Source organism: Euleptes europaea, chromosome 5 (genome assembly GCF_029931775.1).
Source record: "Euleptes europaea isolate rEulEur1 chromosome 5, rEulEur1.hap1, whole genome shotgun sequence".
Lineage (NCBI taxonomy): Eukaryota > Metazoa > Chordata > Lepidosauria > Squamata > Sphaerodactylidae > Euleptes > Euleptes europaea.
Window position 1 is genome coordinate 23159262 of NC_079316.1, and position 72089 is coordinate 23231350.

The window sequence follows — 72089 nt, forward strand, 5'->3', positions numbered from 1 at the left end:
ACACTTGTGATTGAATTTCCCAACTTAATATTGTGATCCCCCTCACACATCTGCCATTTTGATTTCACTTCTCTCTTGTTCAAATCAAACCCATTTCCAGTTTGGGATTATGAAATCTGCCCTTTTAATTCAGTCAGGAGACAGAGAAAACTATATATTTTTTAATCTGGAGTAGGAAGGGATGTTACTAACATGCTCAGGGCGCTCTTTGAAGAAACTCACTAAGTTTTTCTGTTAACTGCACACAATTTGTAATGTATAAATGGCACACAATGATGAAAGAGAAACAAAGGATGCAGGAATTCTAATGAAAAAGTTCAGAACAACAAAATGGGGAAAGAAAGCTAAGGGTATATCCATACAGTCTAAACAAGACATGTATCCCTCTTCCAGTGTGTGAAAGACTGGAGAATATGAGTTTTAAAATTGTCTACTTTCATTTAAAAAACAATAGTCAACCAATTCATACTTTATTCCTTCTGTCTTCCTTCAGAAGTATGGCAAATGTGACTTTTGTCCTTAATATTTTCTAGGCTTACATTATATATTGAGGTGTTTTATGAGAACAAATATTTTACAGGGTATATGATAGATTTACGTATTGATTATTTTTTAAAGCTGGCTTAGGAGGTCAGAGACATTTTCATTAGGAAGTCATCTCAGGGCTCAAGGTTCTCTCCGTGCATTAGTAAGCATAAAAGCCAGAAACCGGCCACTTAAAAGGATACTGATATGCCCCGCTGAAGCAATAAAATGTTGCATGCTTAATTGCTGTTTAATTTCTGAATCTTTAAAGTGGTGATCTTGAAAAGATTTGAAAAGGTGGATGTAATGGTGCCTATACGGCACTATAGAAGAAGATGAAGAAGAAGACGATGAAGAAGAGTTGGTTTTTATACCCCTCTTTTCTCTACCGAAAGGAGTCTCAAAGCGGCTTCCAATCACCTTCCCTCCCTCCCCACACACACAACAGGCACCCTGTGAGGTAGGTGAGGCTGAGAGAGTTCTGAGAGAACTGTGACTAGCCCAAGGTCACCCAGCAGGCTGCATGTGGAGGAGCGGGAAATCTAATCTGGTTGTCCAGATAGAAGTCCGCCGCTTGTGTGAAGAGCAGGGAATCAAACCCGGTTCTCCAGATTAGAGTCCATCACTCTTAACCACTACACCATGCTGGCTCTAAAAAAAATACATCTAAAGAATAGTCAAGAAGGAAAGACGAAACAGATGTATTTCTCAGTATCTTCCAATATGTTTTTTTAAAGATTATCATAACAGACCCCCAAATTTCAAGTAATGAATGATAGCAGAAGTGTCATTCCAAATCGAGTTAAATGGCCTTTTGCTGTCGTTAATGCTGGCAAAACTGACGGGAAGAAAATGAGTCGTCTGGATATATCTGATACATTCTCACTGCCGATGAGTTCGATGCACGAGGAAGTAGAAACTGGTATCATTGTTTAAAAAAAAAGAAAAGTGAACTCAGGTCCTTCCTTGTTGCTAGGCAATACAAATCATATTTGCTACCTGTTAAAAAGAAATGCCATCTAAATCCCAAAGCTTAGGTAGGAGTACCAGCATTTGCTCATATTAAGGTCCCTTGCTATCTCAGGCTCTCAGATTCCTCTCTTTCTTCATCTCTCTTTGATGAGTCCCCCACGGAGTAAGGGCCAAACTACACTTAAATGCAAAATGAATTTCCTGAGCTCTTCATTTCTGGTGTAAAGCCATTGTAGGAAGGAGGCTCTGAATTTGATCAAAGCAGCAGCACTTGGGAAGGGGTTTTTCTATGTGTAAGTGCCCTCGAGTCGCTTCTGACTTATGGCGACACTTTGAATTAATGTCCTCCAAAACATCCTATCTTTAACAGCCTTGCTTAGGTCTTGCAAACTGAGGGCTGTGGCTTCCTTTATTGAGTCAATCCATCTCTTGTTGGGTCTTCCTCTTTTCCTGCTGCCTTCAACATTTCCTAGCATGATTGTCTTTTCCAGTGACTCTTGTCTTCTCATAATGCGAACAAAGTACGATAGCCTCAATTTAGTCTGTTTAGCTTAAAAACATAAGAACTTAAGAAAGGCCGTGCTGGATCAGACCAAGACCCATCAAGTCCAGCAGTCTGTTCACACATTGGCCAACCAGGTGCCTCTAGGAAGCCACTAACAAGACGAGTGCAACAGCACCATCCTGCCTTCTAGGGAGGGGTTTTGAACTTTACCTTTACGTCATTTGTCCTGATCTAAATTGCCCCCAAAGCTGCTGATAGCTTCTCAAGGAAGGGGGTGGTGGTGTAGATTTAGAGCTGGGGAAAGTGACAGGTGTAAAGTTTCAGTTCAAACAAGGCAGTAGCGAGGCACAGCAGACGTGGTCCCCACGTGAACTGAGCATGCACCCCAGAACAAGTCCCAGAATCCTTTGCAACGCTTTGGAATGTTGTGAGAGATATGCACAGAGTCCTCCATGGACCGGTGGGTGTAGAAAAGATTCCTTAAGGGTTGAATGTTTGAAAACTATTTCCCTGTACAGTCCAACCCTGTGTGTATGTAAAGTCCCCTCAAGTCCAGGTGACTTATGGTGACCCCAGCAAGGGGCTTTCAAGGCAAGTGAGAAGCAGAGGTGGTTTGCCATTGCCTTCCTCTGCAGAGTCTTCCTTGGTCCTTCCTTCCCTTCTAAGTACCAACCCTGCTTAGCTTCCAAGATCAAATGAGATCGGGCTATACTAGGGTCGCCAAGTGCCCGGAGGTGGTGGGTAAAATCTCGCCAATCCACCACAGAGCTTTGACCGAAATCATTAGAGCATCCACATCGCTTCCGGGTAAACCCAGACGTGACGTGGGTGTGTCACGCAGGGTGTGTGTGCATGTTGTGCCACACACGTGCACACATTGCGCACTACAGCCACGGCCCCAGAAGACCCGCCAGTGGAGCTACAGGTCCTGGCAAGCCTAGGCTATACCATGCCACCTTCTTTTGCACAATTCAGTCCTGGCATACTCCAAATATCACAAAACCTTGCCTTGAGTTTATCAAAGTAGAGGTTGTCTGCAAGCTACTTTGTGATGTCTGAAAGACATTGCTCTATGAAGCCCAAAGGAAATCACTCTGAACAGGTTAATTCTGGAAGGAAGAGAGGTAAACTCTGGTGTTGGGCAACTGTGTGAGTTTTCTTCTCATCTTTCAAAGCGAACTCCATAACCTGTAATATTATACTGCTGCCTACTGTCTATCCCTACTATCCCTAAACAACTGTTTTACAGACTGCAGGGTTAGAATCAATCCGTGATAGGCTGTAAGGATGTGAAGTGTCCAGAGGGACCAGGGGATAATGGCTGTTTACCCTGGTTTTGCCAGAGAAAGGGACACTTGCAATAACATAGTGTCCTGTGAAATAAACCAAGTCGTTTCACACAGAATCTTCCTTTATAATGCTGCATATTAAAAGTGACAGCTACTTTCAGCTGATTTAGAACATGCCTAGTACCCATCTGCTGTTAGGATCACACCTGCTAGCGAGGTAATTTTTAGAGTTAAGCAGAAAGAAGGCTCCTGAGAGAGACGTAGCAGGGTCTGTTAAACTAGAGAATGGTTCCTTCAGCAGGAAACACCACAATCGCAATCCCTCTCTCTCAGCCCCCTTCTCTCCCTGCAAAAGTGAAACAAGGTAAATGAAAGCATATTGTGCCAATTTATTTCAAATAAACAGCTAACAGTACCTTATCTACATCTAGTTCTCTTGTCTCTATGTCTGTGCCCACCTCTGGCTACCTTCTATTTATTCATTTTATTCAATTTGTACCCCGCCCCTTCCCAACCCAAGCTTTCAACAACATACATATAAAATAATGAAAACATAGATTAAAACACAGAATTAAAAACACAGAATTAAAATACATACAATTTAAGAAGTCCATCTAGTATCATTTGCTGCAATAAATAGGGTGGGAGGTTTTGGGGGCATAGTCTGAAGAGGATGAGGTTTGGGGAGGGGAGGGACTTCAGTGCCATAGAGTCCAATTGCCAAAACAGCCATTTTCTCCAGGTGAACTGATCTCTGTCGGCTGGAGATCGGTTGTAACAGAAGAAGAAGAAGAAGAAGAGGAGGAGGAGGAGGGGGAGGAGTAGTAGTTGGTTTTTATATGCTAACTTTCTCTACCACTTAAGGCAGAATCAAACCGGCTTACAATCACCTTGCTTTTCCCTCCCCACAGCAGACACTCCGTGAGGTAGGTGGGGCTGAGAGAGCTCTATCAGAGCTATAACTTGGCCAAGGTGACCCAGCTGGCTTCGTGTGTAGGAGTGGGCAATCAAATCCAGTTCACCAGATTAGCCTCCGCCACTCATGTGGAGGAGAGGGGAATCAAACCCGGTTCTTCAGATTAGAGTCCACCGCTCCAAACCACTGCTCTTAACCACCACACCACCACTACACTAGCAGTAGGTTTCCAGCTAGTACCTGGAGGTTGGCAACCCTAGCAATAAAAGGTGTTCCTCAGATGAGGAGAACCCATCAGAGTCATAGCAGAGGACCAGCAATCTAATCTAATGTCAGTCTTCAAGGGAGTGAAGATAGGGGTAGGGGGATAAGGGAGGCCATTTGGTCTATTAACTATTGCTCCCCCAACCATATGCCTGGTGGAACATCTCTTTTTTACAGGTCCCGTGGAATTGAGCTAAGTCCTGCAGGGCATGGGTCTCATTTGACAGAGAGTTCCACCAGGTTGGGGGCAGGGCCAAAAAGGCCTGGCCCGGGCTCAGGACAGCTGGATAGTCCGGGGGCCGGGGACCGATAAGTTGTGAAATAAAACATAACGAAATACCATAAGAAATGATCAACTATTAAAAACGCAGCTAGAGTATTTTTGGCCAGTCACACAGCCTCTCAGCCTAATCTCGCTGGGTTGTTGCAAGGATACAAAAAGGATGAGAAGAACTCTGTATACTACACTGAGCTCTTTGGAAGACCAGTGGGGGGCGGGCGGGGGGGGGGAGAACCACAGTTTCAGGTGTATTTCTTTTCAATGTATGTATGTGTTTTCTAGAGTAAAAGCTTTAAGTAATAGGGTTGGGGTCTCATGTCTGGGGTATCTTTCTCTCGATTTATTTATTTTAGATTTAGATTTAGATCTAAGTCTCTGTGGTCTTTAATTATTACTATTCTGTGGACTGTGTGTTGAGATTTGAATGTAGTTCCTCACTAGTGCAGTGTACACTACAGCACCTAGCTGAGCTCTGCAAACGGAGCTGCTGTGTTGCGATAAGGAAGGGCTCAGCGCACCGTGATCATTCCGTGCATCCCTTTCAATGAAAGAATCTTTAGGGAGGAACTAATTTCTAAGAAATGACAACTCTAATAATCTGCTCAAAAGGCTTCTCTCCGCAGGCCAGGAGAGATCACTGTTAACATGCCTGAAAAAGAGTCCACACATAGATATGCTGTGGACTTCTGCATAATACATAATCCTAAAACATAACTATGCCACAAGCTCTTGCTGAACAATGCAATTGACAATGCAGTCCTAAAAAGAGTTACACCCTTCCGAGCCCATTGAAATTAACAGGCTTACAAGGGGGCTACTCTGCTTAAGACTGCACTGCTAATTATTTGGGAATTGTATTGTCTGCAGACCACATCTTGAAAAAAGCTGACTGGGGTATATAATGTCCAATCTTTAATAGAGGGCCTTTGGTTTGACTTCTAAGTTATCCTTCCTTCTAATGACCAGCCTAGGGTTACCAAGCCCACAGTCCTTTTGAGCAGCCGAAGGTGTGACATTACTTCTGGGGGAAACCCAGAAGTGACGACAGACCTCTCTTGGATTCGCTGGGAACCTCGATGGTTTTACCATAGAGTTCCCAGCAATTCCCAGCATCTCTCTTATTCCCTCCGTTATATGGAAAAATAAAACCCTCACATGAAAACTGGCCAGAAGGGGGAAGGCAACCAATCTTGCCAGCTACAAACTGACTAGTTAGCAACAAGGTTTGCAACCGCCAGGTGGAGTCTGGAGTTTTCCTGGAATTACAACTGATCTCCAGACTATAAAGATCAGTTCCTCTGGGACAAATGGCAGCTTCAGAGGGCAGGCTGTGACATCACATCTCTGATGAGCTCCCCAACTCCATCTTCCCAAGGTTCTGATCCAAAACTCCAGGAATGTTGACAACTATAGCTAAGTGTGATAAAGAACACAGGGCAGCTGCCCCAAATGGCAAGTGCCGAGTTCTTTTTTCCTGGGTTATCGTCATTGTGAGCTTCTGCAACCAATAATATGGAGCAAGAACAGAGAAATACATGACATTTGGCTACCATTTTGGGTGGCAAAATTTGGGTGCCCTATCATGTTTAATTCTGACTGCAGTAGTGATAGTTAGGGTTGATATATGCTCAATTTTTCACCAGCCAGACAATTATTTCCACTCCGGAAACCCTCTCTTACCGTACCTAAGATTCCTCTGTTTTTGCTTTATGAGTGTTATGTTCTCCTTTTCTAGGGTTGCCAGGTCCCTCTTCGCCACCGGTGGGAGGTTTTTGGGACGGAGCCTGAGGAGGGAGGAGTTTAGGAAGAGTTCAGTTGCCAAAGCGGCCATTTTCTCCAGGTGATCTCTATTGCCTGGAGATCAGTTGTAATAGCAGGAGATCTCCAGCTAGTTCCTGGAGGTTTTTCAGTACAAACCAGCAAGAAAGGTTTCCAAAGGTACCTTCAATTAAACATGGCTTTAAGCATTGAATGCTTTGAGACTTTGGCTCCACAGGAAAGTGTTTGATAGGAGCTCATGTCCATTTCATCCGCATCATCGTGACTGAAAAAGAACGGTTCAAAAAGGATCTTTTGAAGCTGGCCACTCCTTTTTGCGCTCACTTCACCAGTTGGACTTTGAATTCATATAGCACAGTGGATGGATTATTGTTTATTTATTGTGTAGCTTTTCCATTACCACAATGTGTGCTAAATAGGGTTTTCTACCATGGAGCATGTTATAAAGTATATTGTATGTTCGACTTGTTTGGCTTTATAGCACTCCATGCAATTTGTGGATTCACAGTCTGCTACACTTCTTTCTTATAGATTTTGCAAATTATCCACCTTGTGGATTTTTTTTAAATTTTGTATATTACTTGCATATTATGAGATTTTCATTACATAACTAAGTGCAACTTAGTCACCGTGCTGGTTCTTGTTTAGTTCCTGGAGGTTGGCAACCCTATCCTTTTCCCTGCTCTAAAGGGTTATATAAACTTGCTACAGAAGTCTTGAGAGGAGTGTTTCTTCATATGAACAAATAGGTATATCACTGTTTTCAATAGCTTTATAAGACTAATAAGTTTAGTGTCACTGCTTGTCAGTCCACATTTGAAATGCTCCCTGAGAGCCAAGAACTGAGAAAAAATACTTTGCTTTAATAAGGTCACAGTGCTCATCAATCCATTAACATACCAAAAGTTAAACTCTCCACTCTAGACAGTAATAATTATTTCTATGGTCTTTACAATTATGAAGGGGAAAAATATGGCACGGAGAGCCATTGTAACTGGTAAACAGAAGAAAAATCCTATCATTTAGGTTTTTTATTTTTGACATTTATAATAGTCCACCTGTAATTCATTTTTCAATTTACTCAACAGAAACCAAATGCACGGTTTAAATTTAATTTTATTCATAACTTCTGGTGTGCGACTCAGAGACTTGAACATGATGGAAAATAGTCTGGAATCACCATAGAATTGATTTGTAGCCTTATTTTCTGCCAAACATTCAGAAACCTGGCAATGTGGAAGAAATCAGAGATGGGTGAAATCTAGAGGAGAAATTTGTCACACAATATCTGTGGAAAGGCAACTGGAGTAATCTTTGGGTTTTCCCCTTATTCATGCTTTGTATTGATTTTTTTTACTTGAATATAAAACAAAAGCATTTAAAAGATAAATATAGTCTCGTAAAAAGAGACAAATGCGCATAGAATATTGAAATTATAAATCTGAGGTAATCACCCATGTGCCTGTCATTTAATAAATTTAGGTTCTTCTTCTTTTTCTTCTTCAACTGGGTCATCTCAATTAAGTCCCACACAGAAAGTGGGAGAAAACTAACAATTCTTGCCATGGATCCAAGTACACTGTGGGGTTTCACAGGGGTTGCTGTTGGAACCAGTGCTATTTAATGTATTCATCATTTATTTGGAGTAGGTGATAAGTTTGCAGGTGTTGCCAAGTTATTGAAATGGTGAGGGACAAAGTAGATTGTGAAGTGCTCCAAAACTGGAGATGCCAGGATTGAATCTGGGACCTTCTGCATGCCAAGCAGTTGCTCTACCACTGAGCCACGGGGAGAGGAAGGGAAGGTGATTGTAAGCCGCTCTGAGACTCTTTAAAGGTAGAGAAAATTGGGGTGTAAAAACCAACTTTTCTTCTTCATGTCAAACTCCGGGAACCATACCTTTCTGCTGCACAGTCATTCATCAAGGGGAACCCCCACACACATTTTACAGCCCAAATAAATTTTTGTAAATTCAGTTCACTCAATTTTTATTCCAGTTCTTGTTCCCAAAGAGTCCGGAGCTCTGGGAGTTTAGAATAAAGGAACAGGAGAGCAAGAACAGAAGGGGAAAAGGACCATGTTTGGAGAGCCAAATAGGATGACAATGTTTCCCCCCCCCCACCCATTTTTTTCCCATCAAAGATCTCAGGGTGGCATACAAAGCTTCCCCCTTCACTTTTTCTTCAGAGCAACTCACTAAGGGAGGTGGTGGTTAAACTTGGTTCTCCAGATTAGAGTCCACCGCTCCTAATCGCTACACCCCACTGGCTCAGATCTGAAAGCACCATTCAAATCCTTAGTAGAAATCACCATTTAAAATAATTTAAAATGGGTAGAAGTCATTCAAAGCCATGACTGAGATTTCTGGGGTTCCTGGAACACAGGAACTGTAAAGCAAAATTTACAATAATGTGACATTTGAAGCAAGGTTTCTTGAAAATTTGGGTTGTATCATATTGATGGTGGCACAAGGAGTCCTTCTCCAACACATTGGAAGAACATGATACCATTAGTACATCAGAGTGGCAGGATACATCTCATGATGATTTAGGTGTTGCCTAGCAATGTTCCTCTTACTATGCAGTTCATTGGTGGACACTCTTGGTACTAGATAAGGAGTTAAATTGTGGATTTTCAAAGTGTTTGCCTTCTCCTTGTTATTGTCTAATACATCAAATGAATGCAATTGCTTTAATGATGTATCAGTGTAATTCATCACCACAGCTACACTATCCTCCTGATGATGTATGACTCAATAAGATGGTAGCAGCTGGCAAGATCAGCTCCACAATCTGATGATATCAGTTTCATTATATTTATTTAATTTGCTTGGTTAAGAATGGGAAGGAACTCTTAGAACTGAACAGGCGGGGGGGGGGGGGAATACATACCATTTCCAGTGTTACATATTGCCATGTTGGCAAGTCTTTTGTGTCTGTACTGAATACGGCAACGTTTGAGATAATCGTCAGAATTTTCTGTCATCTTTGCTTCTATTTGAGCTTTAGCCCATTTTAAACTTCTGTAAGAACATCCAGCACGACCAGCATCATCATGGCATTTAATGTAAAGATAAGGAGCCAAAGCAGACATTACACTAAATGTGTAAGTAACGCTGAAAGCAAGCAATTTGCTTGTTTCTCTGTAATATCTAGTTGAACTTACCTCAGTTCAAGACATCATGAATATTCTGGGGTTGGATCCAGAGAGCTGCTCACACAAGAATGATGGCTATTGCTCACTTTCTCCTCATCTATCTGCAGAAAATGCTTAGAATGAGCTGTTTTATAATTATCCAAAGAAGAATGTGTAGCAGGTTTCTTTCACGTGGAACTTCTATCACTCAGTGTCGGTGTTTTTTTTTTAAGTAACTGTTTGCTGCTACAATAGTTATTGTGTGCCAAATGTTATTGCCCTGATTGAAATAAATCAGAAGGGCAAGCTTGTTGTAAATTGACAAATTCAGTTCAGAAGGACTTGGAGTTCATTCAAAGACCAATCTAATCTAATCTTACTGTTCAGAAAAAACAAACATGGAACCAAAAGAACAGGTACATGTTGTGATGTGGAAATCACAAATGAGTTTCTGCACTTGAAGACAATGATTAGAGATAGACCTGAGGAGCTCCTGGTCTTCAACTCTTTTCTAACCTTTTGGAATATTTTATCAGATACACAGAGTATACTTTCCCCTCAATACAGGGTCTAGATATACTATTATGCTATGTAAGCTATGGAGCCTGATGGAGCTCTTGTGATAATTGTTCAAATGTTTATTGTTGCATGATTGTCATGATACCCATCCTGTTTCATCCTCTAGGCACCTTTCAATTCTCCTGCATGTCAGAAACGGGTCATTTTTTCAGCACTAAATAAAGAAGAAATTGCCATATTCGCTAACTAAAAAACAACAACAACGGGGAATACTGGTTGTCTGGATATTACATGGAAAGGGGAAAAAAGGAGAATGGAAAATTACAGATTCCAGGTTTATGGCAATGAAAGGAATTGAACTGATACCATGTTGTTCAGCTTTCTGGTATGGGACACAGTTATCCAATTACTAGGCTCCCCTGGTAGGTCAGAGAAATGCAGAGAAAACAATTGAATAAAATAAACCACATGCTACAGGTTAAGTAGGATTTTTCCTGGTAATTACTGAATGCATTCTAATAAGGCAATTGACGGACTTTAAGCATAAAGACCTGTCTCCCAAATATGTTGATCGAAACACTTTAGGCTAAATATTATTTCAAAGTTAGATGCATTCCAAATCTTGCATGACTATACCTGAAGCTCAGCAACTAGAGCAAACTGTATCCAATCAGTCCCAGTTTCCTAGAATCTCTACACAAGGTCAATGGTCAAGATAATTCCCTGTCATCTTCAGCATAAGGATCTCATATAACATTTCTGGGAAGACCTCTACTGAAGGACAGGACAGATGCTGCCAGAGGAGACAATATTGGTTTGGATACAATCAGCTTTCCAGATGGAAAAAAGGAAGAGGGATCCCCTTCGACCACTTAAAAAGACTGTGATGAGGGTTATGAGATGGGCATAGACCAAAAAAATAATTACCCAGGTGGGTCAGAGATTATTATAACCTGGGGAATTGAGCAGGACTGGGTGAAAAATCTGACTGGATTCAACCCAATGGGTTGGGTTGGATCCTGCCCTTATCCTACCCCTTCAGTGTGCAAAGTTGGAAGCCTTTCTCCAGCCCAAGGAAGTGTCCTCCTTCTTAAGAGGCTCTTCCATTGGAGGAAGTCCCATTGGGCTGGAGGAAGGCTGCTTGGAAGATGGTTGGATCTACCATACTGCTTAATACATAGGTGTATACTTCAAAAACCTTTCAGGCTCTCTTACAAATTTAGATGATTTCTCTCTTCTGCATATTCCCCGATATCCACAGTTAGCTTGATGTAATGATGATCTTTGGGGTGGCAGTGTAAATCCCAAATTAAGAGAGTGAAACTGTAAGTATTGGTTTCAGTTGCTTGTGCCCCTGACAAAAACTGCTTGTAATTTATGGTGGCTACTCCTTGGTTTTGTCTTCAAGCACACCACCCTTAAAGAATAAGAGCTATATCAACTGTACCCATCTTGAGAATGTATAGCAAGCATTATTTGTTCTTCTTTAATGGATATATGAATAATATATTTTATTTGTCAAGTTCTTTTTTTAATTGTTCTAAAAAGCTAATATGTAATAATGTGCATCTGCTTAAAAGTTCCAAAGAACTTTCTCTTTGTTAAGTCATTCAGGTCCTGTGAGACTCAATAGGAGAATATTCTTTTCCAACTCCCAGTAAGAGATGAAGCATCTGTTCACTGAACCTTTTCAAGTGAACCTTTTCAGTACTGTATAGCATTAGCTTGATATAGCATCTTCATTTGATATTGCCCCTGATGCCTCAGGAAAATTCCATAGGTAGTTGATAGTTTCTGGATTCACAATGAGAACTTGACTAGGAACACTTTTGAAATCCTCATTGAATTTCTCTTCAGATGTTAGATGTGTGGGACACCAGGAGTTGGCTACAACCAACTGTTATACTGGTGAAAAAGGAAGGAGGGACCATCAAAGAAGAATAAAAATAAGAAGAGTTGGTTTTCATATGCCAACTTTCTCTACCACTTAAGGAAGAATCAAACCTGCTTACAATCATCTTCCTTTCCCCTCCCCATAATAGACACCCTGTGAGGTAGGTGGAGCTGAGAGAGCTCAGAGAGAGCTGTGACTAGCCCAAGGTCACCCAGCTGGCTTCATGTGTAGGAGTGGGGGGAACAAATCCAGTTCACCAGATTAGCCTCTGCCGCTTAAGAAGAGGAGTGGGGAATCAAACCTGGTTCTCCAGATCAGAGTCCACTGCTCCAATCCATCACTCTTAACCACTACACCTTGCTGGCACTCACCACATGAAGCTATGTTGAGGTCTTGGGACCTACATGGACAAACACCAGGTGACCCTAGGGCAACAGTAAGAAGGATTGGCAAGGTAGAGAAAAGCTGGCTGGATCCAACTCCAGATCTTGTTAACAAAGCAGAACCAGTCCATCAGGAATTCTCAATAGTTTGGGTTTATTTCTGAGTTTTCTTCAAGAGCACTGTGTATGTGCAGTTTGCTACAGTTTCAGTTAATCTACATTATGTGGCGTAGTGGTTAAGAGCAGTGGTTCGGAGCAGTGGACTCCAATCTGGAGAACTGGGTTTGTTTCCCCACTCCTCCACATGAGTGGTGAATGCTAATCTGATGAACCAGGTTGGTTTCTCCACTCCTACCCATGAAGCCAGCTGGGTGACCTTAGGCTAGTCACAGCTCTCTCACCCCCACCTACCTCACAGGGTGTCTGTTGTGGGATGGAGAAGGGAAGGTGATTGGAAGTTGGTTTGATTCTCCCTTAAATAGTAGAGAATGTCAGCATATAAAACCAACTCTTCTTCTTCATCATCATCTGTTCACCAACTTTTAAAGTCAGCTAAAAGGAACTGCTAAATCCTAAAACAGATTTCCCATGTCATTGCCTCCCCTCTTTTTTGACCCTCAGTTCTTCAACAAAAGTGAAAGATTGCTAGATCAACATTACCTTGGTTTTCTTAGTAGTGTTGTATTTCAGAGAGAAGTTCAAGTTCTAATATAATACACAGAAAGCCAAAATTAGATTACACCGTTTCTTGTTGCTACTGGGTTTTTTTTCCTAAGAAGCACTGAGCGTTGGTACAAGGCATAATGCTTAATCAAGTTTATAATCAGTATACTTTTAGCATTCCAGAATGGAGTCTCAAATTTCTCAGGCAAGAACATTACCTTCTTCTATTTTTCACTTAGAGTCCTATAAAGCTTTTATGACAGATCATTTGCACTAATTAGAACACGATGTTTATGAAATCAATTCAAATGCAACAGCAATTTTTCAGTGATTCTTGACAATACTTCAGGCTTTCCGCACCCTGAGGAAAACTGCCTTTGTTCTTCCATAGTATCTGGGAAACTTAATCTTTATACAACCAAACCTTTGCTTTTCTGCGGATATTGCTTCATTAAGAATCAGAAACTGTGAGACAATTTACCAAAAGTTTGAATGCACATTTTGGCATAGTTTTGTATTAGCAGGATATGGTATCTAAGAGCCAACTAGCCACATCAAACCAGAATAGCAATCAATTAACACTTAGGTCATTTCCATATTGCGTCAATCATATCAATTGCATAGCAAATAAAAGGGATGCTTGTTGTCTCCGCAGTAGACAAACAGTTCTAACAGTAATAAAAAATGCCATTATTCACTCAATATAAAACTTCAGCTGTTTAATTATCCATTTCAGTTTCTACCTGAATTAAGAAGAAATCATTCCACTTAAGAATGGTGTGTGTGTGTGTGTGTGTGTGTGTGTGGGGTTATGGTCTATCTTATGACTCTCACAGCGCATTCCTGAGAGGAATGTGTGCACCGTTTTTAGGAGGCAATGCAGTGGTGTTGCCTCCTAAAGAGGTTTTGGTCCTCTTCACCACCAGAGTGAGGTTTTGGGGGCAGAGCCTGAGGACAGGGTTTGGGGATAGGAGGGACTTCAATGCCGTAGAGTCCAATAGTCAAAGTGGCCATTTTCTCCAGGTGAACTGATCTCTATAGGCTGGAGATTAGTTGTAATAGCAGGAGATCGCCAGCTAGATCCTGGAGGTTGGCAACCCTAGTGTGATGCCACAAAGTCTGCCCTCCAAAGCTGCCATTTTCTCTAGGAGAACTGATCTCTGTTTTCTGGAGATCAGTTGTGAATCTGAGAGATCTCCAGGCCTCACCTGGAGGTTGGCAACCATGTCTCCAGCTGAGATCACCACCTACAATATTATTGGGAAGTACGGTAAATGCAATGCTGGAAAGTGCAGTACCCTCTTATCATTCTTCTATTGGTAGAAGGCCTAAAATGGTAATGATTGTCTACAGGCGCTAGTTGGTGATATGATCATTCGCAGGCATACAAATGTCCTGTAAATAAACCAAGAGAGGAAATTCAAACCAGATTATGGGCTGGAAAAAGACACCCAGCAGCTCAAGGCTGGCCAAATTGAGGCAATGAGGCTAGAAACCAAAAACAAACACCAGGATTAATGTTGGAGATGCAGACTAGGAGGGAGATCTTATGGCAGCTACACATAATGCAACCATCTGTGCAGGAGAAGGCAGTAGAACGCAAGGCGAGCCAGAGAGCACAAAATATAAATCATGGAAGTTATTCTGGCAATCTATGGAAGCCTCATCTAGCAAATTATGTGGGGCTTTGATTAGCACATAAAGACATTGCCGAGATCAAGCAGGTGCATAAGCGAGTAATCAAATCACTCAGGATTTGGAAGGGGGGATTAGATGTTTGGGACAGCTGAACTAGACCCAAAGCCTTAGGACAATGGGATCTTTGAAGGAGCAACTCTCTCTTTCTCTCTCTGTGCATGTGTGTGATCCCAGCGCCAAGGAGGTCTTTCTGATAACTAATTTAAACTCTGTGCAACATTGGTTCAAGGATTAAAACTGTAGGTGTTAGGGCCCGGTGCAAATGAAATGACTTTCACCGAACGTTGATTAAAATGTGACAAGCCCAAAGGCAACATTTTAAACACAACGGCATTAATCATTTTAAGGAGCTGCCAAAAAGCTAGTGAGGCAATAAAAGAACAAACCGCCAAGCACGTGGTTCCCAACAGGCATAAAGAAGGAGGCAGGAAAATCTTAATCCAGAGTCTGAAAATAGTTTTACTGACTCCTGTAGCAAAACTAAGTCAATGTTTCTTTTGAATATTTATCTCTGGACTGTCTGTTTTCTTATGAATTCAAAGGCAATCACTATGAATTGAAAGAGTCTCCATGAAACATCAGTCAAGAAGTATCATGAGAGATTCCCCATCCCCAAAGGTTCATCCTCTTTAAATGTGACCTCTGGACAGGGTTGCCAACCTCCAGGTACTAGCTGGAGATCTCCTGCTATTACAACTGATCTCCAGCCAATAGCGATCAGTTCGCCTGGAGATATTGGCCACTTTGGCAACTGGACTCAATGGCATTGAAGTCCCTCCCCTCCCAAAACCCCGCCCTCCTCATGTTCCACCCCCAAAATCTCCCACCAATGGCGAAGAGGGACCTGGCAACCCTACCTCTAGATCCCAGGTGATTGCAAGAATTCTTTCCAACAGATCTGGCAAACTCCTGAAGGATTAACTCAATGAGTGATTAAATTCACTGCCAGTGGATGTACTGATGATAAGGTTGTCAGGTCCATCCAGGCAACCAGCAGAAGCTTTTGGGAGGCAGGTACAGGGGCAGCAATCTGCAACCCTGAGTGCCGACATTACTTCCGGCGTGATGTGGAAGCATCGGCATCGGACTGGTGGTGGTGGTGCTGTAGTAGCTGCCCCCAAACTCTATGGTTTCCATAGAGTTTTTGGGAGAGTGCTAGAGCTTCCCCCCCGATGTGATGCCAATGCTTCTGCATCACACTGGAAGTGACACCATCATGAAGAAGTGAGCTGTGACTCACGAAAGCGCATACCCTGACAGAAATGTTGTTAGTCTTTAAGGTGCTTCTGGACTCTTGCTCTTTTCTACAGTAAGATGCTGGTTTTGGGATCTCTATAGAATCACAAGGTGATTTGGATGGAGAGATGTGGTCCATGATAGTAAAAAAGAAAATAGCCAGGGAGCTCCTTTCACAAGGCATAAGGATTATGTACTTCTAATTACCATATTGCTCAGACTAGATCCATCCATCCTTTGCTCATTTAACCTTCCCTTTCATAAGCTACATTCCAAGGTTGACCTATGTGCAAGAATAGTAGACTTTTTTTTTTGTTATGCAGTATTTCCAAATGCCTTAAAGGTAAACTAGGCTGCCTTCAATTTCTCACTGCTTTCTATTTTCAGCAGAGGTTGCAGCCTTGAGGCAGCCAGGGACCTTGGAATCTATTATCTCTAGTAAGAATACTTAATTGATTTTATCCATCACATTTTGAAATTTGGTCTCAGCCTTATAGATTTAGTGATGACTTCTCACTGTGAATAATACTTGCAAAATTATAATGAAAAAAAGAAACTCTAAACTGCCCCAAAATGGGGGGAAGATGGGGTAGGAGAAATACATAATTTAAGCTCAATGGTTAAGAAAGCGACATCCTCTGTTTGAGTCAGAGTCTTAAATCTGCATTCTCCCTAATCCATAGGAGTTTCCAAATATACAGTGGAGAAAAAAAACAACAACAGCATGGTAAAATGTATGTTGAAAATGGATAATTTGCATATTTATAAATATTGGAACGTCAATCTGTTTCTGATGAAAGCACAATAGGGGGGTTAATTCATGCAGTCTTGATATGTGCTGTTAGAGAGCCAAAATGATGTAGCAGTTAGACTGCTGGTTAGGAACAGAGAGACTTGAGTTCAAATTCCTCACGGCTTTCTATTCTCTCTCAGCCTAACCCACCTCACATGGTTATTGTAAGGATAAAATGCAGGTGAGGAGAACCACATATGCCACGCTAAATTCCTTGGAGGGAGGGTGAAATGAAAACGTAATAAGTAAATATTACACATATGTGAGCGGGCAGACAGCGGTGGCAGGACATTTGGGTATGTGGAACAATCCCACAAAATGGAGTGAGGAGCACAACTGGTCACTCCCAAGATACTCAACACAGAAAAGGATACATTAGTGCATTTTCTACAGGTGAGCCAGCGATGCAAAGGCTCTGGAGTTCAAGTGGAGCACTTTTTCCCACAAGAGTTTTCCCTGTTCACTGCAGAGTAGGAAGCAATTCTTTTAAATCTCTACATAGATACTAGTTTTGTATGCATATCAAAGTTCATATTGAAGAAGCCATAGATCAGTTTCTATAGCTAGATTCTAGTCCAATAGCACTTTAGAGACCAGCAAGATTTCCGGGGCATAAATTTTTGAAAGCTCCCTTTGTCAGATCAAGTTATATATGTGTAGGGGGGCAATATATATTTGACTTGTAACTATTGTGATGAGGTAAGATTAGAGATTCCCTGACCTGGATGGCTGAGGCTAGCCTAATTTCATCTGATCTTGGAAGCTAAGCAGGAATCAGCCCTGGTTAGTACTTGGATGGGAGACCACCAAAGAAGTTCAGGGTGGTTACGCAGAGGCAGGCAGTGGCAAACCACCTCTGCTTGTCTCTTGCCCTGAAAATCCTATGAGGTCACCATAAGTTGGTTTTGACTGTATGGCACTTTCCACCATCAGGGTCAGGGATGAAAATAATATTTTTTCAGCATTTTTCTGCTGCCATGGTCTCTTCGTAGGCCTGGTGCCACGCCTGGCAGTTTTGGTTATAGGAAAGCAGTATTGATCAGTGGGGATGGGAGTTCATATAAGATGACTGTGTGCTAATGACACAGTAGCTGCCATGCAGGTCGATACTGCAACATGCAGGGAGGTTGTCTTTGAAGAATGTTTGGAAATTACAATTAATCCAAAATCGCAGAGACCTATAAGAGACTGTGGACACTTCTCCCATTTTCCAGAGCCTCATCATGTCCTGCTCCTGACCCTCAGGGCACTTCTTTAAAATATGATACAATGATTTTTAAAAAGTATAAATAGCAGTCACCTTGCCAATCTCTCAGGATGCTGTTTACCCTGTAGTGAAAATCTTACAGGGTGACATAGAAGGGGAATTGGATCCAGCAGTACATTGCCACTAACAGAAGTAGTCGCTGATTCCTCCTTCCACTGCAGCACTTGAGGCCGGCAAAGAGTGGGAGTCTTACCATGGGGGGAGGGAGCTCTCTGGCTATGTCACTTCTGGCATGACCAGGAAGTGACATCATCATGTAGCACTGATGCTGTAGCATTTGCCCCAAACTCTACGGTTAAACCATAGCGATGCCATGGCTTCAGTCAGTGTGGCACTGATTGCCCCCCCCAATTTCCCCCAGCTGGTTCCCCACAGTGCCCAGCTGAGCAGCAGAAAGAAGAGCCGATGGGGGTGGGAGGCCTCCCTATGAGATATTTCCCCACTCGGATTCGGATGGAACTAGAAGGTGCTCTCAGTCTCAGTATGACTTGCCACATCAATGGAGCGCTCAGAAATAGGTAAAGCAACAATAAATACTAGATTCTACATTCTTAAAAAAAATCCCATCTATTGTTAAAAAAATAGGGCAACATCTGTGATTTTACATTCCCTGGTATTGTGTCCCTTGTCAGAGCTTTTAAAAAAATATCTTTTTTTCTGAAAGCAAGAGTAAATTATGCATTCTATAGGACTCAGAAAAAAAAGTTTTTATTAAAAAAATTTTTGACAAGTCTTTTTGCTTCTGTTTGACCTATTTTCAATGTGCCCCCCCCCCCCCCGCCACACCACCACCACTACCATTTTCTTCAGGATTTGAAAGCCTGGCAAGTTCTCAAAAGGAGACTTGTGTTCTTTGACTTGTGTTCAAAATTAGATCTTTTGGAAAAGGGTCTCCATTCGGTAGGGGAAGAAGGCAATGTGGAACTGGGTTAGCTTCTAACAGGCATTGCTTGAAAAAAATATGCCCTTCTAAAGAAAGTTTAGATCATTTTGTTATCCTCTCCTCACAGCGTGAGGAGAACATAAGTTAATGTGATATTTCTGACTGGATTCAAAACATTGTAACAAGGGAGAATTCTAGATAGCCTGGTCTACTCAAATGGAAGGGAGTTTAGTAATGCTTAAGCTTTGGGAAAAATCATTGATAGCCAGCAATAAAAATCTGAGAACCATTGAATGCTGATATTAATCCAAATCAAAACTCTCATTTATTTACGTAGGATGTGATTATAGTCATTGGCTTCAATCCACAAGAGAAAATAGTGCTCAATAAAGGGTCACACTTGACTAGTATTGTATGTATGTACATAAGTGCTGTCAAGTCACAACCAACTTATGGTGACCCCAGCAAGGGGCTTTCAAGACAAGAAGAAGGTGAAGGAGAAGAAGAAGAGTTTGTTTTTATATGCCGACTTTCTCTACCACTTAAGGAAGACTCAAACCAACTTACAATCACCTTCCCTTCCCCTCCCCACAACAGATACCCTGTGAGATAGGTGGGCTGAGAGAGTGGGACTAGCCCAAGGTCACCCAGCTGGCTTCATGTGTAGGAGTCGGGAAACTAATCCAGTTAACCAGATTAGCGTCCACCATTCATGTGAAGGAGTGGGGAATCAAGTCCAGTTCCCCAGATCAGAGTTCACCGCTCCAAACTACCAGTCTTAACCACTACACCATGCTGGCTCTCGTAAGTAAGAAGTAGAGGTGGTTTGCCATTTCCTTCCTCTGCAGAGTCTTCCTTGGTGATCTCCAATCCAAGTACCAACCCTGCTTAGCTTCTGAGATGTGATCATGCCATTGGTCTTTACTATGCTGCCTTCTCTCCCCAACTAGTATGGTACAGGGGGAAATAGCTAGGGTTGCCAGGCTACCCTTCACCACCGGCAGGAGCTTCTTTGTGGTGGGGCTGGAGGGGGATGATTTGTGCAATAACACCAATTCAGGGATAAACCTGGAAGTGATGGGGATGCTCTACCACATTCGTCCAAAATGGTTCCATAAAGTTTGTGGAGGAATGTGCTAGAGAGTCCCAGTAACTTCTGGAGTAAACCCGGAAGGGTTGTTAATTGCCCCCCCTTCATCTAGCACCCACATATTCATTTGTGCACTCATCTTACAACCCACCCCTAGTAGATGTACTTCCCTATCCACAGGAGTTGCACACTTTACTCCTTAAAACCCAATCTAGGGGGTTCAGCCTGGGAACTGAAGAATAATTTAAATTTTTGTTTTGTTTATTTTGAGAATATAGATCCTCACTTTTTCATGATCAAAGATTTCTCAAAGGTTCACTTAATCATTACATTAAAATATGAAAATGTACGTTAAATTGATTGATGTGTCCCAGAGGAGAGTCAGGTTGGCAAGAGAGTAGGGCTCAACAGCTTGATCACACTCAGCCCTTGATGACAGATGGTTTTCTCTTTCCCTATTTTGTTTCCTTTAAAACATCTGTTTACAGTTTTGCCAGTGGTTTTTGTTTTGGGTACACCAATGTTGTACAGCTTCTTGTATGAAACTGATATTGTATTTATAGATTACCATCCAATTAGCTTGCTCAGTGTAGCAAGTAAGCTTTATGCCAGGCACTTGTGCTGGAAGTTTTGGGACTGGTTAGATTAAGAGAACATCATAGTCAATGGACAAGCAGGCTTTAGGTTCAGTCGCTCTACTCTGGATCAATTCGGGTTGTCCATCTACAGGTACTAGCTGGAGATTTCCTGCTATTACAGCCGATCTCCAGCTGATAGAGATCAGTTCACCTGGAGAAAAGGGCCACTTTGGCAATCAGACTCTATGACATTAAGGTCCCTCCCATCTCCAAACCCCACCCTCCTCATGCTCCTCCCCCAAAACCTCCCACCGGTGGTGAAGAGGGACCTGGCAACCCTAGGATCAATGCCTGATTTTATATCATCTAGCAATGATACAAAGTACCAGGCCTTATGGGGCTCTCTATGTGGCCTTTGTAGATTACAAAATGGCTTTTGTTAGTATCATCCAGGATAGATTATGGGTTAAATTAGATGCATCCTCTGTAGATTGCAGACTACTTGTTCTAGTTTGTGTGAAAAAACAACTTCCTGACTGTAAGATGTAGCCTACAGGACCACCGATCCTGCAGGGTCGCTATCAAGAGGGGAGTGAAGCAAGGCTGTATTCTGGCCTGTCTGCTATTTAATTTTTAAACCAATTTAATGGTTCAAGACCTCTTAAATCCAGATTTTCACCCACCAAGCAGATCAATACCTGCCTTATTATACCAGAAGTCACAGCCATTCTATCCTATTCCAAAGTAGGGCTTAGAAGAGCGCTTTGGACTCTTATTGCATTAGGATTGCCAGGTCCCTCTTCGCTACCAGTGGAAATTTTTGGGGGCGGAGCCTGAGGAGGGTGGGGTTTGGGAAGGGGAGGGACTTCATTGACGTAGAGTCCAATTGCCAAAGCAGCCATTTTTTCCAGGTGAATTGATCTCTATCAGTTGTAATAGCAGGAGAACTCCAGCTAGTACCTAGAGGTTGACAACCCTATATTGCATACCACAAACAGGAACAACTAACAATAAATTTCCAAAAGACCAAGATTCTAGTCTTCACCAGTAATAGGGTTGCCAGTTCCGGGATGGAAAATACCTGGAGATTTTTGGGATGGAACCATTCAGAGGGCGGGGTTTGGGGAAAGGAGGAATTTCCGTGGGTTATAATGCCATTGAGTCCATCTTCCAAAGCAGCCATTTTCTCCAGGAGAACTGATCTCTGCTGACTAGAGATCAGATGTAATAGCAGGAGTTATCCAGCCACTACCCTAACCAGGAGACATGTAAAAATAGATGGCAAATGGATGGATATGACGTAGAACAGGTAAAGATCTTCAAATATCTAGGTTCATTGTTTCAGTCAACATGTTTGTGGAGGGCTAAGATGGCTCTAGTTACCACTAGCGCCAAAGACTGCCTCAGCTATTCTGAGATTTTTCTGCTCAAAAGAGGACTCACATATTCTCTACATAATTAAAGTTTTATTTTCCTTTTTAAAAAGTTATTAAAGACTTTATTATTTTTGCAACCCACAGGCAACAATTAGTAAAGTTAACATCTATGTATAGAACTTATTACTTACATTTCAAATAATTCGTTTCTATACTAGGTTTCATTACAGTGCTTTCACAATAACTTGGTTCAACTTATTTTCAACTACATTTACTTATCAGAAAAGCTTCTTTTAAAACAGTTCTTTCTTAAATCTTTTCCCTTTTATTGTAATTCTCATCTGAGTTTCCCAGCCATATATGTATAAAAAACATGCCATTTTCCCTGAAATTCCGATTTTGGTCTGTTATGTATAAAAGATGTTAGACTTGTCATGACACCATATTCTGCCAATTTGTTTTTCCATTCTTTCAGAGTTGGGCATTTGTCTGCTTTTCACTTTCATGGAATATTATACTTGCCGCTGTTACCATATATTTGAATAATTCATTATATATTTTTGGCATGTTACTTTGGAATATATTTAATAACATATTTTTAGAGTCTAACACAAACTTAATGTTTAAAATGTTTTGCATTTCATCATGGATCTCTATCCAGTATTTTCTTGCTTTCTTGCATGACCACCACCTATGATAGAAGTATGCATCCACATTTTGTCATTTCCAACTGTTCCCACTGTAGTTGCTATTGGTTTTCGCTATATCTTTGGGTGAAATATACCATCTGTAAAACATTTTATACCAATTCTCTCTTAGGCCATTTATGCTTGGTAATTAGCACCGTGTTCCAGGCTGAAGGGCTCCACATATTTTTTTGAGTTTTTCACTCTGAACCGCTATTCAGGAAGTGACTGCGAAGCCGGCGCATACCTGCTTTGCATTTCTTAAGAGCCCCTTTAACACGACCTTTTGTGTTTGCTCCATCCCCGCCTCTAAGAATCCCCTCAAGGAAGCTTGCAAAATCACAGCTGCACAGCTGCACAGCTATGCAAATGACGGTTGCTAATGGAAGGAATGAAGGAGCAGGCGAGTGGGGGTGGTGGAATTTCTCCTTTAGCATAGGGTCTGTGAATAGGTATTTTAAAGATCGCATTTTAAAAAAGAGCTTTGAGCGAGCATCAAAATTGACCCTGCATAAATGGCCTGAGTGTTTGGCATTCTATAAACTTAATTTCTTTTGTCCATAAATCCTCCCATTGCTTCATATTCATGTTTTCTCTAAAGTTTGATATCCATTTTATCATACAGTCTTTAACTGCTCTGTTTCAGAATCGTCTTGCAATAGATTTTATAATATTTTCCTAACAAATGTCCTGTATTTGTAGCTATTAATTATTTAAAGTCCATTTTTCTTCTTAGTTGGCCTCCCTCTGCAGCTATATATTCCTTCCATAATTAACGTTTTCCAAGGTAAGGTGATACCTCAACTCCTATACGGTTCACATATCTGATTATACAAAGACTTCTGTCCCTTGCAAGCAGTTCAGCCTAATTCCTCAGATGCATACTTGGTGTTCCTCGCTGCACATCAAATGCAATTCTTCAGATAGAATCAGGGCAGATGTCACTTGAAGCTTGTAGTTTGTAGCAAGCTATATGTTTCTGGCACAAGCTAAACTTTAATTTATCTGGATTAACCCCCTTAATTCTTCTGGATAGCCACGACTCAAGTTGGGTGAATGAGGTTGAGGATAAAATACAACTTTACGGCTTCTCCTCTTTAGCAATATGCCCTCTCCGGTTCTCAGGAGCTAAAGAAATACTTAAAATGACAAATCTGGGATACAGCTTTTCATGCTGATAGAGCTCGGGCACATCCAGCTGTAGGGAGTCATGGGCAAAACTGGGTATCGGAGAACTATCTTTATGCTCTAGAATTCCCCAAATACTGCAGGGCTTTCACTTTGGCCCACTGTAACTGCCTGCCCTCAGGACTACTGGAAGGGAGATACTTACATAGTCCCTACACACTCAATGTCTGTGCCCCTGCCAATTGGATGCAGTCAAAACAGTGGAACATGTGTTATTATACTGTTTATTTCACAAGGACATTGATCCCACAAATTTCACCCCTACTCTATCCAAGTTCCCAGAAAGACCAATCTAATGAGACCAACTCTACAGTGGCCAAATGCTGTGCTGAGGCTTTGTCTATACAAAAGCAGTATCGCAAACCTTTCAATAACTTTTATGTATAATTAATTACACAACAATAAAGCTATGCATTTTAATCTTTGTATATTAATTTTATATTTGTATGTAAATTGTGCTGTTAAACTTCTGTTGACTGGCCTTTCGATCATAATAAATCTTGATGATGTATTATAGATTTATGTTATTAGTAGGTATAATAACAACAACATAGTGCTGATTTATGAACACATTGAAAAAGTGTGTACATTTTGTGAGGGAAATGTGGTATGTGAGTAAACTGTCACAAAAAAAGAATCATAGGTTTGACTCATACAGCAGAAAATGAATCATATAAAATGGAAAATAGTGTTTCTGGTTGAAAAAGATGAAAAATTTGAAATCATCTCTACTTTGAACATAAAGCTTTCTCGTATGCAAGGCCTTTATGTTTGCAGGTTGATCACTCACTGTAGGCCATTTTACAATGCATTGTAAACAAAACAAAAGCAATGAGTCAATTAATACTTCTTTTTTAGCAGTACATGCAACATTATAGCCAATTGGACATAAACATATTCCCTTCCTTGCTTACGAGAAAATCCCTGCTATTACTGTTACATAGAGGCATTAATTTTGGTGGTTACATCTCAAGAAGATCCAAAATATACCATGCAAGTGATCAGAGATTAGAGGAGGAGGAGGAGGAGAAGGAGGAGAAGAAGAGTTGATTTTTATATGCTGACTTTTTCTACCACTTAAGGAAGCATCAAACCAGCTTATAATCACCTTCCCTTCCCCTACCCCACAACAGACACCCAGAGAGTGATACTGAGAGAGTATCACTAGCTCAAGGTCACCCAGCTGACTTCATGTATAGGAGTGGGAAATCAAATCCAGTTCACCAGATTAGCATCTGCTGCTCATGTGGAGGAGAGGGGAATCAAACTCGGTTCTCCAGTTCAGAGTCCACCACTCCAAACCACCGCTCTTAACTACTATACCACACTGGCTCTCTACAGCCTCCCTATTCTGAGCTGAGTACTGTCGCTAAATACACAGCTTGGTCCATCGTCCATCTCCCCATTTTTGTAAATAACTTGCAATTAGGATGGGATCCCTATGACTCATACAGTATTTGGCTGATCAATTACAAACACTACCTGTGCCTTCTAGATAGGGTTGCCAACTCCAGGTTGGGAAATACCTGGAGATTTTTGGGGCGGAGCCTGAGGAGGGTGGGGTTTGGGATGAGGAGGGGGACTTCAATGCCTTAGAGTTCAATTGCCAAAGTGGCCATTTTCTCCAGATGGCCATTTTCTATCAGCTGGAGATCAGTTGTAATAGCAGGACATCTCCATCTAGTACCTGGAGGTTGGCAACCCTTGTTCTAGATAGGCTCACTTTTTTGTGCATGATGTTTTCACATTGCCCCTTGGGAACTGTAGTGCAGGTATGAGGGCAGGTGGCACATTATGCAGCCAACAAGGCAACATTCCCCTTCTTTTCATTACATGTTACCCACAGCACTTTATCTCACACTCCATATTTACCCGCATGGATCTCCTTGGGTTGGCGGAAGAGAAAGTGCCAGCTGCTCTAGTAATGCTTGACATTGCTTTTATGAAAAACTAAAGCCAATTTCAAGTCAGTTTCACTGAGCCCAAGTAAGAACCTAATTTTTGGCTAGTGGCTAGCTATAGGCCTCTACTGCCTTGTCTGATGAATGCTAGCTGTGCAGACATGAAAGCAGCATATAGTTCCATATATGTCTCCTTTTGTACTTGTAGAAGGAAGTAATTTGAGGGAAATGGGGAATCGACCTGTAATCAAATGAGCATCGTGAGCAACGGAAAGTCACATTACGAACCTATTAATGTTGAACTACATCAATTCAGTACTGGTGATGATGATGGATCTAAAATCCAAAGCCATTCTCTGATGGTGCATCTGTCCACATGCATCTCTGGGTCATGGCTGCTAAAAATACATTATATCAGGGTAACTACCTTTCTGATATTTATAGGCTCTGGCTTCATATTCCAAGGCATACTGAAACATTTGCATAGCAAATCAAATCAGCCCATCTTGGGTCTCTTAAATGATGCATTACTGCATTGCTAATCTATTTGGTTCTGCTTTAAGGATAGCATTTCCTTATTGATCATAATGCATTACCCACACACAGGAAACTTTGTTGCAGTTTCCATCTCTGATGCTATTTCTAAATAATTCAGAAAGTAATTAGATTGTTATTTTTTCATAAACATTTGTCTCTCTTTGAACAGAGAGGGCTCCACTTTGTTCTGTACCCTCTGAGTGAAATATCTCTATCCAGCTTGTATCTTCTTCCTTTACTGCTTATAGTTGCTTGCCTATCCTGCCATTTAACATGCCCATACAATTATACAAAGGCACTTTCCAATATATATTTTGCACTGAAAGCCCTTGCAGTCACAGTAAGACAGATAGATTGCATGGCTGACTTCCTCTTGGTAATATTTGTATTAGAAGCAGCTTTGCATTGTATGCTCCAAATGTTAGCATTCCCTGTACTCGATGCCCTACAACATTATGTAATTGGCAGGTGAACTTTTCGAACTCCCATTATCTTGTAACAGTGGCGAAGAAGTGACATTCTGCCAGGAAGCAGTATGTCACTGAGATGATCCAGGGTTTTCTGGCACCAGTGAATCCTTAGCCTGTGAAAGTACTTGCTCTTTTTTTCCAGTATCTTGGGTGAGGAGAGGAGACCTTTGTCCCTCTAACCTCCTTTAGACAGGAGGGTCATATCTTTGGGGCCCAGTTTAGTAGGAGTATGTATGTCTGGAGAGGAGGAGGAGGAGGAGGAGGAGGAGGAGAAGAAGAAGAAGAAGGAGGAGGAGGAGGAGGAGGAGGAGGAGGAGGAGGAGGAGGAGAAGGAGGAGTTGTTTTTTATATGCTGACTTTCTCTACCACTTAAGGAAGAATCAAACCGGCTTACAATCACCATCCCTCCCCCCCCCCCAACAGACACCCGGTGAGGTAAGTGGGGCTGAGAGAGCTCTAAAGAGCTGTGACTAGCCCAAGGTCACCCAGCTGGCTTCATTTTTAGGAGTGGGGAAACCAACCCAGTTCTCCAGATTAGCGTCCACCGCTCATGTGGAGGAGTGGGTAATCAAACCTGGTTCTCCAGATTAGACTCCACCGCTCCAAACCACCACTCTTAACCAGTACACCGCTCTTAACCTCCCAAGTAAAAAGGACTCATTCAGTCCACAAACAAAGTAACTCAGGACCCTGGGTAAGCATCAGTTACTGCTCTCACAAAATTTTCTCATTTTAGGTAAATGTCTCTATTCATGAGCATAGTTGTGTTCAGGAAGACTGCCATCTGAAGTGATCCTTAGCAGCTACCAGCTAGACATATTATTTTAATATTACCATTTTCCCTAAGGCCAGCAGCACAAATATTTTCACAACTTTTTTACTAAATGAGCATTTTGAGGGGGTGTTTTCTCTCCCACTCAGCCGTACCATTTCATGGGGGTTGCTATGTGTGACTTTCTAGATTCTGAGGCAGCATGAGCAGTAGGCAGAGATACCGTTGAGTGAGAAAAGGTGCAAAAAAGAGCAGCTAAGTGATCAAAAAGTTAGAACATCTCCTTTATGAAGAAAGATTAAGAGGCTAGGACATTTTTTAGTTTAAAATAGTGTCCAAGGGAGGGACATGATAGAAATCTATAATATGAACGGTAAGGAAAGGAGAGGGGGAAAAAGAAATCTCTCTTTGCAGTAGGATTGCCAGGTCCCTCTTCGCCACCCATGGGAGGTTTTTGGGGCAGAGCCTGAGGAGGGTGGGGTTTGGGGAGGGACTTCAATGCCATAGAGTCCAATTGCCAATGCGGCCATTTTCTCCAGGTGAACTGATCTCTATTGGCTGGAGATCAGTTGTAATAGCAGGAGCTCTCCAGCTAATACCTGGAGGTTGGCAACACTAACTTTGCAGTCCTAGGGGCATAAGCAGTTCCACCCTGGAAATGACAAACGAAATAAAACTCAACACAAGCAAGACGGGAACAAAACAGCCACAGCTTTATTGTTTACAGCAGATGGGAGTGTGGGTGAGGCATAGGACATGGATCTAGCATCAGGCAACCACCTTGTTGACTGATAAATGTTCCCCAACTGGAATGTTGGGGGCAAACCAGAGTGACAAAACCAGTGGTTCCACTAGGACATAAATCTCTGAGTGCTTCCTTCACCACCTGGGAAGAAGAGTTGGCTTTTATACGCTGACTTTCTCTACCACTTAAGGGAGACTCAAACTGGCTTACAATCTCCTTCCCTTCCCCTCCCCACAACAGACACCCTATGAGGGAAGGTGGGGCTGAGAGAGCTCTAACAGAGCTGTAACTTGCCCAAGGTCACTCAGTAGGCTTCATGTGTAGGAGTGGGAAAAACCAACCCGGTTCACCAGATTAGCCTTCGCCACTCATGTGGAGGAGTGGGGAAGCAAACCCGGTTCTCCAGATTACAGCCCACCGCTCCAAGCCACCTCTCTTAACCACTACACCACGATGGGAGTGGACCCAAGTGATAGCCCACGAGCTGGGCATCCATGGTAGGACTCCACCCCAAGACCCCTTATTGAGATCCCCGAAAGGGGGAAGGCAGGCACGCAGGCGCATCTTCCCCAAATTGGATCCGGCCCAATGCCAAAACCTACAAGCTGTGATGAAAGAAATTTAACAAACAAAATTTTAGGGAGGGAGGGTGGGTCCTAGGGTTGCCAGGTCCTTCTTCACCATCAGCAGGAGGTTTTGGGGGCGGAGCCTGAGGAGGGCGGGGTTTGTGGAGGGGAGGGACTTCAATGCCATAGAGTCCAATTGCCAAAGCGGCCATTTTCTCCAGGTGAACTGATCTCTATCGGTTGGAGACCAGTTGTAATAGCAGGAGATTTCCAGCTAGTACCTGGAGGTTAGCTACCCTAGCGGGTCTGCTTCCAAAAAGCAAGGCCGAATTGCTGAGCGAGGAGGCCTTTCCATAGCAGGCTAGGGGCGGAGAGATGCCAGTGCACACACATCATCACCCTGCGCCAATCCCTGCCCCCACCACAGCCTGCCCTTGCCAGAGAAAGGGCAGGAATGCCCGGCCATGCGGCCACGGGGCACACACCAGGAACATGTGGCCTGGCGGTGGCTCCCTCTCCATTTCCCGGGAGGAATCGCCACCCCTCGGCCACGTGTTCCTTTCTCTCTCACATTAAAAGGCCATAAGAGTTAGTATTTATACTGACATAATTACTAACATAAGAGTTAGTAATTATACCAGCGCCAGAGTGGTGTAGTGGTTAAGAGTGGTGGTTTGGAGTGTGGAGCCTGATCTGGAGAAACGGGTTTGATTCCCCACTCCTCCACATGAGTGGAGGACGCTTAATCTGGTGATCTGGATTTGTTTCCCCACTCCTACACATGAAGCCAGCTGGGTGGCCTTGGGTTAGTCATAGTTCTCTCAGTCACACCCACCTCACAGGGTATCTGTGGTGGGGAGGGGAAGGTGATTGTAAGCCAGTTTGATTCTTCCTTAAGTGATAGAGAAAGTTGGCATATAAAAACCAACTCTTCTTCTTCTGTACTGAGAAGTAGTAGACTCAGGATTGACAAAAAGAGAAAAAAAATACTGCACACAGGATGTGCTTAACATATAGAATTTATTGCCACAAGAATTGGATGATTTTTAATTTAAGGGTTAGAGAAATGCATGAACTGCTGGACTACGAATGGCTGTTAACCATGGCTGCTACATGAGGAAACCTTCACTCTGAAGCTACACATCTTATTTTGATCTTTCTCTGCTTCCCAGAGGTATCTGACTGGATCAGATAGATCCTTGTTCAGTTCCTAACCAGGCAATTATTGTGCTCACCCCACCATGCCTTGATTTGGAATTTGATCCTTGCTCTCGATTTCTTTTGGTTGCAAGTGTAACATCTCTTCATGGTCTTATCCAATAACAGAAGCAGTGCAACCATATAAGCAAAGCAAAAAGGTATTATCTGAAGCAAAGCCATCACAACCTGTAGGATGTTTTGGTGACTACAGCTGCACTGATTGATATTCTCATCGGTGTTTAAAATAAAAGTATTGCGTGTTTACCACTTCAGCCTCTCATAGCCTCCAGCCGCCTCACACATTGTCCAGCTACTTCTCCAACAGGTAAGTCCAGCTACTTCTCCATGAACGGTAAGGAAAGGAGAGGGGGAAAAAGAAATCTCTCTTTGCAGTAGGATTGCCAGGTCCCTCTTCGCCACCCGTGGGAGGTTTTTGGGGCAGAGCCTGAGGAGGGTGGGGTTTGGGGAGGGACTTCAATGCCATAGAGTCCAATTGCCAAAGCAGCCATTTTCTCCAGGTTAACTGATCTCTATTGGCTGGATATCAGCTGTAATAGCAGGAGATCTCCAGCTACTACCTGGAGGTTGGCAACTCTAGCCAGGCTGCAAGCCAGTAATTACAAACTGCAGTGACATTGCTAATATTTGCTGGTGCCCCTGCTCCTTACTAAAGGATCCAAAAAGGTTCAGCATCAGAATCTTTGCAGCAGAGTCAAACACAGGAGGTGAAAGCAGAGAAGGGAAAAAAAAGTTGAATGTTGAAATCAGGATGTAGAAGCACAAGGCAGATGCTACCCATTCTGGTATTGAATTACACGGTACACTGCTGCATAGTCAAGTGCAACCACCAGCAAAAAATTGATATGACTGCTTTTTGATGTGCAGAAGACAGAAACAAACGAAAACATCATTGTCTGGTTTATAAACAGGGACTCTGATCCGAAGATGCCTAACAAGTATGAAAAATGTGGGAAGTGCAAAATTTGAAGCACGTGAGGAACGCTCCAGAACGACTTCTTAAAATTGTTCCATGGTATATTTCAATGTTGGTGCAGAATATTTTCAAGCAATTTCCTGACTATTTCTATTATTTACATGTAAACATGCATGCACATCAACACCTAATGATAATCTGTTTTCAATATTTGTTATTTGCAAATGAGTAACTATTAATCAATAAAAAATATAATTGGCCAACTTTCTCAGCATCGGTAGTTTAAATTTGTCTCTAAACCCTCCTTGGGGACTGTTGCTGAGCTATCAAGTGGAATCGTCAGGCTCCTGCTGGGTAGCCCTGGGAAAAATGTGAGGAGGAAATAGGTATTGCGCTGATGCCACAATGTCAGCTCTGGTCTGAACCTGGAAGTACATCATCCCATTGGTGCAGTTCTCTGGGATTCCCCCAAACTTGAAAAGGTTTCAGGAGGATCCTAGAGTGTCGTGCTGGTGCAATGATGTCACTGCTAGTTTTGCACCAGAGGTATTGTCATGGTGTCCCTGCTCCCCTAAACCTCCCCATGGTTGCCATCACTGAACTGGCAACCCTCTATAACTTGGGTTGCCAACCTCCAGGTGGTTAGTCAAGGAGAGCAATCACTATGGCTATATACAAAACCCATATGAGACCAAAATTACACAGAATAAATTTCTTATTAGTGCTTTGTTTCTGCACAAAATAATATATATCCGAACCTGGATGTCAGTACAATAAACTTCAAAATATACAAAAACAATATAGATCAAGACAGGCTTCCGGTATCTGTCCTGTTTCATGTAAATACTTTCATCAGTTTGTAAGTATTCAGATGGTAAGTATAAGTTCATATAATAATTTAATCCTCTTCTTTTTGTTTCCAGATTTCTTGCTGGAGAAATTGAGGATATGAATGCACAGTGGCGATCCCACGGTGTTTCACAAACCTAAACAGCATTATAGCCAAAAATCATATGTAATAGGACCCAAGTGCGAGTACAAATAGCTTGCCAAATTATACAATAAATTAATATTAATAAATAAATTACTTACAGACTACTTTCCACGTCTTGTATACAATGGCTGATATCACAGCTTATAGTATCTATGTTATGATGGGATACAGTGGGGTGGGTGACTACAGTATTTATAGAAAACGCCAGGTGGTTATAATTGATCATAACAAAAACTTACAAAAAGGCAGAATAATCGCATGCCGAGTTCAATCCATTTGGCGCAACCGTATTAAAAAGTGAAATGAAGTAAGCCTCTTTTTGAAGAAGAATTTTATCTATATTTTATCTATGGAAACGTTTCTTATGAAATTGCCAAAGGGCAAAAAACCTCAAATCAGTGTCACGGTGTTTGGCTTGATGGAAATGCGTGACGATCGGGGCTTCTAAAACAGAATTCCGAATCCTCGATCGGTGCTCACCGATCCGTATTTTCAATGATCGATTGGTTTTGCCTATGTAGAGAAGTTGGCAAGAACATAGGACGGCGTAAATCACATTTTCTGAAGTACAGTCTGTACAGGATTGAATTTCAAAAGTAAAGCCAGTTTTAAGATAGGTAAAGCTTTTTACAGGGAGTGCAAAAGGGCACATAATACAAGAACCACATCGAAAGTGTCCCCTTCTGGTGCTTGTGAATGGCCGATCTATCCTATCTGTATGCACCAGATCATCCTTGAGAGATCTAGTTCTCCTATATCCCAGGAGGGGTGGTTCAGAGCAATCGGGTATAGATCTAAGGATATGCCAATGTTTATTAATAATTTTACTAATTCCACCCACCAATGGGGTGTACTGAAAAGAGGCAGTCAGTTTAGATGTTTGTTTTACAGAGCGGGAAAACATCTGTTCACGTATCTGTGCATCCGCTCGTTTTTTAGCAGAATCAATCACTTGAGTCGGATACCCTCTATGAATCAGAGCACTTTTCAATGAATTGGCAACATTATTAAAATCTTCTATTTTAGTTGAGTTCCTTTTTAGCCTTAACATTTGGCTAAACAGTAAGTTACGTTTGAGATGGCCAGGATGATTAGAATTGAAATGTAGAAGAGCCATCCTATCAATTGGTTTCTTAAAGGGCGATAACCAAATTATTCCATCAGAGTTCTTGTTCACATTCACATCCAAGAAATTAATGCAGACAGAATTACATTTAGATTCAAATTTGATGTTGGGATCAGCATTATTAAGTATGTTAATAAGCATGTTATAACTGTTCTCATTATCTATGCACATTATCAAATCATCAACAAATCTTGAATAAAATAAGACATGTTGTTTGAACCATTCATCAGAATACATATGCAGCCTCTCAAATTCCACCATATAAATATTAGCTATGGAGGGGGCCACGGCTGATCCCATGGCCACCCCTTTCAACTGTCTATATACTTGCTGTTTAAACCCCTCTTCAAACCCCACCCTCCTCAGTCTCCACCCCCAACATCTTCAGGTATTTCCCAACTTTGTACTGGCAACCCTATCTATAACATTAATCAAATATTAACAAGCTCCATTTGTTTAGAGTTGTCCACGTTGCGTTCCCATGATACCAGGAAATCAAAACCACATACACATGAAGTTGCCTCATGCTGAGGATTCTTCTAGACATTACCCCAAATCCATTTCTTCCAGGTCCTTAATCTACTGAAGCCAGTATTATCTATACTGACTGGCAGCAGCTCTCCAAGAGCTCAAGCAGAAGTATTTTCGCAACACCTGCTACCTGCTTCTTTTGACCAGAAATGCCAGGGATGAAACTAAGGACCTCTGCATGCAAAACAGATGTTGTACCACTGAGGAATGATTGTATCCTCCCAAATATATTATCTTTGTATGGGCAGGATGAGTTTGATATGAGAGAACTTTCAAATAAGCAAGTTGTAATGTCTAAAGTGTATTAAGGACTACACCTTGGGGAGTCTGAACTTCTAATTTACTTTGTCCTGTGTGATTTGTCCCTATGAAACACTGTTTTATCTGTTGTATCAAAAGAAGAGCAGAATTTTTTTTTTAAAAAAAAAGAACATAGGGGTGGCCTTCTAGACATTACGCCAAATCCATCACTTTAAGGGAGCTGCTTATATTCCATCCTTTCAGAGTCAAGGTATATTGAAACAACAAGAAGGGAAAAAATCACATAGATCCTGAGAACACTGCTGACACCAGCTCAGAGAGCTGTGAAATCCCCCATTAAATCTGAACTGGCACAGTAAATCGTAATATATGACATTCTGTAGACTTATTAAAATCCTGCTCAGTGCAACAAATTGAATCTTTCCTCACCTAGTAAAATGCCATCATGCCAGTTCACATCTGGTATACAGAAGATACCACAAGATTTACAATAACACCAAGTGCTTGCTGCCTACAGAGCTACCAGTCTGCTCAGTCATTGAGGTGTAAGAGAAGAAGGAATGTTGAGAAGTCAGAAATGTAATTAAAAAGGAGCTGCAGCCCTGTTTGAAGTCTTCTCTGGAGGCAGTGACCAGATAGCGTGCTCAAATAATAATAAATGTGTACCATCAAGTGGCAGCTGACTCATGGCAACCCCAGAACCATGGGGTTTTCAAGGTGAGAGATGAGCAGAGGTGGTTCACCATTGCCTTCCTATAAGTATGCTCAAAACACTGTTTTTATTTCTACTTTGCTCTTTTGTTTCTTGGTTTAAGAAGCAGCACTCACATGATTGTAATAATTTAAAGTAAATATATTTTAGCTATTTCTGTGTTGGGATCACATGAACACATGAAGCTGCCTTATACTGAATCAGACCCTTGGTCCGTCAAAGTCAATATTGTCTACTCAGACTGGCAGCAGCTCTCCAGGGTCTCAGGTAGAGGTCTTTCACATCACCTACTTGCCTAGTCCCATTAACTGGAGATGCCTGGGATTGAACCTGGGACCTACTGCATTCAAAGCAGATGCTCTACCATTGACCCAAGGCCCTCCCCATCATCCAGAGTCATTCCTGAATACAACAGCAGACAGATAAATATTGAAATTAATGGCTCTTTTTAAATGGATTAAACTGCCTTCAGATGAACCATAAAAAAGGCTGCGAACATTCTTGGGCAAAGTTCTCTATCACACCGCATATTAAAGTGGACAGGGTCTGTTTACCTAATGGAAGGTATTCTTGCCAGGAGAGGAGAGTGCAACTGCAGAATTGATGAGAGAAGAGAGAGAAGGGAGGGGCAGGGAATGCACCATGCATTGGAGAGAGAGAGAGAGAGAGAGAGAGAGAGGGAGAGAGAGAGAGAGAGAGAGAGAGAGAGAGAGAGAGAGAGAGAGAGAGAGAGCAGAGGGAGAGAGAGCAGAGGGAGAGAGAAGACAGGCAGAGGTGTGGCAAAGGGAATTTGTCTGCTGCTGGAAAACTTGCAAACTAGGAAAGAAAGGGAAGTCTCGGGATGGAGAGGAGGTGCTAACTTGCAATCTTGGTTATCTAAAAAAAAGTTAAATTGTGGAACTCCCTGCCCCAGGATGTGGTGATGGCTGCCAGCTTGGAGGGCTTTAAGAGGGAAGTGGACATGTTATGGAGGAGAGGGGTATTCATGGCTATTAGTTAGAATGGATACTAGTCATGCTGCATACCTATTCTCTCTATTATCAGAGGAGCATGCCTATTATATTGGGTGCGGTGGAACACAGTCAGGATGGTGCTGCTGCAGTTGTCTTGTTTGTGGCTTCCTAGAGGCACCTGGTTGGCCACTGTGGGAACAGACTGCTGGACTTGATGGGCCTTGGTCTGATCCAGCAGGGCCTTTCTTATGTTCTTATGTAGAGCTCCAAGTAGTCCTGATCAAGATCTCAGAAGCTAAGAAGGGCCAGTCCTGGTTAGTAATTGAATGGGAAACCACCAAGGAATACCTGGGTTTCTATGCAGAGGAAGACAATGGCAAACCACCTCTGAACGTCTCTTGCCTTGATAACCCTACTGGGTCGTCATAAGTCAGCTGCGACTTGATGGCACTTTACACGCACACAGGTGACAGCACCTTATCTTGTGTAGAAACCTACCACCTCTGTAGTTATGGTTGTCAACTCAAAGTTGAGAAATTCTTGGAGATTTAAGTATGGCGTGTGGGGAGGGACCTCAGTAGGCTATAATGCCATAGAGTAGGGCTGTCGATTTGGTTCATCCCGAACCGAAAAACAGCCGAATTTCCACCAATTTTTAGTTAGGGATGAACCAAACTCAAAAAAAGGCGGGAAACGGGGGAGCCAAATTCGCCGACTTTGGGGTGTTCTGCGAATAAATTATTTTAAAAAATTCTTTAAACAGAACTGTGCCTCCCGGCCGGGAGGCACAAATCTGTTCCACACACACCCCGCGCACCTTCAGGGGGCTTCCCTGAAGGCATGCAGGGGGAGGGCCTTTAAACAGATCTGACCTTCCAGCTTGAAGGCGCAGATCTGTTTAAAGAGCCCCCCGCGCGCCTTCATGGAAGCCCCGTGAAGGCCCGCGGGGGGGCGAATTTCCCCCTGAACTCCAGATCTCGCGCCAAAGTTCGCGGATCCGAAGCGGGGGAGTTCGGACTTTGGCACGTCCCGAACTTAAACGGGCCGAATTTTGCCGAATCGGGGGAAATTCGGCTGTTTTTCAGTTCAGGATGAACCGAATCGACAGCCCTAATTCTTAAAGTGGGCAGTACCACCCCCTGGGGGGCAGTGGGATTACCTAAGGGGGCACTAAGAGGCAAGGGGTAGGATTGCCAGGTCCCTCTTCGCCATTGGTGGGAGGTTTTTGGGGCGGAGCCTAAGGAGGGCAGGGTTTGGGTAGGGGAGGGACTTCAATGCCATAGAGTCCAATTGCCAAAGCGGCCATTTTCTCTAGGTGGACTGATCTCTATCTGCTGGAGATCAGTTATAATAGCAGGAGATCTTCTGCTATTACCTGGAGGTTGGCAACCCTAGCAAGGGGGCAGCAGGGGGGTACTAGAGGTGGGCCCCTTCAACTGTGTTGTTGGATAGGGTAGGGAGTACTGGAGTTGAGTTTGTAGAATCAAGGGGTCGGTGGCCGAAAAAGTTTGGGAGCCACTGACCTGGAGTTTCATTATTAGGAAGGAAAGCTATATTAACAAAAAGTATAACATTTTAAATGATAGATCAGAGTTAAGGTCTAAAATCCTTCATACTTAAGCAGGTCCATATCTCTCTAATCTTGTCATTGTTTCTAGACGATGAGGAGACAATTGGAGTGGGTATCTCCACTCCTACCTAGGGTCGCCATCCTCTACCAGCTTTCACCCATTGTGCTGCAAATGGCCCCAAACAGTGTTTTATGTGCATGGTAGGAAGGAACTGCTCCCAGAGCCAGCTGAGAAAATCCAATAAAATTGGAGGCTGGATAGCAACTGATGACATCGCAGTGATATGCAGCCAATCTGATTTGGCGCTACACTCAGGCAACTAAGGGTCAAGGAAGGCAATTCCATTGAAGGAGCCAATATTTTTGCAAAAAAATCTCTGTGTAAGGGAGGCTGTTTGGAGAGGGTCCCCTTAAAATATGTTCATTTTGTAAAAGTGAGTTGTTACAGATTCACAGGATGGTTTTTTCGTTGCTGCTGCTAAGCTAGGCCTTTGCCTTTGCTTCTAACACATAAAACCAAATTCAACTGACAGGCTGTTTACAAGCTGGCAGATGCATGACAATCTCCCCGTTTTTGCCGTTTCAGATGGGCAGGGGACAGGGGAGTTTAGCAGACTCTCCAGAGCTGCCGCTTCTGTTGTTGTTTCAGCTGAGCCTCGGAAAAACAAACAGTGATTTGAGATGACAAAAGCTGGAATGGCAAGCAGGATAGATAGCCTGTAGGATCTGAGAAATCTGGAATTGTGGGGAGTTGCATTCAAACTGATGGGTCCCCAGTTGTCAGTGCATTATAGCTGTTTGCAAGTGCATACCCCTCAATGACTATCTGGTGCTGCAGCCTAGCGCAGGGGCTAGAAGTTGACCATAGCAATGATGACAGATCAAAGCTACTCTGTTGTAAAACTGGTTCAGCCCTCAGCAGCAAGACAAGATTCCCCCTTTATCTTTTACTTACACGCACACACGCACACACACACAAATGTAGATATTTATTAACAAACCCTAAAGCACAACACATTACTGAGAATGACCAGTAAAGGATTTGCAGACACAGGTCAAGGAGGTTTTCCAAAGCACAAAGAAGAAGGTGGAGGGAGACACCCCCCTCTTATGCAATGACCCCCAAACAGAAACAAACCAAGGAGGAGGAGGCACGTGGGTGCCGAGCGGATGGAGACTCACGCCACACCGCCGCACTCAATTCCGGGTGAGGGTGGCAATGGGCAAAAAACAAAAGCAAAATGCACACTCCCACAGAGGCGAGCGGGCACCCCCCTGGGCAGAAAAGGCAAAGCCCGCCCTCTCAAACCAGTATGGCTCCGCTCAATCCCAAACACAAACAAACCAAGGAGGAGGAGGGGGCGTGCTGGTGCCGAGCGGAGGGAGACTCGTGCCGCACCGCCGCACTCAACTCTGGGCGAGAGTGGCAATGGGCAAAAAACAAAAGCAGGATGCACACTCCCACAGAGGTGAGCGGGCACACCCCCAGCAGAAAAGGCAAAAAAACCTTTGGCTTCCCCCCACCCACCCACAGAATCTGCCTTCCCCCACACACACAGAATCTGCTTTCCCCCCCCCCACACACACACAGAAGAAAAGGTGTAGAGAGAAAAAAACCAAAATCAAACTGTGTAGATGTCATCCAGCAGGAGCACAGAGAAGTAAATCCAATCCTATTCCAGTAAGCAGCAGCAGCTCGGCCCAGTCCGGATCTCTCAGCAGCAGCACCACCAAAATGGAAGGAAATGAATGCAGTCGGGATGGGAGTTTTTATACTCTTCCCCTGGCCATTTCAAAAGTGAGAATCCCTGCTCTGATTGGCCAGGAGGAGACCCAGCTTGGCCACCATTGGCTGCGGGAGAATGCTGCTAACTAACTGGATTTATTCGGAGTCCGCCCGAACTTGCTGAATTAGGCTGGCTGTTTTACCGCCTTTTTAAAATTTGGCTCCATCCGAACTAGAAACCGCCGAATCGGGGAAAATTTGGCTGTTTTTCTTATCGGATGGAACTGAATCGACAGCTCTAACCTGCAGCCTAGATCCCATTAAAAGACCTGGGCCAGGCTAGCCCGATCTCATCAGCTGTTGGAAGCTTAGCAGGGTTGGCCCTGTTCAGTATTTGAATGGGAGTCCTTCAAAGAAGTCAAGGGTCGCCACACAGAGGGAAGCAAACCACACCTGGATGTCTCTTGCCTTGAAAAGTCTACGAGGTCTCCATAGGTTGGCTGCAACATTATGGCGCTTACCACCACCACAAATAAAATGTCCTTGCCTGCTGACAATGTCTACTAACCATGCTGCCCTCCAATCCTCAGGGAGACCATTCCATCAATGGGAGCTACAGTGGAACTGGCACAGATAGTGGTTGATGACAGGTGAGCTACCTTAAATTGGGGACAGGAAGTAGATGGCAGCCTAAGGTCTGTAGCTTGTAGATGGGGATGTAAAGTAAAATGCAGTCCTTTAGATAGAAGGGTTCTAGTTCATAAAATGTTTTACAGGTCATAACCAGCACTTTAAATGGCCTTCAGAAACAAATTTACTGCCAGTGTAGCTGTTTTAACATAGATGAGATATGTTCTAGAGGCTAGCCCCCTAACTATAGTCAAGCTGCCACATTCTGAACCATATTCAAATCTATATGCCCCACCCTCCTTCCTGTCTTCAGGTGGATTATAAATCCAAATTGAAGACATACAAGGTACAATAAAAACCCACTAACACCCCTCCCTGCAAATGCCTACAACCTGCACTCTGTTTAAAAGCCCTAGCACTCTGTTAAAATTGCCTTGCCAACACCTCCTAAGCATTTTCAGGAGACGATGTCCGGCCTCTGCTCTGGAGTCCATTCCATAGGGTGGGGCTTTGATAGAAAATAAACAAACAAAAACATTGTTCTGGTCAATGCATGGGAGCTGAGCTAGGGGGGCGGGATCTTAAAAACAGGATGGCTAATGAGAAATGGGAATGCAGTTTGGTCCAGGCCCCACTGAGCATCCTTGCCTGCTGCAATCACTTTTCTTCATTCAGTGCTGCTTGAATTGGAGAACACTTTGACCAAGTTATCTTAAATACATCTGTTTCACTGTGGGCCCTGTGGTTTTCTAAGCACCGTGCAACTCATGCTGCAGGAGTAAAGCACTGTCCACAGATTGTGAACCCGTGTTTCAATTCACCTTTCAGTGCCCCTTGAATATTAATTGGAGGGGGAGGGGCTGTGGCTCAGTTGTAGAGCATCTGCTTGGCATGCAGAAGGTCCCAGGTTCAGTCCCCAACATCTCCAGTTAACGGACCTAGGCAGGTAGGTGGATGTGAAAGACCTTTGCCTGAGACCCTGGAAAGCAGCTCCCGGTCTGAGTAGACAATACTGACATTGATGGACCAAGGGTCTGATTCAGTATAAGGCAGCTTCATGTGAGCATCCAGTAGGGGGCAGCCTGAAGTCTGTTGGTACATGAGGACACAGAGTGACAGCTGATTGATGGCCGACAGATAGAATGTTGGGATGGGGCACCACTGGGGGATGGAATCCCAGCAGCCCATTCTTTATTGAAGTGCAATTAACATTAACATTCTCAATCAGATTCCTCTCGATTATGCCCCTATTTATCAGATAATGCCAGCAGTTTTTATAACACCATTGCAAAGACTCTCCCTCTCCAATTAATATTCAAGAGGCGCTGAAGGGTGAATTGAAAGATGGATTCACAACCTGTGGGCAGTGCTTTGCTCCTGCAGCATGAGTTGCATGGTGCTTAGAAAACCACAGGGCCCACAGTGAGGCAGTTGTGTTCTTGGTCAAAGTACCTTACAATTCAAGCAGCATTGAATGAAGAAAAGTGATCGCAGCAGGCAAGGATGCTCAGTGGGGCCTGGACCAAACTGCACTCTGTTTCTCATTAGCCAGCCTGTTTCTAAGATTTTTTTCCCACCAGCCTCAGATCCATCTGTATATCTGCTGATTGGCAGATCTTTCCAGAGACAGAAGCCAAGCGTCTACTGTGTCCAAGTCTTTTACATAAAGTGACAAGATCAGGCTGTCCACTCAAACCAAATTGGTACCGGGGGGTGGGGAGCAGTAAAATTGTCAAGGGCAAAAACCACAATTAGTGACAGCAAAAGCTAACTGAAGGCACATACAATTCCATCAAAAGCACACCACAAAAAAGAAAAAAAAGGAACAAAGGAAAAAAAATCGCTTTCATTTATGGCCATCTTCTGGCCATCTTGCCAGCCATGCTGTGAAATGTTCATATGTGGCACCCAAAGTAGAATCTTTAGTGTGCCCATTATGGAGGCAGCCTGTGCCCTTCTCTCGAATGAAATAACGAAGTTGCCATTCAGTGTCACATGTGCCAAGTTTGTAGGTCCCTTAAATACTATTTGGAGGAAGCTGTAAAGGCTCAATTTAAAAATAAAAACACACAAATATATGACAACTATTGCTTTCCTCAAGATGAGGGCACAGCAATGTCTGTTAGATAAGTTATTACAGTTCTCCTATGTGACCATGCAGCCAAGGGAACTGGGGTTAGTGAAATTAGATCCTAACATTTCTATCGGCATGCCAGAGCCACCACATTTACGTGACATATACCTTACAATGCAACTCAAACAGCTAATACAGTCCACGTCTTGTCCCAAGTGGTATCCCTGTATAGAGCTTCACTTCCAGTATTTTTCATGGGGAAAAGTAGTGCTTTGTTTAAGAAATACTATCTTGCAGTGCTTTTTGTTGTTGTTGCTGCTGCTGCTGCTGCTGTTCAGCTTGTGGCCTGAAACAAAAGACCATTGAGTCCATCCACCAAACAAATGTATTTACTTCTCCAAGTAGTATTCTGGAGTACCTCCCCATGGGCCAAGAATTTTGTGAGGTACTTCAAGCTGATTTACTAGACTGGCATCTTTGTGTTTTTGGTTCCACATTGTCCTCTGGTGATATTTGTTGAAACATATTATTAATATAACACACAATGTTAGAAATGAAATGGAGAGGTGTTCATAGATGGCAACATCTCTAGTGACAGGAAGGTCTCAAAGAACAAATGTTTTCCTTCTGTGTTATGAGATGTGTCCTCACACTGGCAGATGTCCCTCAAATGAAAATGGTGGCCAGCCAGCTGACTGCTTGAGAACGCACTGCTACAAAGCCCTGAGCAGCTAACATGTAAGAAGTCCCCTTCTCCTAAAGTGATACGATGGACATAAGAAGTTTAACAGTTTTTCCAAATTATATAGGTATTGTGAACAGTTCAGAATTGTCCTAGAACTCCAAGAAATCTTTTTTAAAAAATAATTTTTATTATTTTTTTCAATTATATCATCATATATGACAATATTTAGTACTATAAGATTGATAACAGTAATAATAATAAAAAACATATATTAATACAATTCAACAATAATATGACTTCCCCCTCACCCTCTTCCATCCTAAAATAAGTTGTGTAATCTTTTGCTAATGGAACTAATCCCAGTAATATTTTAATAAACATATTCTTATCCTATCTAAAGGTATTAAATCAGTACTGATCAAAAATTAAAAGGTAAAAATAAGGGATTAGATTGGACAGTATTCTTTAAAATGGTCCCATTAAGGATTATTTTTTCCAAAATAAAAACAAAGGAGCCATTAAGTGATATTTATATATACTAAAAAAACAAAACAAAACAAAAAACATATTGAGTTCTTCCTCCTTTTCTATTAAAAAATAAATGTTTTATAAATCTTTTCATATATCCCTAGCATTCATTTCAAACATATTATAATTCTAGTAATCCAATATCATATATAGTTTCAAAATGTTATAGTTCTGATAAATCAATATCATATATGATTCTATTTCCATTTAAGCAGTCCTTTTAACCAGTTCCTTTTAATCATATCACCAAGAAAGACCATGAAGACCACATTTATCCCTTTGCCCGGAATTTCCAGCGTTTCCTTCCCTTCCCCATCAACAGTAGGTGTTGCAGAACGCCCTTGGAGGTTGTTGGTGAAGCCTCTTCAACAAATCAATGGTCTTCATTGTAAATCCACATTGCATTCTGTTCCATCCCAAATTCAAGGAAAAATCCTCCAAGCAAATATTGAACAGTTCATCAAACAGGATAAAAAAATCAAAATCAAATTGAGACACCTTCAATTCCATTGTTATCAGCCGGATTTGCTTTTTGAAGTTTTCCACTTCCTCTGGTGAATTCTTCTGTTCTTGGGCACTCTTGACAAGGAAAGGTTCTTCTTTAAGGTCTTCAAGTTCTTTCTCATTCATTTTTAGGGTAGTTGATTGGATAAAAGCATTGGAGGTATTCATCATAATGGTCATTTGATCCATCTGCTTTGACATCTGTTTTGACAGCTGTTTATACTGTTTTGTGATTATCTCATTTTGCTTAGCAAACATGTCTTGGATTCTTTTCTCCATAATTACTTCTTGCAAGGGTTCTTAGGATTTAGGTGTTGCAGGTATTACTGTATGCACTGCTGGTTAATGTTTTATTTCGGCAATTTTGGCAAGTCTTAAAAGTAATTTTCCAGAGTATGGGTAGGTTAATAGTTCGTGTTGAGCCCAATCGCTAAAAAATTCCACAAGAAATCCTCAAAAGAGAGCTAAAAAGTGAGTTTTAAAATTTGAAGTACCATCAATTTGTTTTTGGACACTCTAGGTCGACATGCAAACAGGAAGCAGGAAGTCGGCAGGAAACTATGCAGCCACGGACCTTCCGTCGTTCCCTTTCTGTAGTTTTTTTTTATGACAAACCTTTTAGTTGATGCACTAGGGGGGATTCACTTCCGGTCTTATAGGCTTCTATACTTCCCGACCAGTCTCCCTGTTGTCGGCAGGCGTCTTACAGTAGAGTAGTATTCTTCCTAAAGGTCTTTGGGCACTTCAAAATAGATCTTGGAGACGGGCAGGAGGACTTTTCCCAGCCGAAAAAAGGTAGTGTGACCAAGGGGAGGGAGGGTTTTATTTCTCCCTTCCCCTCAAATGTCACAAGCTCTGATTGGTACTTGCCACGTCTGTCAAACAGTTCAGTTGTTTAGTCTACCCCCAGATCAACTTGATAGAGTCCTTGACACTTTATCTGATATCTTATCTTAGCAGAAAAGTTTTTTAAACGATGGGGTGGGGGGAGAATGCGGAGTTCCCAGTTAATTCTGCCAATCAATTCATCCTTCTATTCCCGGTAAGATCAAAATACTTCTTGTTACTCACTTAGATTTCGGAGGGTGAGGTTTTTCTTCTTTAAAATAATTCTTAAGATGGTTATAGGTAATGGAGGTCCAAGCCTAATGCCAAAGAAAACGCTTGCGGCGATGCTATCTCCTCTCGATGTCAGTGGGGACAAACATCCACACCTCCGGGGGGCTTAAGGAAGCTCCCTCGGAGAGTATGGGAGTCACACCGCTTTCTTCAGGCTGCAGAGGAATTCCTGCATCCCGGTCCACTATTTAGACCGGGTTGGTGTGCTAAAAGCACACCAATTCAAAGTGTTTCTTGGATTCCCTTGGGAGCTCTCCCTAGGGACGACTGCTTGGGACCAGCTCATTACCGTAAGTAAGAACTCCAAGAAATCTGAAGTGTTCCTGCACCCCAACGGGTCACAAAATGGTGTAGCCAATATCAGCAAGGGATTCTGGATCCAGTGTAATACAGTGGTTTCATTTGTTCCTGCCTGAAGGCACACTGATGCGGATGACAGGGGCATCCTGAGTCCTCAGGAGCTTCTCACTGACTCACACCTCCTCCATCTCTTCCAGTGCCCTTCCCTCCTAGCCAGTGTGGGGTAGTGATTAAGAGCGGTGGACTCTGATCCGGAGAACCGGGTCTGATTCCCCATTCCTCCACATGAGCTTCGGACTCAAATCTGGTGAACTGGGTTGGTTTCCCCACTCCTACACACGAAGCCAGCTGGGTCACCTTGGGCTAGTCACAGCTTCTCTTAGAGCTCTCTAAGCCCCACTTATCTCGCAGGGTGTCTGTTGTGAAGAGGGGAAGGAAGGTGACTGTAAAGCCGGTTTGATTCTGCCTTAAGTGATAGAGAAAGTTAGCATATAAAAACCAACTCTTCTTCTTCTTCTTCTGCTTCTTCTTCTTCTTCTTCTTCTTCTTCTTCTTCTTCTTCTTCTTCTTCTTCTTCTTCTTCTTCTTCTTCTTCTTCCCAAGTGCTGCTATGGAGTCAGTTCTGCAGAGCTGATGGTTGTCTTTCCACTCCCGCACTCCAGTATTCTACTCTGACAGCCAGCAGAGTATAGCTCCGCTTCATGAAGGAAGAGGAGCTGTGGCAGAAGGTAGTAGGGCTGTCAATTCGGTTCGGTCCGAACTGAAAATCAACCGAATTTCCCCTGATTCGGTGCTTTTCTGTTCGGACGGATCCGAACTCAAAACTGGCGGGCAACTGGGGGGGGCCGAATTCAGCGAGTTCGGGAGTTCGCGAATAAATTCGGCCAATTCGGCTGTCAGTAAGCAGCATAACAGTCAGTAAGCAGCATTCTCCTCCCCCGGCCAATCGGTGGGCAAGCTGGGTCTTCTTCTGGCCAATCAGTCAGGATTGAGTACTGGAGGAATCAGCTGATGTGTGGCCCGGCCAGGGAGAGAGAGAGAGAGAGAGAGAGAGCGAAATCCTCGTGTGTGTGTGTGTGGGGTGCTTGTGCACATTCGCTCCTTTCTGTGGCTGCAGGGGGCGCATTTTTTGGGGTGCACACACAAAACTTTCACTGGAACTTCAGATGAAGCTTCTTAAGGTACCCCCAAGTTTTGTAAACATTGGGTCAGGGGGTACCGAGATATGGGCTCCCTCCTTTTTTCTTTCCATGGCTGCAGGGGGCGCATTTTTGGGGGTACAGATCCCAAACTTTGAGCGGAGTTTTCAGACCAGTGTTCTTAAGATACCCCCCAAGTTTTGTAAACATTGGGTCAGGGGGTCTCGAGATATGGCTCTCCCCCTTTTCCCTCCCCCCTTTTCCATTTATGTGGCTGCAGGGGGCGCTTTTTTGGGGATATAGCCCCCAAACTTTTAGCACAGCTTCAGTGAATTATTCTTAAGATACTACCCAAGTTTTGTAAAGATGGGGTTCAGTGGGGGCAGAAATATTGCCTCCCCCTTTTCTCTTTCCATGGCTGCAGGGGGGGCATTTTTGGGGGTGCAGATCCCAAACTTTGAGCAGAGTTTCAGACCAGTGTTCTTAAGATACCCCCCAAGTTTTGTGAACATTGGGTCAGGGGGTCCCGAGATATGGGCTCCCCCCTTTTTCTTTCCATGGCTGCAGGGGGCGCATTTTTGGGGGTACAAATCCCAAACTTTGAGCGGAGTTTCAGACCAGTGTTCTTAAGATACCCCCCAAGTTTTGTAAACATTGGGTCAGGGGGTCTCGAGATATGGGCTCTCCCCTTTTCCCTCCCCCCTTTTCCATTTATGTGGCTGCAGGGGGCGCTTTTTTGGGGATATAGCCCCCAATCTTTTAGCATAGCTTCAGTGAATTATTCTTAAGATACTACCCAAGTTTTGTAAAGATGGGTTCAGTGGGGGCAGAAATATCGCCTCCCCCCCTTTTCTCTTTCCATGGCTGCAGGGGGCACATTTTTGGGGATGCAGACACAAAACTTTCACTGGAACTTTAGATTAAGCTTCTTAAGGAACCCCCCAAGTTTTGTGAACATTGGGTCAGGGGGTCCCGAGATATGGGCTTTCCCCTTTCCCCTATTGGGATGAATGGGGCAGCCGATCCGATCCTGTGTGCATCTCCTCTCCAGAGCAAAACGTTCCGTGCCTGATGGAACAGAAGACAGCCACTTTGGGGCCCTTTGGGGGCTTTAATCTATAATTTTTCTCCTGTGTATGTGTGTGTGTGGGGAGGGAGCAGTTTCTGTGGGTGGGGGGGGAAGCCAAAGGGGGCTTTTGTCGGTTCTGCCTGGGGTGTGTGTTCCCCCTCGAGTCTCTCGCTCCCTGGTTTGAGGGGGGAGGTTTCAGTTGTGTGTTGCAAAGGTGTTGTTTAACAAGGTTGTGTTTGCAGTTGTTTTGCTAATTCTCCGCTGTTGTCGGGCTGGGAGCTTTGTGCGTGGGCGGCAAGCTCTGCTGAGAGATGCACAACGTTAAGGGTGGGGGGGACCCCTTTCAGGGCCCATATCTCAGCTCCCCCGACCCAATCTTACAAAACTTGGGGAGTCTTTCAATAAACGTCCTTTGAAGTTCTGCCAAAAGTTTGGGACCTCTAAGCCCAAAAATGCCCCCCCCGAGCCGCGGAAAGGCACGGTTGTGTTTTTAATGGCTTTATTCGGCCGAATTTGTTTCCGAACTTTGAATTCCCACTGAATTGAACGGATCCGAAGTGGGGGAGTTCGGACTTCGGCACGTACCGAACCCACAAGGGCCAAATTCGGCCGAATCCAAACTGTACCGAATTTTTTTTTTGACAGCCCTAGAAGGTAGGCAGATGAGCAAATGGATGGTAGCAGCAAAGAAGAAGGGCACACTATGCACAACATAGGTCACTGGTTTCAGAGCCTTTGCTTGGGCATGGGTTCTCTGCCAAGGCATGGCAGATGCCTGGCCATGTAGGCTATTGATGCTGGACATGCCAGGGAGACCTACCATGTCATGCCCTATCAAACATTCGTATTCCAACATTTACAATGCTGTTTCTGAAAGATTTTGATGATTCTGATTCTCATTCTGATTATGGTGATGACATGAAGAACAACAAGAAGAATAGCAGCAACAACAGCAAAATAATGATGGATGCAAGATTGTAAAATTCCATGATGCACCACCTTCTGGAGGTAAAGTGGAGGTGGCTGATTAAATTGTAATAAAATATGAATTTCACCTTTCTGCATTCATGAGTTATCCAACAAGAGCAAAATATCCCTTTATAGGAAAAGATGAAGCAAATCTAGCTTCACAGGGGAGTGTGACTCATGCAGTCAAAAAACTATATGAGTCTGGGGAGAATATATTTACGGAAACCAAAGCATCATAAGGGCATCTTCTAACTCTTCATGAGAAGGAAAAAAGGATTGACTAAGTTCAGCATAGTTAAGTGTGTATGTGTGTTCCTGAAGCACAGTTATACCTTCTAAGCCCATAGACTTCTGTGGGCTTAGAAAGGTGAAGCTCTGCTTAAGATTGCACTGTTGATTACCACCAAGGTGCATAGATTGTGGGAGCACAGAGAAAGAAAAGGGGCACAAAGTGGCAGGAGATAATTGAGGTGGGAGATGTGTTAAAAAGAGCCAAAGACAAATGCCAGGAGTGGAGGAAGAAGAAGAAGAAGAAGAAGAAGAAGAAGAAGAAGAAGAAGAAGAAGAAGAAGAAGAAGAAGAAGAAGAAGAAGAAGGAGGAGGAGGAGGAGGAGGAGGAGGAGGAGGAGGAGGAGGAGGAGGAGAGGAGGAGGAGGAGGAGGAGGAGGAGGAGGAGAGTTGGGGGCGGGCATAAACAATGAGCTTGTTGGAAGGGGAGGCCTCCTGCAAAAGGGACAGACCAAACCGTTGTCAAATACAGCGTGCTTTGTTCCCATGAAAAACCAAAAGTACATTGAGATTGACGGGGATAAATCACGGCCATGAAAAACAAATTTAAATCGTTGTGGTTGTTTTGGTCCATGGCAAGAGAGCATCAAAATCTTCCATGAAAAGTGGGCCACAGTCTACGTAGGCTCTCGCCCATGAAAATTCATTCCTAAAGAAACTTCTATTTCGTTATGATGCAAATTATTTTTGTCTATTCCCCATACTGGACTTTGCATAAACAACATCTGCCTTAAAGGCAGCTCATCTCACCATTGTTCTGTTCTGCTTTGTAACTCAATGAGCCTTTTCTCTGACAAATCTCCACATAATGTTTTCCCCATCAAGTCACAACTGATTTATGGTAATGGTGATCCCATTGAGTTTTCAAAGCAACAGATGTTCAGAGGTGGTTTGCCAATGACTGCCTCTCCATTGCAACCATGGACTTCCTTGGGAGCCAGCATGGAGTAGTGGTTAGGAGCGGTGGACTGTAATCTGGAGAACCAGGTTTGATTCCCCACTCCTCCGCATGAGCATCGGACTCAAATCTGGTGAAACGGGTTGGTTTCCCCACTCCTACACATGAAGCCAGCTGGATGACCTTGGGCTAGTCACAATTCTTTCTGAACTCTCTCAGACCCAACTACTTCACAAGGTGTCTGTTGTGGAGAGCGAAAGGGAAGAAGATTGTAAACCAGTTTGATTCTCCATCAAAGGTAGAGAAAGTTGGCATACTTCTTCTTCTTCTTGGTGGTCTCCCATCCAAATACTAAGCAGGGCCCACCCTGCTTAACATCTGAAATCTGATGAGACCAGGTCAGCCTGGGCTATCCTGATCAGGGCTCCCCCACAGAATTAGAATATCATTATTGTGATGGATTTTCCCCCTGTATAATCTGAACACTGGTTTGGATCCAAACAGTTTTTTTTTCCTTCTGGTGGAAAAGAATGAAGGGGTCTGCTTTGCCTTCCCAAACCAAGTTAAGTTAGGGACCATAGGACCTGCATAGATAAAAAACCAACTGGGAAGAGTGTTTTAATAAGGAGGGCAATTGGGTAATATTGATGTAGAAAGCTGTGGGGATCTAACCCAATGCATCATATCAAGCTCACAAAAACAACAACAACAAGCTGTGTCAGACATCACAGAGGTGATAAAAATAAGAAAGGTTTTCAAAATCTTCATCAAAGACCAAACAGCCAGCTTTGGCTTTTGCTGACATCCTTGGAATGGGTCCTTGGGTTTGTCTGATGACTATTTATGGTCCTCGGTCTTCCCATTAAATGACTGAAGCTTTCTGTCTCATCAGCCAATAGCCATTTCCCTCAACAAAGTTAATTCAAAGCAAGCACTTCAGCAGATTAAGGAGTCTACAGTGAGGAAATCCAAATAAAGAAGAAAAGGCATTCTGAGCTCTCAAAGATGCATTATGAATTGTCATCCTGGATTTCCTTAGTGCGGGCAAGTATTTGTCGGGATGTTTCAAAGTCTTCATGTGTCTCATGATGAATTTACTTCTCCATTTGGTTCCTTGCTGATTCACACCTGAACTTATGATTCCATTTAGGAACGCAATGAATTTCTGAGTTCTCTGTACAGACTCCAAAAGCAGCCAGTAATCCCTAATCTTTATTATAGACTTTAATGAGTATGTACTTAGTAATGCTAGGCAGTGCTTTTGCATGCTCAGTGCACACAGTGAAAAGGTTAGGTTCATTACTTAGATATCTAGTACTTCAGCGTTGGGGATGCAAATTGTTTATGGTGCAGCTGTGTCTGTATAATTGATTATATTGCATTTGTGCAAGAGGTACCAGAAAACTGCAGAGAGAATTTCATCCCTCTGCTCCTCAAGCTTGCCTCCTCCAGTGGACTCTTTTTTTCCTTCATCACTCTAGCAAAAGAGTGGAGCATGTTTGAAACTGTCTGGCCATTTTTTGCATGGTAATTAGCAGCTCATTCCAGGCTGAAGTACCCCGCATATTTCTTTTGAATTTTGCACGCTGAACCGTCATTCCGGAAGTGACTGTGAAGCCAGCGCACACCTGCTTCGCATTACAAAAGAGCCCATTTAACGCAACCTTTGGTGTTTGCTGAGAAGAATTTCCCTCAAGGAACAATGCAAAACAACAGAGGCGTGTTAGCTATGCATATGCCAATGGCTCTGCAAACAGGAACAAAGGGGCAGGTGAGTGGGGGGAGTGGAACTTCTCCTTTTGCGTCGAGACCATGAAAAGGCATTTTTAAAGTCACATTTTAAAAAAGAGCTTTGAGCCAGCATCAACATTGACCATGCAAAAATGGACTGAGTGTGCCACAGGGTTCTGGGGGGGGGGGAGTAAAAGATCTTGGGGCAGGGATGTGGTGCATATCAAAAGGGTGTCACTAGGCTTCTCCTAAAGCAAAATTCAAAGGAAACGTTCTTCCTTGGGGAGGGCAAAGTCAGTTCCAGGGAACTCATAGTCTAATGGTATTTCTCAGTGGGGTTCCATGAATTCCTAAATAACACCTTTCTGCTCTTTCCTGGACCCATTAACAAGGGGGCTAGGGGTGATTTTAGGATTTCTCATATCTGCGGCTTCAGTCTGATAATTAGGGTTGATGGCTCCAGGTTGGGAAATACCCAGAGACTCTGGGGGTAGAGCCTGAGGAGGGTGGGGTTTGGGAAGAGACTTCAGTGGAGTATAAGGCCATAGAGTCCACCTTACAAAGCGGCCATTTTCTCCAGGTCAATTGATCTCTGTTGCCTGGAGATCAGTTGTAATAGTGGGAGATCTCCAGCTGCCACCTGGAGGTTGGCAACACTACTGATAATCTTAATTTCCATGGTGAACCAAATTTACACTCCTTTTTTGTGCACTTTTCAGTTTCTTGAGCAGATTTTTTTCCATTAAAATGCAAACTTTTCAAATATTTCAGTGTAAAAAAAGCATTATACATAGATTATAAATTATGTGCATTGTGGATACATATAAGAGGGTTAGACAGATTCATGGAGGAGAGGTCCTTCAATGGCTAGTAGCTGTGGTAACTGAAGGGAGCCGTTATATCTAGAGACAGCAAACCTCTGAGGTAGGATTGTGCAAAAAAAAATAATTGTGCAGGCTCATTGCAAGCATTCATGGGAAACTGAGTTTTCTCACAACTTTTTGGAGAGGAAGCGGCCATTACAGACTGTGAAAAGTATGTCCTTTTAAAATTCTCCCGGGGGGGGCATTTTTGGAGGTAGAGTCACCAAATTCACAGTGTAGCTTCAAGGGAGTCTCCTTGCATAAACCTCAAAGTGTGGTAAAGTTTGGGACAGGGGGTCCAATTTTATGGGGTCCAGAAAAAGTAGACCCCCTCCTCCATAGAGAGGTATTGTGATGTTTACAATGCTTCTCTATGGAGGATGGGGTGACCCCTTCCGGATCCCATACAATTGGACCCCCTTACCCAATCTTCACCAAACTTAGCGGTTCATGCAAGGAGAGTCCCTTGAAACTACACTGTGAATTTGGTGAATCTACCTCCAAAAATGTCTCCCCCAGAGCTCATTAAAAAATTCCCATAGGGAAAAGCCTGGGGAAAGCCAAAGCCGAAAAAAGCCGAATACCTATTTGGCTGGTTCAGTGATCAGCTATCCGCCTTGATTCCCAGGTTTTGATACTCAGTAAAACCAAAACCCAAATATTGCCAAAATGGCTAATTTCAGGTTTATTTTCGGTTCAGGTTTATCGATATGCACAACCCTATTCTGGGGCAGCTGGGAGGCAGCAACAGAGTAGAGACTCGGCCTCTATGCTCTGCTTGTTTGGTCCTCCAGGACAACTGGTTAGCCGCTATGTGAAACAGGATGCTGGACTAGAGGGACCACTGGCCTGATCTGGCAGGCTGTTCTTATACTTTTATTGTATAATCTGTGTGTCAAAACTGCACAGCGTATATTCATGATGCAAAAGGATCTACAAAATGCAACAATGAAAACACAGAGCACCAAGAGTAATGAATTTAAAAAGAAGGGAAATGGGGAGCATTTGCTCTTCTTCAAAAAAATCCAGTGCTATTACAAGCCTACGAATCAATTAGGCTGAGAATAAATCATATTTGATAAGAAACGGATGTCCATTTTACAACAGTTTTCACGGTTTCAGATTGCAAGTGGAATCTCTTGTTTGTAATTAGTTTCAGGATCCTTTTGGGAGGTTTCATTCTGAATTCTAACTCATTTAATTTTAAAACATTTTTGTCTTCCTCTAAGTATCGGAACAAATAATCTGTGAGGCTATTTCATACCCCTTTACTAATGCAGTTATAAATTTAGGCTTCACCTTAAAGAGATCTTGCATTTATTGATCATGATGCATTATGTACATCGTGGAAACTACTAAGCAGTTTTCACCTCCTGTCACTGTTTTAAATAATTCAGACAGTAATTTCAGTTTTACTATTGCATCAATGCTTATCCCATTTAAAATATGAGCACTGTAGATGTGTGTATTAAAAACCCATGCAGCAGAAATGATCCTGCAGTACATAAGGAGGAATGGCTTTTTTATAAAAAATAAAATAAAATCTTTGTTTCATAATGCAGATGCCTTTTATGCTGTGTTCTTCAATGCAATCTAAGAGCCATTAGATATCTTCGTTATTCTGTGCATTGATTCACTTAAGAAGTAATGGGTATAATGCAGAAGTAATGTTCTTTGGAAAACGAGGCCAGTACCACTTGGACAGTATTGAAAACAGTTAAGCGCCCTGTTTCTCGATACAAAATTGGCATACAATTAGCTTCGCAGGCTTAAAGCTCTGGATTGCCCATTAAGCTCTCAAGTCACAGGTCAAAATAGTGCTGTGATTTATTATTACTGCAAGTACCAGTTAACATTTATTTAGTGTGCTGGACAGAACAGGTCCTTGGCTCAGCACACACTCAGAAGGGTGTGGGGGGGGGGGCGAAAATGTTTGCTTGCACAATTATGCTTGGCTCACCTAATGAACATTCATGGGCACAAACAGGGAGTCTGCATGCAAAGGAGGACTGAAGAAGGCAAGGGAGCTGAACTCGGGAAACATGGCAGGGCAGAATGCAGAAGAAACCATGTACCAAGTGCGATTTGAGGAACAATTCTGGCTCCAGTTACAGGACTTAGGACTGAATAGAAACAATTCCTTTTTCAAAGACTTGGGAAAAGGCAGGAGAATTCCAAGGTGAACTTTTAAGGAGGCTCCCTGACTGGTGGAAAGTATAGAGGAGGGAGTTCCTAAGCCATGAGAACTTTTACAAATAAAGCAAGGTGGTTGCTTCATTGAAAGATATAATGTCAGATGCAGCTCCCAACTGTCCAATCTTGAGTCATATGAGAAGAACTAGGGTTGCCAGGTCCCTCTTTGCCACTGGCAGGAGGTTTTGGGGGCAGAGCTTGAGGAGGGTGGGGCTTGGGGAAGGGAGGGATTTCTATGCCACAGAGTCCAATGGCCAATGCGGCCATTTTCTCCAGGTGAGCTGATCTCTATCGGCTGGAGATCAGTTGTAATAGCAGGAGATCTCCAGGGGAACTGGCTATATGGCTGTCAGCAATGCTGATTCTATGACCTTAAGCAGATGATGAGAGGGAGGTCATCCTGGGCATCTTCTGGGCATGGAGTAGGGGTCACTGGGGGTGTGTGAGGGAGGTAGTTGTGAATTCCTGCATTGTTCAAGGGGTTGGACTAGATGACCCTGGTGGTACCTTCCAACTCTATGATTCTATAATTCTATGTTTGGCCATAAAGTCAAGATCTCTGGGCTAAATATACCAATCCATGTGCATTCCAGAGCTGAACCATATTGACCATTGGGCCACTGGCAAATCTTGTACTGTATTCTCTGCTTCGATTCCAAAGGATGTTAGACAGAAAAGGCTCTTTCCCAACATCCATTCTTCTTAACATTCATTCATATATGTATATATATCCCACTTTTCTCCCCAAGGGGATCCAACATGACTTACAAAACTAAAAACATGACACAGGAAAAATACAATTAAAAATATAACCAAACAAAAGAAGGGGAGGAAAGCTCCCTTTCTTTCCCTCCACTAGCAGATCTTCCTTCCCCTACTAGCCTTCAGGCTAAGAGCCAAAGGACAACAGCCCTAAAATTGGTGCAGGACAGCCTTTCATTGGACATGCCAGAGATCAAACCTGGGCCCTCCTTCATCCGAAATAAGTACTGTACTATGGCCCTTCACCACTATCATGAGTTCCTAACAATTAGAGGCCCTGACCTGGATGGGCCAGGTTAGCCCAATGTCATCAAATCTCAGAAGCTAAGCAGGGTTGGCACTGGTTAGTACTTGGGTGGAAGACCACCAAAGAAACCCAAGGCCTCTATGTAAAGGCAGGCAATGGCAAACCACCTCTGAACATCTGTTGCCTTTGAAAACCCTACGGGATCACCATAGGTTGGCTGCAACTTGACGGCATTTGCCACTACAACAACTATAGGCTATTTAGGGCACCTCTGCTGTTTCTAACAGTGACAAAAATCAAAATGGATAGGGTATGCTTCAAAGCTTTAATCATTCTTAATCAAGGCAGAACTTCTGTTTTAAATATGTGATTCCTGCCCCCTCCCCTCTCCAGTTTCTGCATCTGTTCTTTCCTGAAACACATGGCTGTGATATTTTAATGTCTAAGTTATTGCTAGTGCTTACCGGATAGACATTTTAGGGATGTACACACTAAGTGACAAGTGTTGGATGAGTTGTTGACAGTAAAGCTGTGCAGCAGACTTTTGTGTGTAGAAGCTCGTTCTCCTTGGAGGATAGGATATCAAGCAGATGTCACGGGTGCACTTAGCCATTTGCTAATAAAAGTGGCTTTACTACTTTTCTGAACAGTTGTTTCCATCGGATACAAAGAACAGTGTGTGTGTTTATGTGCTTCTCTTAAAGACCTGGTGCCTGCCATTTCTCAATATGAATTTTGAAGATCTGTGCTTGTTAGGCCACAGAGAGTACTGTAGGAGAAAAATCTTATTCAGGGTTCAAGGGACATATGTGAGTGCAACAGAAATCCAGGACACGAAGAGTACAACACAATTTGATTTAGCTGGAAATCTGAAGGAGAAGGAGAAGGAGGAGGAGGAGGAGGAGAAGAAGAAGAGTTGGTTTTTATACACTGATTTTCTCTACCTTTAAGGAGTCTCAAACTGGCTGACAATTATCTTCCTTTCCTCTCCCCAAAACAGACACATTGTAAAGTAGGTGGGACTGAGAGAATTTGGCAAGAACTGTAACTAGCCCAAGGTCACCCAGCAGACTTCATGTGTAGGAGTGGGGAATCAAACCCAGTTCTCCAGATTAAAGTCCACTGCTCCTAACCACTACACAGTGCTGGCTCCTAACCACTACACCACGCTGAAGTGTTTCATTTCTTTGCCTTTCATAGCTAGAGGTTGGTGTTCCCTCCTAAAATTGATGAGTTGTAGGTTCTGTGCACACAAAAAAGAAAGATTTTTTTTGTATTTATGTTGCTTAATGTTTCTCACATAAAACATATCAGGAATCCTTATTAGAACAGTACAAGGAAAATTAATATGAATGATGCAGTTGCTGTGAAGCTGAGGGGAACCCGAGTTGGACCCAGAGAACCTGTACCCAACTTGTTCAAAACACAAATGTTTCATTTCCTCCTTTATCCTAATCAGTTCTATTAAATGAGAGAATTACTCTAGGAAAGTGTTCTTAAAATTCCAATGATAGTCTTCTAAACGGTTTAAAGAATACTACCAATGTGAAACTACATTTCTCCTTTACCACAGCTAAGATATCAGACGGCATATTTATGTATTTAGTTCTTTTAGCTCACCTGTCTTCCAAAGTGTGCATGGCTCTCTCCATAACATACCTCTATGAGGTAGGGAGTGTGAGGTAGAGAGAGAACGACCAGCCCAAAGTTATCCAATGAGGTGCCATGTCAGAACGAAGGTCTGATCCTGGATCTCCTAGATCATAGTCTGACACTCTAACCACTACACTACACTGTCTCTTTTTGAACTTTTCTTGGGCACTGCATCATTTCCAATGGATTCCATAACTAACATATTATGTGTTCTCGGGCTTCCAACTTGATTGGGAGAAGTTCATAGAGCTTTGTAAAGTGGAAACTGGTTTCGGACAGCTGTTCCTCAAAGTTGTATCCTTGGGATATGAATCTGTATCAGTGGGACTGGAATTGGACCAACTATTCAGCTGTAGAGGAGAAAATAAAGAAACCTGGCTAAACTCTGGGAAGACTGAAAGTACCCAAGTTTCATTAGATAAAACAGAAAGAACCCCCCAAGAATCCTCTTACTCCAAGAATGTGATATTAGTTTGCTCAATCATGAGAAGCTATTTGCCTATAATAAAGCTCAAATTTATCCACAGAGGAAATAATTTAAAATATTCTTCTGTGTCTAGTGCATTTAATTAGTGTTTATGGTTCGGGCCCAGATCTGCTCTTGTAACGTGCTTTATGCAGAAAAGGGCCAAGAAAAGAGCATCCCAATAAATATGTCCCAGAATCTCCAACCAAGAAACTCTTGGAATTCTGAGGATTTATGTGCTTAATTTACTGCACTGCCTATACAAAGTCATTAAACTCAACCGTTCACGCTGCTGAAGAGCTGTCGGTTACATTTGGAATTTCATACGCGTTTAAGGGCAAGCAGGTTCATCACTTGCCAGATGGCCTGCAGTGGAGGGGAGAGGAAGATGGAAACTTCTCAAGTTTTGAGACCCGGGGCTAATTCTGTTGTCTCACACTGTTCAACTAGACATGCATTTTGACATTTCAGGCCTCCTGAAAGCTTCTGGAATGTAGGCTTTGGTATACACTTTTGCATATATTCATTTCCACATGGAAAATTGCAGGAAGTACATCAGAAGCAAGTCTGTGTCACAAGCAGCTGGCACTGGAAATAAGAATTTACTCCCCCCCCCCCCACTTGGGATTAAGAATGGAGGGGGCAAATCCCTCAATAGTTTTCAGCAACTTTTGCTGGGTTTAAAAAAAACGTTTTGTATTATCCAATATACATCTACCTTTGAAACACAGAACTGAGATGCTTCCATGTTTGGGGGTGGCAAGCGTTTTCCTTATACGAGAGACTGAATATGTTGTTTTCTGGGTCAGAGTCTCTTAGCACCAGTCTACCCTGCATGTGCTGTCCTTTTGTGTAATAAGAGATTGGTTCCCCACAATCCTCCATCCCACAAATAATTTCTTTTTGAACATTCCAAGGGTGTGTCCAATCAGGCAGAGGTCCAGTTATTGTGATTTCCTTATCCCCGCTTCTTTTTTTCTTTTTTCTTTTAAAATAAAGGAATAATTAATCCACATAGGGTTGCCAGGTCCCTCTTCACCACTGGTGCTAGGTTTTTGGGGTGGAGCGTGAGGAGAGTGGGGTTTGGGGAAAGGAGGGACTTCAATGCCGTAGAGTTCAATTGCCAAAGCGGCCATTTTCTCCAGGTGAACTGATCTCTATCGGTTGGAGATCAGTTGTAATAGCAGGAGCTCTCCAGCTAGTACATGGAGGTTGGCGACTAAATCCACACCATCAGAAATATGTGTGGACTATCCGGCTCAAGTGATGGAAGGGTTGGGGCTCCACAGGAGAACGAGGCTTGTTGGAGTGACAGGTTGAACTGGGGATGAGAAGCTCACAAGTAATTAAAGGGGAGATCCTTAGGACTGGTTCATACATCTGTTAGGAAAACTAGGGTGTTTGCATAGTAGAGTGGGTGTGCCTTCTCTCCCTCACCTCCAGTATATTCATGTTATTCCAAGGGGAACACTATGGCTCAGTGGTAGAGCATCTGCTTAGCAGGCAGAAGTTTCAATGTTCATTTCCTAGCAGTTACAGTTAAAAGGCTCAGATGATAGCTCAATGAAGATGTTAACCCAGTGTGTGGCTGCTGTGAAAAAGGCAAATTCCATGCTGGCCATAATTAGACAAGAAATAGAGAATAAAACTGCTGCTATCATACTGCCCTTGTACAAATCTATGGTGAGACCACACTTGAAATACGGTGTACAGTTCTGGTCACCACACCTAAAAAGGGATATTGCAGAGTTTTAGAAGGTGCAGAAAAGAGCAACCAAAATGATCAGGGGACTAGAGCAAATGCCCTATGAGGAGTGGTTAAAATGCTTAGGGCTGTTTAGCTTGGAAAGAAGTTGGTTAAGGGGAGACATAATAAAGGTCTATAAAGCTATGCATGGTATGGAGAGAGTGGACAGGGAGAGAGTGGACGGGGTCATCTGCTGAAGCTAGAGGGTGAAAGATTAAAAGCAGATAAAAGGAAGTATTTCTTCACACAATGCCCCAATATGTGGTGATGGCTGCCAACTTGGAAGGCTTGGATAGGGCTACTCATCGCTACTAGTAAAAATGGATACCAGTCATGATGCACACCTATTCTGGTTTGCCACTGTGTGAACAGACTGCGGGACTTGATGGACCTTGGTCTGATCCAACAGGGCTTTTCTTATGATCTTATGATATAAAAGACCTATGCCTGAGACCCCGGAGAGCCACTTCCAGTCAGAGCAGACTGACCTTGCTAGATCAATGGTCTAATTCAGGCTAAAGGAGCTTCATGTGTTCACCTGCTCAATGAGGATGCCTAGTCTTGCAGGCACCCAGTTTGACTGATTCTTTTCTCAAAACGTGGAAGAGTCAAAAATACATTGGGATATGTTGGCATGAATTCTTTTTTCCCCTCATTCTCAAGAGTTTATATGGTTGTTTGGGTTCTAAGAATCACACGAGAAAGCATCATATACAGAATGAATCTTCCCTTCTGTCTTTGCCTTCTGCAGCCCATCCCAACCCCAAATGCTATTGTTAAAGCCCTGGGGACTCTAGGGAAGAAGAAGAAGGAAAAGGAGAAGAAGAAGAAGAAGAAGAGTTGGTTTTTATATGCCAACTTTCTCTACGACTTAAGGAAGAATCAAACCGGCTTACAATCACTTTCCCTCCCCCTCCCCATAACAGACACCCTATGAGGGAGGTGGGGCTGAGAGAGGTGTGACTAGCCCAAGGTCACCCAGCTGGCTTCATGTGTAGGAGTGGGGAAACCAACCCAGTTCATCAGTTTAGCTTCCTCCATTCATGTGGAGGACTGGGGAATCAAACCCAGTTCTTCAGATCAGACTCCATCACTCCAAACCACCACTCTTTACCACTACATCATGCTGGCTCTCATGCTGGCACAGGGTGGGATATTGATTGTGGGGCTGCATTTTGAGGAGGAAATCTGCAAAAATCATGGAACTTGCCTTGGAATGAGTGGCAGTACCTTCCTCTTGAGAAACAACACCTTGGACACAAACCAGCCCTATATATAGTGAGCACATCTCTTGTCCTAGGCAAAAACATGTCATTACTTCTCCAAGTTGTACACTGGAAACTTGGCTGGTCTTCCTGCCCTTTAATTAGTGACTTTAAGGCCACTCAATAGAGAATTAACCTTAATCCACTCTGTTCTGAATTCCCTTGGAGATAGTTGTATTGCAGTGACATGGTAAGATTTTATTCTGGGAAAAGAGGAGATTGAGAAAGTGCTTTTAGAGGATAATATTTCTAAGGAAGAAGAAGAAGAAGAAGAGTTGGTTTTTATATGCCAATTTTGTCTACCTTTTAAGGAGAATCAAACAGGCTTACAATTTCTTTCTCTTCCTCTCCCCACAACAGACACCTTGTGAAGTAGGCAAGGCTGAGAGAACTCAAAGAAAACTGTGGCTAGCCCAAGGTCACCAAGCTGGCTTCATGTGCAGAAGTGGGGAAACAAATCCAGTTCACCAGATTATCCTCCACCCCTCATGTGGAGGAGTGGGGAATCAAACCCGGTTCTCCAGATTAGAGTCCACTGCTTATGTGGAGGAGTGGGGAATCAAACGCAGTTCTTCAGATTAGAATCCACTGCTCTTAACCACTACACCAGGGATGGGGAACGTCTGGCCCGGGGGCCGTATGCAGCCCCCGAGGACATTTTCAGTGGCCCTCGGGAGCTCCAGGGCCCAGCAGCCAAGGCACAGCACAGCACGGCCCTCCCCGAGGGTGTTCCTGGGGCCGCGCGCCCTTTGGACCTCCTCTTGTCGACTGTTGGTTGCCTCCTACAGTTGCAGCATGCAGGAACGCCGCAGCACACTGTAAGCCCCTCTCGCCGCCTGTCAAGGCTGGTGGCTCCCGCCGGCGGAAAATGCGCGGGGGAGCTGATCAGGCTTGGAGGGCCTTTTGTGGACTCAAGGTGGGGGGGTGGGAGGTTGTGGAGGCTGGGGCCCAGTAGTGCGGGGCTGCGTGTGCTGCCATGTGTGTATTGGGGGAGGCGGGGAGCCTGGGGCCCGGTTGCGTGGGGCCGAAGTGTGGGGTAGGTTTGCCTGGTCCATTGAAGTCCCTCCCCTCCCCAAACTGCTCCCTCCTCAGGCTCCACCCCAAAAATCTCCAGGTATTTCTCAACCTGGAGCTGCCAACCCTAACGATTAGGGTTGCCGGGTCCCTCTTCACCACCGGGAGGAGGTTTTTGGGGTGAGGCCTGAGTAGGGCAGGTTTTGGGGAGGGGAGGGACTTCAATGCCATAGAGACCAATTGCCAAAGCGGCCATTTTTCTCCAGATGAACTGATCTCTATCGGCTGGAGATCAGTTGTAATAGCAGGAGATCTCCAGCTAGTACCTGGAGGTTGGCAACCATAGATGGAAACTGTTGCTGGACTCAGCCATAGGCCTGGTGGAACATCTTGGTCTTACAAGCCCTGCAGAACTGCATTTGATCCCGCAGGGCCCTGTTCTAATTAGAAAGAGAGAGAGAGAGAGAGAGACTGCATTCCTGAGCTGCACCAGCGGCCTGGACGGAAGGCCTTTGGAGGCCGGCGAAGGCCTGCACTGGTGCAAGGATCCACAGTGCCGGTGTCTGGGCAGCATACACCGGTGTTTGTGGCCCCAACACTGGCGTGAATGCGGGCAAAGGCCCCGGCGGCATCCAGGAGGCATTCCCTCCTAAGCTGTTATGGCTTGAGAACGCCGCCTTTTTCTTTGTTGAATTATGCCACCTTTTAGGTGGCGCATCTCCCATGCAACCCTATGTGGGTTGCACAGATTTTTGGCCTTGGGTGGAGGTTTCAGCAGGGTTGAAACCTCCTTAGGAGGCAGCGCCACTGCGTTGCCTCCTAAGCCCAGCACAGGCCTTCCCCTCGGGAATGCATGGAGAGAGAGTTCTACCAAGCCGGGTTGAGTACAGCCATATTCTTTTGGGGCTGGGGACAACCAGTAAATTGGTATTTGCTGATCGTAATGTTCTCCAGGGGGTATACCAGGAGAGGAGTTCATCAATCACTACCACTTATGCTGCTGTTGTAAGGAAAAGTTCTGTCATAGCAAAACAGAGGAGCAATTGCCCCTATATGTTATTAGAGGATAGAAACTTATTCCTGGTGTTTTACTGAGCATCAGTCTGCTGCGGTCAATACAGTGTTATTTATTTCTTTGGGGACAGGGTATGCTGCCTCTCTAGGGACCTCCTTGAGGTGGCTAGACTTATTACATTGACAGTACTAAGGAGAGTTACTCTAGTCTAAGCCCATTTGTTTCACCTCTGCATAGGACTGCACAATTAGTCTAGGAAAGATCTAAGATCCAATTCCCTTGCAAATCACTGGTTGACCTTGAGCCAATTTCTTATCTCTAGGGCTCTGTTGACAATTTTCTGTCTCCAGACTTGCCTGATTATGGGACTAAGACAGCAAGACTGCTTTAGCAGTGATGGAGGATGGAGGATGTTCTGCAAAAACAATGGATCCTTCTAAATACCGATGGATTTCTTGTTTGGTCCTCTTGTTGGACCTTTTAGAGTGCGGCTTTGGGATACCAGGAACTGTTGTCAGGTGGATTCTTATGGAGGTATACAGAATTATCTTCTCTCAGCTATGATCTGCCCGTAGTATATGTGATGAGACTATCAGATCAGGTGAAATGTTTGGACCAGCCTTGTTTTTTGATGTACAGATTGGCTTAGTTGCTAGGAGAGTTTTCTATTGTTTACATCTAATTAGGAAGCTTTCCTTCTTCCTAGATTCAGCTGATCTAGCTACACTGATCTATACAACCTATAGACAGAACTACTGAATCATGCTGTGGGACTGGCTTCAGTCAGGACAAGGGTGGGATATAAGACTAAAGATCAATAAAATAAAGTAGGTGCAAATCTCATTATTCAGTTTGGGAGCGTTTTCCCCCAAAACTCATGTGGAGAGCCAGCGTGGTGTACTGGCTAAGTGCGGCAGAGTCTAATCTGGTGAACCAGGTTTGTTTCCCCACTCCAACACATGAAGCCAGCTGGGTGACCTTGGGTTAGACACAGTTCTCTTCGAGCTCTCTCAGCCTCACCTGTATCACAAGGTGTCTGCTGTGGGGAGAGGAAGGGAAGGCAATTGTAAGCTGGTTTGATTCTCCTTAAAAGATAGAGAAAATGGGCATATAAAAACCAACTCTTCTTCTTCTCTGTAACAGAGGAGGCCTGTGGGCATCCCGATTGCTGCTATGTCAAAAACAGTCCAAGACAGTCCTATTTCTGCAGAGGTTTTCTTGTTTAAGAATATGTGCATTGGCAGAGTGTGCACTGTATCTCATTTTACTTTTGAACTGTAATGGTTGGAGCATGGTTGTGTTTCACAGTGACATCCTAAGCAGAGTTAAACCCTTCTGAGCCCATTGGCTTCTGTGGACTCAGAAGGGCATAATTCTGTTTAGGATGGTTAGATTCAAGTCCAGTAGCACCTTAGAACCCAACAAGATTTCTTTTTTTGTGGGGGAGGTATAAACCTTTGAGAGACAAAGCTCCCTTCATCAGATATCTGATGAAAACTAAATAAAAAATGAAACTAAATAAAAATAAAAAGCCAGCCAGAACTTAAGCACCTGGAAACCCTACTTCTATTATTATCATTTTATTGATTCACTTTTATTAGATTTGTTTGTTTGTTTATTCATTCTAAGCACATTGGTTTCAGTGCACTTGTAATTCTGCTTAGGTTGGCACCATAAACCACCCAGTTGTTGGGGGTTACACTGGCACACTTTGGCAATCAGTCCTTCTTGCCTGTTTTTCTTTTCTTTTAAGACAGGTTTTGTATGCTAAACATTACCCCCCTTTTTTATATATCATCTAACTAATCGGTGTCATGATGCAGTTAATCCTGTTCTACTGTATTTGGTCTGTGTTACAAAAGAAACATGATTTTTCTGTTGCTGGGTTATAATAGGTTTTCTTTCGGATGTGAAGGTGAAGTAATTCTGCATGACTGTGCATGTGATTAATACTTTGAACAGGAATTGAGCAGCTGTTTGTTTACTGCTGTGTGCATCCACAATCTTATTTGAGCATGCTACCAATAAAAAAAAAAAGAATAACAGAGAGATGAAAGAGAAATAAAAATAAAAAACCTGTCAGAACTTAAGTTTCTTGGTAAGATGTTCCTATTTTCAACTCCTACATTTAAAAAATTTAAGTATCTATAACTAATAACTAATAACAAGAAGAAGAAGAACAATGATAATAATAATAAATTTTTACTTATATCCCCACCTCCCCCAGCAATGTTGGGCTCAGGGCGGATGACAACATAGTTAAAATACAATACATAAATTCATCACCTAAAATACAGTGCATAAAATCACCATAACACTGAGGTTTTAAATTAATCAGTCTAGTCTATGGCACCTAAATAAATATCCCAACAGGGAGGGATGTTCTTACATCGGTAATATAACAACAAATCACAGGGGGAGAAATGGACCACAGCTAGACTTATCAAGGACAGACAGGGTAAAAGGGACTGAAGGAAATCCGGAGGTGGGGGAGGAAAAGAAGGAAGAGAAAGAGGGAAAGGAGGGATAGGGAGGCCAACATCTTGATTACACCGTTGTCCTCAACCGTAGGCCTGGCAGAACATTTCCATCTTACAGGCCCTGTGGAACCAGTTGCAATTTCCGGAGCAATCTCAAGGGTAGGCCCACATAGAAAGAATTACAGTAGTCTAGCCTAGAGGTGACTGTTACATGAATCACTGTGGCTAGGTCGGTATGAGATGGGGGCTAGCTGCTGGGCCTTGTGTAGATGGAAAAATGCTGCCCTGGCAGTCTGCATGACTTGGGATCCCAGAGAGAAGGGGCATCCAAAGTCACCCCCAAACTCTTGACAGAGGGATCCTCTTTGAGCTGTACTCTGTCAAGAGTTGGAAGTTGTAAACTCTGCCCCGTGCCTCCCCAACCCAGTCACAGGATGTCTGTCTTTAGTTGTAAAAGAAATTCTACCTCCCCTACTATAACACTAGTTGAACAGGAGTAGCTGATTCAGGTTCACCTGGAAGGCTTCATACTAGCACAGTTAGAATTCATATCTGGGTCTCTCAGATCCTAGTCCAACACTCTACCCATTACACCACACCAGCTCTCAGCAGTCTGGGTAGGGTTGCCAGGTCCCTCTTTACTACAGGCAGGAGGTTTTTGGGGAGGAGCCTGAGGAGGGTGGGGTTTGGGGAGAGGAGGGACTTCAATGCCATAGAGTCCAATTGCCAGAGCAGCCATTTTCTCCAGGGGAACTGATCTCTATCGGCTGGAGTTCAGTTGTAATAGCAGAAGACCTCCAGCTAGTACCTGGAGGTTGGCAACCCTAAGTCTGGGGCTAACAGATTGGATCCTGAGGTCAACACAGCAGCAGCTCTTGCAGTGGAACAGCATTTGTGCCTTCAGATAAGGGGAAGGAGATCATTGCTGATCTCTCCCTTCTGCTACATGCTCCTTGTTTCCTCCACCCTGCCCTGTTCAGTTCCCTGCTGGAGCACAATTTTGAGGGGCACAGAAGGCTGCAGTGAGCAGAGGGGGGGTATGGAAATGGTCCCCTTCTGCTGTGACTCTTCTTAGTATCCAAGCCATAAATCTAGAGAGGAAGGGGAGCCATTTGTCTTGCCTTCCATTTTCTGAAGTTCTTTGCAGTGTCCATTATGCCGTCTCTTGTCACTAATGCAACTGTTTTCTTTTAGATGTATTTATGCAATTGCACGTATTTGTTCATCCACTTGCCTCAATATATAGCTTTATTTGCCAACAGACACAGAGGCCTGTTTTATATGCATTAAACCCCCTCTGTAGAACAGCTTCATGGCTGCAGTCCTTTGGGAGAAGTAAACTGCAATTGGGTAGACAGGCACCACTTTCTGGCAGTGGTTCACATTGCTGGAATGGCTGGAGGAGATGCCAAATGATCTCTGGAATTTATGTGGTTATATTGGCTCACAGTGTGGCTTTGTGTGGCTGCATCCACAGGAGAACCGCATGCAGGGAGTTCACCATTGGAGCACATTTTAAAGGTTTCCGTATGATTTCTTATGAGGACTTTGTGAACGTTTGAGGATTTACATAAACTGTGGCTGAAGGCTGAAGATACTCCAGATGCATATCTTCAGCCTATACAGTTGCCAGCTCTAAAAAAAATCTCAACTCTGATATCTGGATCAGGGGTGGAGCTCAGAGCAGATCCAGCGGTAGGCTCTGAAACAACTCTGGAGCACAGCGGCATTCGGTGGGTTCAGGGGCAAAGTCACATGAACACATGAAGCTGCCTTATACTGAATCAGACCAAAGTCAGTATTGTCTACTCAGACCAGCAGTGGCTCTCCAGGGTCTCACATCACCTACTTGCCTAGTCCCTTTAACTGGAGATGCCGGGGATTGAATCTGGGACCTTGTGCATGCCAAGCAGATGCTCTACCACTGAGCCACAGCCCCTGGCACCAGCAATAATTCTTGGCTTTGTATCATGCCCATGGCTAGCAAGCCTGACACCAATTCAGACAAGAAGTCATCCAGGCCAGACTTTGACATAGACCCAAGTAAGGGTCCACATAGCTTGGCTTAACCATCAATCCCATCCAGGGAAGGACAGAAGAGAAAGCAGCAGTAGACCAGAACACCAGATGAAGTAGTCACTCCCCCTCCCCACACCACTTTGCAGCAAGAGGTCCTGGAAAAGCTGTCTTCTCAACATCATCTGAGGTCACCATCACTGAGCATCACTTACCAGAGAATCCAGAAGACTCACCAGGAGGTACCCAGAGGACTGCAAGGCTATGTGTGTAAGCATGAGCCCTTTAAGAAAGATTCCTTGCCCTGAAAGAGTGGGGCCTGGCTGGGTCTTTCTGAGCATGCTTTGCTATTTAAGAACTTACTCTGATTTTAGCAGCAAATGGAGCATGTTGTCAGCCAGCTTTGAAAGTATCTGAGGTCTTGTAACGAAGCCTGATTTTGCTATATAGTTGGGTATAATCAAATAGGGGTGTGCACCATTTTTGGTTGGGTACTTTTTGGGTTCAGGTATATTAAACCTGATTTTTTTCAAAAAATCTGGAAAACCTGGATTTTTTGAAAAAAATTTGAGTTAATAAACCTGAATCCAAAAAATACCGAAAAAAATACTGTACGGAGTTGGAGCATGCAGCCAGCAGCGGGGCCAGTAGGAATGCCCCCCTCCCTCTCCAAGCTGTTTGCCGGATCAGGCTTCCATGTGGAGGCTCAATTCAGCAAACAGCTTGGAGAGGAAGGGGATGTTCTTATCCACACTGCCCACCTTCTCTGAAGTCTGAAGAAGGCTCAGTTAGCAAATGGGTAAGTAAGAGAGGAGGGAAGGGAAGAGTGAAGGGGGAAATGGCAGAATAAATATGGCATTATTCAAGTCCACTTTTTTGGCCCCCATTTTTTTGCTGCCATTTTGTGCAAGTAAAAACAACAACAACAACCCCAAAATACTGGAAATATATATATATATATATTTTGGGGGGAGGGGTTAAATTCAGCTTATTGATATGCACACTCCTAGATTCAAGATAGGGCAGACTGGAAACCAGATCCAAGCAGCTGTTTTATGGCTTTCAGAAAGGGAAAAACAGCCGTTTCTGATGAGTTCAGATAGAACTCAAAGATAACGCCACATGACACCCCTCCCTAGGGAGTTCCATGCCTGCAGCACAAGAGAAATGTTTCTCCCTCTGGTAGACAGCCACCTATGTTGTGAAGACTGGAGGACTTGGGAAAGGAGCTTGTGATGATCTCAACTCAAGGCACTGGCCAAGTGATTCTGATTTTATTTATGAAGGATGTTATAGTTGTGGGGGGGGAAGCAGAGCAAAGAGTAGCTTTGGGAATTCAATATATTTAAAGCGTTTTGCTTTTCTCAAACAGACAGAACCAATTTTATCTGTGGATCTAGTCTCTAAGTAGCTCAGAGGTCTTATTGCTGAATGAGTGTTGAATAACTTTGCTATCCATTTTGTCCCTTTATTGTGAAGCTATAAACATTCCAACACATTTAGGGATCTCTTCTTCACTCAGCGAACTCGTGTAACTGACAATAACAATATTGAAAAATCCCATGTTCACAAATCCAGGGAAGAATTGCCATCATTGCGTTTTAACAAGATGGGGCTTTTTCAGAATAAAAATGATAGGCTTTCAACTGGAAGTAAGTTAGGATTTCAGCAGACTGCAATTCAGCAAAGGTATTGAAATGGATTGCGCATTTATCATGTTGGCAACGTAGCTCTATTTGAAAGTATTCCGCTTCCTGGGTGAACTCATGGGAAATTATTTCAAAAGACGAGTCATCACAGTTCTGGAGAAAAACCGACTTTGTTATCTCTATTGGGTTTATTTAAAATTGTGGTTCAATAGGAGCCAATTTTCATCTTTTGTAGTGAGAAGTTCCATTCTTTAACATGTAATTAGTTAAGCGTTTTTTTTCCCTGACAAACTTTGAAGCCCGAAAAAGGCTACTGATGTGGGTGGCTTGATGCGAGCCGCCCCCGCTGAGAAACAGGGATGCTTTCTGTGAGATTATGTGAATGTTCAAAACGCATGATCAAGATGGCTTCTTAAATGCAAATACTTCATTAGGACATTAAGGGAAAAAAATGAAAGAATATGCTGCAAGTCTCTCAAAACTATTACTTTTTTTCTAAATGAATGCATCCCCAGATTAGTCTTTTTGATGAAGAAAGATCAATTTTGGGCTTTTTTGCATGAATCTTTCAGTACAAAAAAAATCGATAGTGGCATTCAAATTCAGCAAGACGCTTTCCTATGCAATGTGAAGGTGGCACGTGCAGATCTATCCATCGTCCAGAGAATCTGGAGTTCAAATCTCTAATCAGACATGAAGCTTGTCAGGTGGCCTCCAGCAAGTCATCCTCTGGTAGGGTTGCCAGCCCTTGGCTTCCAGCCCCCAGAAGCATGGAGGGGCAGAGACTGTGGAAACTGATACCATGTGACAATGTGATGTCCTTTCCAGTTGCACACCTGAAAGTCATGTCACGGCATTGTGTGATGCTCCAAGAATTCCCCATATCTTTTTGGTTGTTAGCATAGAGACTTTGAAAATTCCTAGAGTATTGCATGACAACATAACTTATTTATTTTGTTTACTTTATTTGCCTTTCTCTCCAACGAGGAGCCAAACTGGCTTACGTCATTCTCCTCTCCTCCATTTTATCCTCACAGCAACATGAGATGTGCTTCATTCACCTGTTTCAGACGCTAACGCCTAATGGTTTGAACAGTGAGTTCGACCTCTCATGTTTTAATTAATTTAAATCTACTACTTTTGCTTTAAACTGCGAGTGTGGCTCTATCTGCTGTAAATTCAGTCTCTTAAACATGAACACCTGTAGTCAGCTCCTCCATTATATCTTGTATCAGGATAGCAGCTCTTAACAACAACCTTCTCGGAAAGACAATGAGCAGCTGACAGGCACTAGGACCGCAAAGTAATTTTTTGTGTGCATGCTTTTGAAGAAACTTGTGAGTATGTGACTGGTTGTTCTGCATAGCTAGAAATAATTTTGATATATTTATGTTAAAAAAAGATTGTAATTAAACTTACTTGTACCTTTTTGAAGAGAATATGAATGGTCGAGTAGACCTGGCAAATCATAAGGGCTGAAGAAGCCACAACTGGGTGAAAATGCCTTATCAATTCCGGAAGAAGCGTTTCCCGAAGTGATGCTACTTTTTCGCCTTCAAGTGGTCTGCCTTTTGAAATTAAGAGGACTACCTTTTCGGACAATTTTGATGGTTATAAATTTTTCATGGAACTTTTGTTTGATGGCTATAAATATTGTTCGTTTCATCATTTGTAACCAAGTGTAGATAGGTTATCCAGGCTGTGTGACCGTGGTCTTGGTATTTTCTTTCCTGACGTTTCGCCAGCAGCTGTGGCAGGCATCTTCAGAGGAGTAACACTGAAGGTGTCCTTCAGTGTTACTCCTCTGAAGATGCCTGCCACAGCTGCTGGCGAAACGTCAGGAAAGAAAATACCAAGACCACGGTCACACAGCCCGGATAACCTACAAGAACCAATGAACTCTGACCGTGAAAGCCTTCGACAATATTTCAAGTGTAGATAGTTTGCCACATTTATACTAGGCTGGTGTATATGTATTTTGCTGTATGGTTTATGTATATTTTGGTGTATGGTTTCAACACGTTGCACGTAACAATATAGAATTATGTTTTGCTGGAAATTAGTGTATATTTTGATTAAGACTTCAGCTTCGGTACTGCCCATCTGGGGCTTGGCAACCCTAACATCACAGCATAAATCGGGTGAATGTGAATTGCTTTTACTGAGCAGTTGGTCTCCATTCCTCTGAACCACAAAACCTGAACCACCTATAAATTGTGAGTCCGTAGGAACAAGTTTAAGGCCTAGAAAGTCAGACTTCTCGATGACAGTTTCTTCTGTGTGACCAGAAGAAATAATTAAACTTCAAATGTTGCGTGGATAAGATCTTACACTTCCCTTCTGGAGCACTCCTTCACAATACCTGTGTCAGGGTAATTCACACTATAATCACAAAAGGAACACAACAGCAGCAAGCCTGGCTTCTTCAGTGACGTATATGAATGGCTTTGTGGTTTTAAATGCAGAAATAAAGGGTTTTCCCCAAAGCATTCAATGTCCTAGCAGATTAATGCTTCATTACTAATGTTTGGTGTCTTTTCCCGAGCCTTGGTGGAATCAAACACCATGCATATAAAATTAAGAGAGGGCCATTCAAACAAAAGGTTATGGGAGAACGCTGCTATATAATTATGGGCATAATAAAGCCATAACACTTGTTGGGAGGTTTATTCAATAAGCCAAGATAAAGGTTATCGACCCCCTGCACTTCACGGATAAGTAGCTGTATCCTAATTTTGAAATTTCAAGACACTAAACTAGAAGAAGAGAGGGAAGCATCGGTACAGTGGCTGGCTTTTCGGTTCAGCAGTCTCTAACCTTGAAGGTCATGCCAATAAAATGTGTTGACTTGCTGCTGTTTTGTAATTTAACACCAAACCTTGGCCACTCTGAGTTCACTAGTGCATTATCTTCAATATTACAGCTGTCTGATTACAGCCCAAACAACTTACATTGGCAGTTTAAAACTTGCTGGACTCTGCTCCCAAAATAGACAGAAATGGGAATGAAGGCTCTCTGGGGGCTTTAACCTTTATCACTGGTACCAACCCCTTCCCAGTCCCTTGCAACTAATCAGGAAATTTATTTGGGGGAACTTTGTATATGGGTAATGTTTTAGTAAAAATAAGCTTGTGGGCTGTAGGGAAAAGAAGAGATAAATTTTAGTGGCCCGTATTTTGGGGCTGTCATTGGGTATTTGGAAGAGAAATGGGGATTTATTTATTTATATAGGATATTTCTGTGTCCAGTTTGAGGCGGCTTACTGTTAAAAGTAACAATATAAAACAAGCCATTGGACATAAACAGTGTAAAAACTATCAGTTAAACAGAAGCAGGACATTTAAAAAGCTGGTAGGAGAATCCGTCTAATTAAAAACCTGGTGCCTTGGAGAAAGTAGAGGTGCTGCCAGACAAGCTTCGTGTAGGAGCACATTCCTGAGGCGAGGTGCCACTACAGAAAATGCCCTGTCACTAGTCACCATCTGCGTAGGGTTGCCAACTCTTGGTTGGGAAATACCTGGAGATTTTGGGTGGAGCCTAGGAGTGTGGGGCACAGTATATTGCCATAGAGTCCACTCTTCATAGCTGCCATTTCCTCCAGGGGCACCAGTATGGGGTCCCCCCATTTTTTTCTGGAATCTGAAAAAAATTCAGCTTCATTATAGCCTATGGGAAATTTTCCCAGGGCTATGGGGGCCCTGTTTTTGTTGTTGTTTTTGTTATTGTTGTTTTTAAGGTAGAAGCACTAAATTTGCAGCATAGGCTCTGGTGGATCTTAGAAGAACCCACAAGGTTGGTAAAGATTGGGTCGGAGGTCCAATTTTATGGGCCCCCAAAGAGGCTGCCCCAGTCATCTTCCATTGTTTCC